We start from the raw sequence: 72,089 nt of genomic DNA, 5'->3' as shown, positions 1-72,089 counted from the left end.
GTGAGGGTACACATACCAAGAGGTCATGGGTTCGATCCTCACTAGATGACAATTCAACACATATTATATATTTTTGGAAAGACCAAAAATAAGGAAATTTTATTCCTTATTTCGGTCAATATTGGCCGAAAATTAGGAGGGCTATATCTTTCCTAATTAACTTGGTAATTCGGTCTATATAAAAGAAAGGGAGAGAATTATTTCTACCCTAATACTTTTTCTGCCTCCTCTTTCTCATCACAAGAAAACAAAGACAATAAAATTTTACAGAAAATTTTAGATTGATTTCTAGCATAATCAAAGGGCATATCTCAGATCGTCTTGGATGCAACTAATAGGCGAATATCAATTTTGATATTGTTCTTAGACCAATTTTGCTAGGACCTGAGGTTAATTCTAAATCCTTTTACTTTTTTTTATGTATTTTATTTTATGACCTTAGTTCATCTTTGTTAAATCGTTATAATCCTTCATGTTAAAGGGAAGTATACAGATTATTTCCCACATTCTCAACTTAGTTTTTGTTATACTCCTCTGTCAAAGTCAATAATTTATACTTATTTTATTTCCTCAAATGTAAATTATTCACTAGAATGGAATGGAAGTAGGTCATTTGAAAGTTGTTCTGGAATTCGATCAAAAGCCGTGGACTTTCGATAACCCACTACTTTCTCTATTTGAGTAAAAATGATCAAGAGGTGACGGTTTTTAGCTCAAAGATATGCCATGGTGCTATTGCTCATGTATGGATTAAATTAATAATAGGTTGACTTTTTGATCGTCTATCGTACTCGAATTACTCCTCGATTCTTGTTCCCTTTTACCTTTTTGAACTTGAAGATACACTCGAATACTTGCCGTAGGTTAATATGAACTCAATTAGCAATTAGTCGCTCTTTGACGGAGATATCTTAGACTACTAGTTTTAAACCCGTGCAAAAAATACTAGGGTCATATTGTCGTAATAGAAGACGCTATCATTGGATATAGGAGGCTAATAGTTTAGAATTTAAAATGACTATGCTAAATATTTTATTTATGATACATTACCATTTATGAACTTGTGGTGGACAGGTGGTGCAAGTCATTGGCTTATTAAACTCAGATACAATGAAAAAAGTACTCATTTATTTAAATGGGAGGCCATTTAAATATAAATTTCATTATAATATATTTATTAGTGTGTAATGGGTCATTCCAAATACAAATAATAATAATAATAATAATAATAATAATAATAATAATAATAATAATAATAATAATAATAATAATAATAATAATAATAATAATATTATTATTATTATTATTATTATAATTATTATGAAAGATAAACTAAATTATCCATTTATGTGATAAAAATATTTTTGATCCATTTTAATATTATGCCACTATATCATTTTACTACCTCCACATCGTTTATTCATGTTCATTAGGGCCAATAATTCATGAATAACGCAATAGTCTTGACATGTCAAACGGGGCGGGCAGGTTTGGTCTCGGGTCGGGCGGGTCAGGTCATAATACTGGTTGGGTCAAAGACGGGTTGAGTTAGATAGGGGTCAGGTGATATGAAGCACGGGTCAGGTTAGGGTCAGAATACGGGTTAAGAATAACTTTTTAACGCCTTTTTTAAACGATTTTTTTAATCAATTTTTTTAAAAAATGTAAACATATTTAAAATTAATATTTTAATAATACTCAATGTTTATATTAATTATATTGACATACTTATTAAAATAAAGTTCTTTTTAATAATTAATTTATTATTTAATATTTTAAAAGTTATACAAAATTGACTTTTTAATCGTGTTTATAAATTTAACTAACAGAAAAATAATTTTTTTAACTATTTTTTCAAATATAATAATAAATATTGATATTTTAATAAAATTCTTGATTTTCCTTTGACCCAATGGGTCGACCTGTTCGGGTCGGATTTTGACCCTAAAATAACAGGTTATCGGGTCGAAATGTCCGGGTTTTGATCCTAAAAAATTGGATCGGGTGGAGTTTTCGGATCGAGTCAGAATTTAAGTGGTCTACGCAATACGATGCATCTTATTCAAGTACATTAAACCCAACATACATACAGAGTATGTGATTTTCCTAACCCTTATTTATGTATTTCCGTTACCTAATTAAAGAATCATATGGTCATTATTTAATTCCTAAACCCTACTTGATACTCATCCACCGAGTCACCGCCCCTCTTTCACTCTTTCACTTTTTCACTTTCAATTCTCTCTCTAAACTCAAACAACTCCGCCGCCTCCCTCCCAGCCCATCCACCTACGCAGCATCAACCACCTATATATCCTTACTAAACTAACAACCTCCTTTCGACAAAAATACACCCCCACCACGACATTACCACCGCCGCCACTACCACACTCGTTAAATACCATCACCTTCCTATATTTGTACAACTTCATTAATATTATTAGGATTATTACTTGCATGCCTCCTTCAATGGATAATTAATGGTTAGATATTCAAGAGAAGGAGGTTAATGATAAAGTTCAATGATTGTCACAATTTTTTTCCTTATTTTTGTATTGTTTTTTTTTTTCGTGTTTAATTTTTATGTAATTTTATTTCCAAGTTTAATTTTAGTATATACAAAATTTCGTTGATTTTAGTACTTTATTTTTATCAACAAAGTTTTTAGATCTACTCATTTTACAGGTTAAGATATTTTTCAAAAAATATTTATGATAAATTCCTTTTTGAGTATTTTTTTTTTGGTAAAATGTAAGTAATATTATAAACCAATGAACCAACCAATTACATCATCATCGTTTAATTAACAACAAGGAAAACAGTACAACAATGCTAATGAAACCACTGTCTAAACCGATCCTTCTCTCTACCTTTACACATCCTCTACAACCTCATCACTATATCCCCCTTCACTGACTTGACAATCTGTTCAGGGCGAGGGACCATGTGCTCAATCCTACATCTGTTCCTTGCTTCCCATATATGCTATATAAGGGCTTGTAAGCATGCTGCAATAACCTGCTTTCTGAACAAACTCTGAAAACGTTTATGAGTCCACCATTCAACATAGTCTGTATCAGGTACCTGAGTATTCAGCATATTGTTCATCAATTGCAGACACAATCTGCTGAATGTACAACCAAAAAAGAGATGGGAGTGGTCTTCTCCATCATTACCACAAAGTACACAAACAGAATCATGGCATATATGCATTTTCACCAGTCTATCCTTCGTCAATAGACGCCCCTGAACTGCAACCCATCCCATAAAGCAATGTTTAGGTAAGCTATACCTATTCCAAACAAAGTGAAACCATGGAACCTGATGCCCATGAAGACCCCCTAATCAAGAGTAGCCTTGTTGAATAGTATAATGATTGTCCTCCTTCAACCACCAAGAGCCCATATAACCTTGTTTCAGTTTATCCTTCACTTCACAAATCTTCCTCCACGACCAGCTAGCAGTACTTTTAGGAGCATAGGAGAACCAGTCATCATTTTTCATATATATAGAGCATGGATCCACTTCACCCAAAGGTGATCCTCCTTGTGGGCAATCCACCACACATACTTACCTAGAGCAGCCACATTCCATCTTCTCAAATCAACAATGCCTAAACCACCCATCTTCTGAGACTGACAGCAAGTGTCCCAGACTATTAGGGGGGGGGGGGGAGAGTGAGCCACCTCTTTACCCTGCCACAAGAAACTCCTGCATAGGGCTTCAACCTTTTTGAGAACACTAGCAGGCAGAATAAAGATTCTTTTTTAGTATTATTTCAATGAAATGCTCTAGAATCTATTTGGCAGAGTTTTATATTTTATTTTCGTATTTGATTAAGTGTTCGATATGATAATGTTAAATGTTATCTTCAGTTTAATCGTCTCACACGCATGTTGTCGATATCGACTTATAATATTTTATGGGTTCAAATGATAATTTTAGTGTGTTTTGTGACTTCTTTTCAATTTTATTTTCTTGATACATTTCCTCGAGTATTTTTTCAAGATATTTACCTTTTAATGTTTTCACTTTGTTAATTTTTTTAAAGGGAGATACTCTTCATTTTATAACCAAATGTTGTGTGTCAATCTGGTCATTTATAGATTTCGAATTTGAAGTAATAATCTTTTTTTTTTTCATCATGATATTAAAATCTGGGTCTTGTGTTAAATTTAGGATATAATGATTTGAATTTGTTTGTTTACAATTTATTTGTCCAGGTATTCAAGAGGGCAAATTTTTGGATTTGTAATTTATTAATTTGGTTTTTTATTTCTCAATTTTATTAGTTTGAAATAGAAAAGAGATTGTAATTATTAATTTGTAATTGGTGATTTGAAATATATTAATTTGAAGTCGTTTAACATATAAATTTCTGTATAGATTTTCGTTTTTTTCGTATTTTATTTTTAGGTTAATTTTGTATGTAAATAAACTTTATATCATAAATTTTTTAGAACATGAATATGAATATTTTGGAATATGAATATGAATATTTTGGAATTCTGGAATAGGAAACAAACGAATTCCTCAAAAATGAATCAATGAAACTCAAAGCAGCGAGAGAGGAATTAAATAAATCAGATGGACATGGGGTCTCACCCAAAACCAAAAAAAAAATTCACTCCTAAAAACCAGGAACCAATAAAAAAGCTTTAAAGGCTTTAACTTTTATAGATATGGGATTTAAAAGTGGTGGTGTGATAATATGAATTCGGACTCTTTTTATTTAATTTGTATTTGTATTATTGTGAATCTTTATTGCTTCTTAATCCGTGTTTATCGAGTTGAATCTTATGTTAAAAATATAAGCTGAAAGTTATATTAGCTATATCAACATTTTACGTTGGTTATGCTTCGCTTGTTGGCATGTAACACGATACTTTATTACTTCATTTTGTACAACTACGCAAAATAGATATGCTTGACATCCTATATGAACTCATGTCCAATTTTTGTCATTTGATTAAAATAAAATTGGACTCATTACTCAATGACTCCAGTTCATGGAAAAGCCATCGACAATTCATATATTTGCGGTGAAAATGTGGAAATCATTGTAATAATGGATGATAATCATTGTAATAATGGATGATAAATCATTTGATAATTGTCGGAACCCATGTTATCCAGGACAAGAATGAACAAGATGAACGCAGTGGGTGGGCTTAAATAATCGGAAAAGGATATGAAAGGGCGCCACGGGGATCCGGGTGACACCCAATTTGGATGCCCACCTTCTCACATGGAGTGAGTGGGGACCCTTTCAATTAAAAATGGTTGTGAGAGGGTGACACCCAATTTGAGCGTCACCCGGTGGCACTCTATCACTATCCATAATTGGAGTCTCGGCCCCTTCATTAAATTTTACTTCTTTCTTTGTAACTAGTATAAGTAGTATTGGTGTCCGGCTTCCACGATGCTTTCTCTACTTACCATTAATTTTTTTTTTCATTAAATAAAATTACTTAAACTTGCATAACTCATAAATTTATCATTAATATATTTTTCTACGACATATCCTAAAATTACGATGAAATAAATTTTGACACAAATTCACTACTCCCGCTATTAATATTTTACTCTTATTTATAAAACAATAATAATAACATTTCACTACTTGCCCGTAATCATTGTTACATCCACTACTCTCGCCGTAATTATTGTTACTGTCACTACTGCCGCATTAATTATTGTTACTTTCTCTATTGCCGCATTAATATTAATTATTTCACTACTCCCGTTGTTGTTTCTACCACTTTCACTAATCTTGCTGATAATATTGTTCCTTTCACTATTCAAATGAGAGATTACTACGAAGTATTATATAACTATATCCAATGTTACTACAATTCTTTTCTTTACTGACGAAATTACTTTTACCACTTAGCCATGCAATTTTAAGAGGATTATATATTTATATAAATATATTACATATATGCATTAAATCAAATCGAAGGAATTATGCAATATTATATATTATGGAATCTAACTTGAATTATTTATAACCTACTTATATTATATTTTTGTATGTTAAATAATTAACATCTCTATACATCTAAAAAACTATAAAGTTTAATAAAATTGCATAGATTTTAAATTTAATATATAATTTTATGATGATAATAATTAATAACATAAGTGTGCATGTTTATACTAATTTATTATTTTATTTTAAGAAAATTGACCATCTCCTAGTATTCTATAAATATTTAGGAAAATTACCAAACATCTTCTTTCTTTTAGTCTCCTTGAAATTGATCATCTTAGTTAATTATTTTATTTTAAAGAAATTGATCATCTTAATTAATTATTTTATTTTATGGAAATTGACCATGTTTTAGTCTCTTACAAATGTTTAGGAAAATTACCAAACTTCTATATAATTTAATTTTAACCCAACCTATATAATATTTACATTGAGATCCCTTAATCGGGTCCATCACACGGTGCTAGTGATTTAAAATTATATAGTATAGTTAATTTGTATAACTTTCTTTAATTACATTGAACTCCCTTGGTTTTTGGAATTTTGTGTTAATATATAGTATTGATTGATTACTTTATTTGATAATATTGTGCACAATGAATTGGAGTGGCTGGGCCATAATACCAATCAAAAATAGAGGATTTGAAACCGACTTGATTCTCCGACCTAAAACCAATAATCGATGATGATTGATACGAACATGACTTGACTCAAACGAAAGTCGACATGACATAATGATTGTCAGTACATAATGTTAATTCTTGGGCTGTTAGAGCAAGTGCAATGGGAATTTTTTGTCTTGAGTATGTCAACAAAAACTTTTAGAATAAAGTTCTTCCCATTGCAGGAGCCATTGGGTTTGTTAAAATAAGAACTTGGTTCTTATTTTAGAACCAAGTTCTTTGTTAGTTTCCAAAATATTAAATAGGTTGATGGAGTAAGAAAATTAATAGTGGGTCCTAATTAAGAATTAAGAAAAAGTTCTTCCATTGTAGTGTAAAGTTCTTAAATTTAGTAATTAGTAAAAAATTACTTGTAATAGGAAGAACTTTATGTGAAGTTCTTCCATTGCAATTGCTCTTAGTACACTAGTTTAGAACCCGTTCAATAAATGCACGGTATATATAATTTTTTATATTTAATAAGATATATAAATAATAGTGGTATCCAATTAGTTGTTTAATTTTCTCGTTATTGTATTTTGTTTGAGGAAAAAAATTAAAACTGAAAATTAATTTGAAAAACTAATTTAAGAGAATTGAGTAAATGCTGAAAATGTATTTTTTTTAAGAAAATATTATTTTATACCAAAAACCTAATGATTCCAGTTTATAAATCAACTCAATTTTTTTTTTCAAAGTAATAAAACTGATTTATAGTTTTGTTTATACGTAGTATGACCTGTATGAGTCTCAAATAATAATAGTAATAAAAGGTTTAGCAGTTTATAATTTTATATTATTTATATTTGACTTAAAAAATTATAGTTTAGAATTTAGTGAAAATTATATAAATTGATGAAATTAATAATTTTAATGAAAAACATTATAACTACTAACTTACTTATTTAGTTAATGCACGCCTATTCGTTTAGTGATCACTACTTTCCTCACTTAAAAAAGATGCTTTTTGGAGGGAAATATGTGAGTTCACCTATTCATTTAGTAAATAGGGGATGTTCCGTACCAATTGCCATCCTCTTATTGTCATCCACACAAATTTTTGTTTCAGTTCAAACTAGACCAACTATAAATATGAACCAAATATATATATGCTCGAATATTTGATTCTATATTTTACTGCTCCCTTTATTTTTTTTTACTATGTAAGTATTTCACTTTTCTTTTCAATATATTTCGCATCATGTGAATAAATAATAAAAAATATACGGTTATATGATTATTATTTTTAGGAAATTACATAGGGTCAGGATCCGATGAGAACCACCAACAAAATGAGAACCGTGAGAACCCTTATTAAATTTTCACTAAATCTTCTTTTGAAAGTTTTGATGGATCATTTACCATTAGTTTAGTATATTCAAACACATTTTTTAGTATAACTAAACAAAATTTATTGATTTTATTAACAAAATATAAACTTAATGTACAAAAATATAATTAGGTATACTAAAATGATTATAGATGCACGAAAACGAATATTAAGTGCATGAAAATTGTTACATGCATTAAAATGATTACTAGGTGCATGAAAATAACAGGCTCTAGGTTCACGAAAACGAGTTTTATGTGCATAAAAATTGTTAGAGATGTGAAAATGAGTAGTAGGTGCATGGAAACTAATAACATGTATCTCGCCTCGATTTTCGTCACTAGTTTATACTTTTTAGACCAAGAAATATGTTATCAAACCATAAAATTCTATGCCGAATCCAAATACGTCATTATTATTTTAAAAAAATTCCGTAAGGTGGAGTTCTCAAGGTTCTCATTATGTTGGTGGTTCTCACCAGATCCCAAATCTACATATATAATATTTAAATAATTATATTTTCGTACAAATCAAGATTTAAAGGGTAGAATCAATATACGACGACATAATAATAATAATAATAATAATAATAATAATAATAATAATAATAATAATAATAATAATAATAATAATAATAATAATAAAACTAGTTCTTGTTTACAACCGTTGTAAACGAGAATAATTTACAACGGAGATATAAATCCATCTAAACCAACACTTTTTCTGGGGTGAATGAGTGATGGTGTTTTCCATCCCTTCTTTATAACTTGCAACAGTTGTAAACAAGACTGAAGTCCTGTTCTTTTGAACTAAAATTGTCTGAACTGAACCGAATTTAATGGAGCTAAACTGAACTGAACTGAATTGAGCTGAACTGAACTGAACTGATAATAATAAAAAGATTATAATAATAATTAAAATAATTAAAATAATAATATATAATAATTAAAATAATAATAATAATAATAATATATAATAATTAAAATAATAATAATAAATAATAATTCATTACACCAAAAAAATATAAGGGATACACATGATATCCTCATGTTTTTTGGTTTTCTAAGGGGTACCACTCTTTTGCACTAAAAAGCTTTGACAATCCATAATTCGTGGTCATGAGTTCGAAATGCGACGATTTTTTTTTTCAAATTGATTGCTTTTATGAGATATTCGATTTGGTAAAAAAAAAATATTGCTACTTTCGAAACTTGTTGCAAAAATTACGGTCGGTTAAACGTTTTTAAACAAGTAAATTTTGACGGGTTATATTTAATGGCTACGAGTTTATAAATTAACGATTTTTTATCAAATTGATCGTCTTTACGAGATCTTTATTTTGAAAAAAAAAATTGTTGTTTTCGAGTTCGTGACCAAGAATTATAGATAGTCAAATATTTTTAGCTTAAAAAGAGGGGTGCCCTATACAATATGAAAAAACATAAGGCTATCAGTTAGAATATCCCAAAATATAATAATAAATTAATAAATATATATACTAAATATAAATATACTAAATATAAATATACTAAATAATAAGAATAATAAAATAATAATAATAATAATTCAACATCCCTAATTTGAATTAAATTGAATTAAATTTAACAGAGTTGAACTGAATTAATAGAGCGAAACTGAGGGCCTAATATGATAAAAAAAAGGAAGGGAGCATGAATGTTATGATACCGAATACATTTGCAATGGGGCTAACAAGGCCACACAGCCAACAAGTGGGCAACTCCCATACTGTATTACTGTATCCTCATGTCTCCATTTAATATACTTTCTTAGTTTCCTGACATAGTCCCCAATCAAAACTATACCGTCTACACTCTACACCATACATGACGATGAGAATATGAGATTCCCCCATCCCACCTCATCTATAAAATGTTTTTTAACACTCAAAAGACAAAATACATCCACATAAACTCTTGGGTATGTACATATCTTCTTTCAATAGGTCTTGGTATAGACGGGTGGGGTGAACAGACGGGTAAAGACCTCTAATAAAATGGGTAGGGGGGACAAGGTGGGGCATTCCCATGTGCTTCCCACTTTATGGCAAATGGGTATTTTCTGAGGGGAAATGGTATCCGTCTATACGTAGAGACGGATCTATCCGTCTATACGTATAGACGGATCTATCCGTCTATAATGAGAATTTGTGATCTTCTTTTATCGTATTGTTTTTATAAAGTTGGTTTATGTAAAACATAGTACAAATATGTTAAACTGTCCGTTTCCTAATTTACGTGTAATAGACCGTCTTAAGATATATGAAATTAAATCGTCTGTAAGGATGGAGTTTAGTAGTTAAAACTTGGATGAAACTCTTAAGTATCCAGGTTCGAGCCTCACTAAGAACAATCTTGCTGAGGTAAAATGATTTGGGGCTATGTCTGTCTTTGTAGACTCCGTGCCTGTCACTCCTTTAGAGATGGTTAACCTGGTGTACACTTTGAATAAAGTGTTTAACTAGGCTCTAAGAACAATCTTGCTGAGATAAAATGATTTGGGGCTATGTCTGTCTTTGTAGACTCCGTGCCTGTCACTCCTTTAGAGATGGTTAACCTGGTGTACACTTTGAATAAAATGTTTAACTAAGTTGTTTGAATGGTAAAGGGGTAAACCTCGCAATTTGGTATCGTTGTCTCCTCTGTAAAGGCGTATTTTTTTTTTACGAGTATTATACTATAAAAAATAATTGACAAATTTTTTTGGTTCAAAGAAATGATTTGACATTTGGTAAGCCAATTAACTAGGTCGCTAAATACTAGAATTAACTATCAAATTAACAATTTATAACCTAAACTTTGACTCTACTAAATTTACACTTAAAACAATAGCAAAGTGGAAGTAAAGGGTCGTACCCAAGAGAAGGGGATAAGACTAGAGCTTGAATTGTAAATTAATGGCTACTAAGTGGGTCTCTACTACTAATTAAGATCCTAAAGACAATATTAACTTAACAAAAGCAATAATCACAAACAATGGATATTAACAAAGGTCAACAAGTAGGGAACATATATGGAAAGGGATTGGTTTTGAGAAACAAACATGGAAATAAGAGTAGAAATTGGAAATCTTCCTATTGAGACAATTCCACAAACAACTAGTATGCAAGATTCAATATAAAGGGAAAACTTGATGTAATTCTCTCTTAGTAACCCAACAATGATGATGCTTGACTCTTTTATTCCTCTCTTACAATTTTCTACCCAATACTATCATCTCAAGATATTGATACATGTAAATTAAACCATCTACAAATACCCTTCAAACTTAAGCAACAATTCATTAAACCATGAAAGGAGACTAAGCATGAGCATAAAGAATTTAACCAAGAGATGAAGCTAGGATCAATTCCTCATAAGATTAAACCATACAAATGAGTAAAAGACATGAACTTTTCTATTTGTTGCATGAATCCTTTAAACCAAATCAACAAACAACAAACTTGCTTCAACAATCCCAACTAAATTAAACCATTTCATTAGGATTTGCACTAATTAAGTAAATAACATGCAAGGATGGCCAACCCAAACATTCATCTACTCAACATAAGAAATAAAGCACAAGAAAAGAACATTAGATAAATTAAGAGAGGTTTAAGAGTCTTACAATCACCAAAGTTGGATACTTTGATCAAATTACATCAAGAATGGAAAGATTAGCCTCCCATAGTCTTCATAAAACCCAAAAACAAAGAAAGATTACAACTTGAAATGGAAAATAGCCTTCTTAATTACTACAAGATTAACCCTAAAAATGAGATTAAAAGAGATGAGATGATGGTAGGTGATGATCCCAGGTCTTCAAACTCTCGGGTATTTATAGGCCTTCACGAAAACCTAGAAAGATTTCCACTTAACAAGCCCACGAAGAAGATTAGAAAAACCCGTAAAGCGGGGATGCGCAGTCGCGCAGCGCGCGCAAGCACCGTTCATGCTGCGCATTTTGGCGCACTCGCAAGACTTTGTTTGCGCAGCTGCGCACAGTCTCGCAAATCTGAACTTCTTTTTCCCACGAGCTAGACCTCTACAATAGCCTTCATTTCTTCTAGTCTTCATTCTTACTTCTCCCAATTGATTTCCGGGTTACAAGTGATCCTTTTGTGCTTTGCCTTGACCTTTGAAAGGTGCTTTAATGCCACTCGGGTTCCATGCATAAGGATTGAGTGCCCAACCGAGTAAACATGCACAAGTTACCACCATATAACCGATTGCCAATTGTTAGGAAAAGTGTACCAAAAGACCCATATTAAAAGACACGAGGGTGATAAAATCGCCCTCTTAGACCGACACAAAACATAACTATCAAACTCCCCCACACTTAGACTTTTGCTAGTCCCGAGCAAAACCCGCAACAAGCAACCATGAAGTCTATTAGAGAGCGTAGGAGAGTATGACCACTCTTCCCTTTCCTCTTCCTTCTTATGTCTCCCTCAAAACACAACCACCAATTAAAAAGAAAAGACATGACTCAAAGTTTCACAAACTCTCTTCTCTCACTCCCCCTCCTTATTACTCCCTCTTACAAAGACACAACATACCACCAACTCCGACTCATTACTCAACTCCACCCTTCTTATATCACCAACAAGAGATGGCCACTCTCACCTTATCCCAAGGTGTAAGCAAAGTGGCCTAAGCAACTCCTAAAACATCCTAAATCACCACTTATATCACCCCCTTATTACTCCAAGCAAGGTATGATCATGCTACTTGGTTGGACACACTCCGAAATAAATCAACAACCAAAGTAGCCAAAGTAAAAATCCACCGATTTGGGACAAGTTTTGTGACTCAAAAAGAAATTAAATCCTATTCTAACCTCCTTCCAAGACCCTCCTTATCACTCCCTTCTTATCCCTCCATCTTTTTGGTGTTACAATTTTTCAATTTTTCAATTTTTTTGGTGAAAATCCCTCATTTTGCCTAAGGTGCCCTTTCGGGTTTTCACCTTAGCTTTTCCTTTCCTCTCATGGTGGCTCGCAACTCATTTCTTCATTTTACCCGGAATGCCCTTTCGGGTTTTCATCCCGTCCTCGGCCACCTTCCCAATCTTGCCTAGGCGCCCACCCTTGTGGGTTTTCACCTAGCCGGGATTTTCGTTTTTTTTTTTTTTTTTTTTTTTTTTTTTTTTTTTTTTTTTTGAAAGACAATATACATATGTTACAATTCTCACTCCCCCACACTTAAATTTCACATTGTCCTCAATGTGAGGGAGTGCCAACTTCTTCAAGAATTTAGTTGGAGGGGCCCGAGCCTTCGCCTTGCTCATATGCCCCCCGGTTCTTTCTTCTTTCTCTTCTTTCCCTCATTCTCTTTGCCCTCTCATAGGCCTCCTCAACTTGTGGCTCGGCAATGGTCGGTTGGTAGGAGGGGTCATTTTGATGGAGGGTCATGCCGAAAAGGCCCCGGATAAGTCCAAAAGAATCCTCGTGAGCTTGAGCATCTTCATAGGAGTCTTCAACATATTGGTGGTGCCTCTCATTTTGCACCCCGAATTGTTTCGTCGCTTGCTCTCTCCATTCATTTTGGGCCTTCCACATGGCTTGTTGCTCTTCCATGTACTTGGCTTGTTGTTGTTGCCAAGCATAAGCTTCATCTTGCCTCTTAGCCATGTCTTGGAGCATCTTCATTTGGGCTCTTTCGGCCTCCGCACTCAACTTTTGATGCTCCATACTAGCAACCCTCCATTGATCCAAACTCTCAAGCCGTGGCGCTTGTTGTTGTTGCCAAGCATAAGAGCTATCAACTCTCCCACTAATTGCCTCCAAAGTTCCCCGGGTGTCCTCAAAGTACTTAAACATTTTGTGTTGCCATGGTGGTAAAGGTGTACTTGAAGAACCCTCGGCCTCAAACATAGGAGTGTCTTGAGGCGATTGGTAGGTCGAAGGAATGCGTGGGGTCTCTTGGTATCCCCTCTCAATATTCTCAATCTCTCTTTCCTCTTCTCGTTGGGGACCTCGGGAAGTCTCAACGGCTCTTCTTTTCCTCACTCTTTGCGGCGGTGGGTTAGGGAGATTGCCCCAGGAGGACAAAATAAATCTCGGGCTCGTGCTCCACTCGGGAGGGGGCCATTCAAGGGAAGTCTCATGTAAGTTACACCCCCCTCCCCCAACCAATTACAACTCCATGGAACCGTGTCCAAAGAATGAATCATATGAGTCTCCACCAACCCCGCTTCATTGTAGAGGTGATTCCCCCACACATGAGGTTGTTCCTCCGGAATGTCCCCAACCAAACTAGCCACAAAAAGAGTGACCAAACCTCCACAATTGATACTTCCTTTCTTTTCTCGTTGCTTAGTTGCACCCACCACGAAAAGCCTTGCCCAATCCGGCACTCCCTCCCCCTCGGGCAACATCGCCCACAAACACTCACGGACCCCATCATTGAGCTTGGTAGGCTCCCCCATCGTAAAGAAAAAGCATGAAATCATTCGGGCGAGAATCCGGATGGGGGGGTTTGTGATGGAGGATATTTTGTCATTGTTTGTCCGGGGTGCTCTCCGGGTGAGCCCAAACCAAAGGTCGTCTAGGGCCGTACCCGCTAGGTTTATGGGGGAGGGTGGTTTGGTGATTCTCAAAATTTCCCTTACCCGCTCAAAGTCTATGGTATGCCACGTTCTATTCAACCTAAAGTTCACCCTTTCATTCCCTCTTTCCCCCGTGATTTCGATGGTCGAGAGGAATTCTAAGGTGTAAGCGGAGTAGGTGCGAGGTTGAAGGTGAAGGTACCTCTCTAACCCCACCTTAGTGAGGAAGGCACGGGCGTGGTCAAGGATTCCCATATCCCTCAAGGTGTCCGGGTGAAGGAATTTGGAAATTGGGAGGGGCTTACTTTCAAGGAACCTAAAGTAGGTCTTAATGTTGTTGGGCAACCCTTCATCCCCCTTAAAAGGTTTGGGTGGTGCATTTGGTGGAGGTTGGTTTGAGGCTTCCCCCTTCTTCTTAGACTTCCCTTTTCCAAGACCAAAAACCATCTTGCTTTCTTTGTAAAAATTTTCAAAAACAACCACTTACAACAACCAAAAATCTGAAAAATTTTCTAAGGGGCAATTCAACAAACACCTTGTGTGTACTAGCACCAAATTGTGTATCTAAGGTAATTTTGTTGAATATTTGCCTCCCCTAACAGAAAATGATTACCAACAATCCCCAAACAAGCAATTACAAGCAAGAAACAACTCAACTACTCAAACGAAATTGAATTGAAAAAAAAAAAAGACAAGGATAGTGAAGAAAGTTGTTATACCTCCCCGAAAAAATCCTCAATCTTGCTTGAATGTTGCATAAAAACCCTTTTAAAACCCAGAAATCCACTTGAACAAGCTTCAATTCACCCCGGAAAAATTCTAGGGTTAGGGAGATTTGGGGATTTTTGGCAGAAAATTGGAGATTTGATGGTGTTTTTGATGTCAAGGACGAATTTGGTGAAGAAATTGGTGATGAGAAGGAGGTTTGTTGTTGATATGGGGTGATTTTGGTAGGATTTTTAGTGAATGAGAGAAGGGGTTTGGTTTTGTCGACAAAAATAATGGAGTAAGTTATGAGGAGGAAGCACGGGCTAAGAGAAGAAAAGAACCGAGATAGCAGACCTGCGCAGGCTGCGCAGGCTGCGCAATTACTGTTCCCTCCTGCGCAATTTTGCGCACCTGCGCATGACTTTTGCGCAGGCTGCGCAGTGTTTCGCAGTTTTGGTTCTTGTTCTTTTAATTCCAAATTCACTCCTTAGCCAAAAATTTTCCCATTTCTTCTTGTTCTCTTTTCCTTGGTCTCTTCCTAAAACTTTGTTCATCAAACCCGACTCTCATCTCCGCTTGGGCACGCCTTCCAAGAGGGTTTTTGCAAATCACTATATCATTAAACAAACCTCAAATGCCTTTTTACATGTCAAATGCAAATGGTATTAATTCAACGGAAATTAACATGCGAGTAAATAAATTTGCGGAATTAAATTTGCGGAAATAAACTACTCTAAGAAAGCAATGAAATTGGGATAGAATATTTACAAATTTGCCGTTATTTAACGTCGATGGCTCGACGTAGTCAAAGTTGGAGAATCAATCTTTATAAATTGGATCTTCTAAAAGAAGATCCTCTTCACCTTGTAGTTCGATCCCTTTGTAGTACTTCTTCAACCTATGCCCATTTACCTTTATCACCTTCCCCGAGGTCGGGTCTTCAACCTCCACCGCTCCGTGGGGAAAAACCTTCTTGACTTTGTAGGGTCCAAACCACTTTGACCTCAACTTGCCGGGAAAATTCTTGAGGCGACTTTGAAAAACCAACACATCTTCTCCCTCTTTGAAAACTCGTCTTGTGACCATCTTGTCATGCCAAGACCGAGCCTTTTCCTTGTAGATGCTAGCATTGTCATAGGCATTGTGCCTAAGCTCTTCCAATTCTTGTATTTGAAGCTTTCGGTGCAATCCCGCCTCATCGACATTTTGATTAAAAGCTTTAATTGCCCAATAGGCCTTGTGCTCCACCTCTACGGGAAGGTGGCATCCCTGCCCATAAATTAGCCTATATGGGGACATGTCGATTGGGGTCTTATAGGCCGTTCTATAAGCCCATAGAGCATCGTCAAGCCTCTTGCTCCAATCCTTGCGGTCGGGATTGACCGTTCTTTCCAAGATGTGTTTAACCTCCCGGTTAGAAACTTCCGCTTGGCCATTTGTTTGGGGATGATATGCCGTAGAAACCTTGTGAAGCACACCATATTTTTGAAGCAAGGTTGAGATCACCTTGTTACAAAAATGAGTCCCCCTATCACTCACAATGGCTTTTGGGAAGCCGAATCTTGAAAATATATTGCTTTTGACAAATGCTTGCACCGTTTTTGCATCATCACATTTGGTGGGGATGGCTTCCACCCACTTAGACACGTAGTCGACCGCCAAGAGGATGTAGATGTATCCATAGGAGTTAGGGAATGGCCCCATGAAGTCTATTCCCCAAACATCAAAAATTTCCAAGTAGAGCATCGGTTGTTGGGGCATTTCGTTCCTACGTGATATGTTGCCGAAACGTTGGCATCTATCACAAGTAGTAACGAAGATATGAGCATCTTTAAACAACTTGGGCCAATAAAAACCGCACTCAAGGATTTTACGTGCCGTTCTTTGCGGCCCAAAGTGACCCCCACAAGCGTACTCATGGCAATGCTTTAGGATGGACGGGATTTCTACATCCGGCACACAACGGCGGATGACTTGGTCTTGGCACATTTTCCACAAATATGGCTCATCCCATATATAGAACCGAGAATCGGACTTGATCTTGTTCCTTTGACTAGATGAAAGAGAGGTGGGAAACTTCTTGGTGACCATGTAGTTTACCAAGTTGGCATACCATGGCTCCGTCATCCTCAAACTATAAAGAGATTCATGAGGCAAACTCCCATCGACTACCCCCATTCGTTGCATTTGTTGATCATTAAGTTGTAGTCGACTTAGGTGGTCGGCCACCACATTTGCCAATCCCTTTTTCTCTCTTATCTCTATGTCAAACTCACTAAGTAGGAGAACCCACCTCATTAATCTTGGTTTGGAGTCCTTCTTGCTCACAAGTTGAGTGATGGATTTGTGATCGGTATAGACAATCACCTTGACTCCTAGTAAGTATGAGCGGAACTTCTCTAGAGCATAAACCACCGCCAAGAATTCCTTCTCGGTGACGGTGTAGTTTCGTTGGGCATCATTCAAAAGAGATGAAGCATATTGAATCACATAAGAAGCTTTGTCATCCTTTTGTCCCAATACGGCTCCAATGGCAAAATCACTTGCATCGGTCATGATCTCAAAAGGTCGATCCCACTTGGGTGCTTGAATGATTGGGGCCGATACAAGTCTTTCCTTCAACAAGTCAAATGCTTCCCTACAATGATCATCAAACACGAACTCCACATCCTTGTGCAAAAGTTTGCACAAGGGGTTAGCGATTTTGGAGAAATCTTTAATAAACCTTCGATAAAAACCCGCGTGGCCCAAGAACGACCTCACGTCTCGAGTATTAGATGGATACGGTAAGGTTTTAATCACATCCACCTTTGCCGTATCCACCTCAATCCCTCTTTTCGACACTATGTGTCCTAACACGATTCCACTACTCACCATTAAGTGACACTTTTCAGAATTTAAAATGAGGTGAGAGTCTATGCACCGTGATAGGACCATAGCGAGGTGGTCTAGACACGAGTCAAATGAGTCCCCATGGATGGTGAAGTCATCCATGAAAACTTCCAAGATACGCTCCACATAGTCCGAGAAAATGCTCATCATGCATCGTTGGAAAGTGCCGGGGGCATTGCACAATCCAAAAGGCATGCGGCGGTAAGCATAAGTACCAAATGGGCAAGTAAAGGTTGTTTTGGATTGATCCTCCGGGTGAATGGGGATTTGAAAATACCCGGAATATCCATCCAAAAAGCAATAATACTCTTTCCCACCTAACCTCTCTAGCATTTGATCTAGAAAGGGTAGGGGGAAATGGTCCTTCCAAGTGACTTGGTTGAGGCGACGATAATCAATACACACCCTCCATCCCGTTTGCAAACGGGTGGGGATCAATGCCCCTTGAGTGTTTTTGACTACCGTCACCCCTCCCTTCTTTGGCACAACTTGAGTAGGACTTACCCATTGGGAGTCACTAATTGGAAAGATAATACCCATTTGAAGAAGTTTGATAATCTCTTCCTTGACAACTTCCATCATAGGTGGATTAAGCCTTCGTTGTGGTTGTCGAACGGGTTTTGCATCCTTTTCCAATCGAATTTTGTGCATGCAAGTGCTTGGGCTTATCCCCTTGATATCCGCGATGCTCCATCCAAATGCTCCTTTATACTTTTGCAAGACATCCACCAACCTCCTCTCTTGTTCACCCTCAAGTTGGTTTGAAATTATGAGGGGTAGAGTGTCATTTGCCCCAAGAAAGATGTATTTCAAATTGTCGGGGAGTGGTTTGAGGTTGGGGGTGGGTGGCTTAATGATGGATGGAAGGGGCCTTTCAAGGGAGGCCTCTAAGGATAGAAAATGGGACGGGTTGTCATAAGAGTAGGAAGAAAAACATGACTCGGATGGGCTGGGAATTGCGCAGGCTGCGCATAGGGTCTGCGCAGGCTGCGCAGGATTGCGCAGGCTGCGCATTGTGGGTGCGCAGGCTGCGCAGGTTCTCGACATTCCTTCTTCAATTTCTTTCACTTCTTTTTCAGCTTTTGATTCTTCTAGTGGTTCTTCCTTTTCCAATTCTTCTACACTTTCCTGCACATCATTAGACAACAAAAAACGCAACCCTTCCTTCTCGACATTGTTAGTGAGGGCCACCTCAAGTGGGTCCCTATGACACAACATATAAACTTGGGAGGTAATTGGTTCAATGATGTCTAAGAAATAACATGAATGTGAATCGCTAGGTTGTTTCATAGCATCATAGATGTTGTACGTGAGTTTCTTTCCCTCAAATTCCATAGTGAGGTTCCCATTAGACACATCAATCTTGGTTTTAGAGGTCTTCATAAAAGGCCTCCCCAAAAGGATTGGAGTGGCCCTCGAGTCGGCTTCCATGTCAAGAACATAGAAGTCGGCCGGGAAAGTTAAGTGATCTACCTCTACCAACACATCCTCCACCATCCCCTTTGGGTATATGTTTGAGCGATCCGCAAGTTGGATCACTACATCGGTTTTGTTCAATGGTGGAAGTCCCAAAGTCTCATAGAGGGCATATGGCATAACATTGATTGATGCACCAAGGTCTAACATAGCATGAGTGAAACTTTTGTCCCCAATAGAGCATGGTATGGTGAACATTCCCGGGTCTCCACACTTTTTGGGAAGTGATTTTTTAAAAATGGCGGAAACATGTTCACTTACCCTTACTCTTTGGGTGCCCTTCCTTGGGCTTCTCCTAGGTGTGCAAAGTTCTTTGAGAAACTTTGCATACCTAGGCACACCTTTCAAAAGATTTAGCAAAGGGATATTTACTTCACACTTCCTAAAAGTTTCATAGAGATCCTCATCTCTTGCGACACTTTTAGAATGTGTGAGAGCACTAGGAAAAGGTACCTCCACAACATATTCTCTTTCGATCTCCTCAACATGATCCTTGGTTTTGTTGCTTTCACTCTTTTCTTTGTCATTCCTCAAGGGAGTCTTCTCCTCTTCCCCATTAGCTCTAGAGGGTGTCTCTTTCTCTTTCTCAACCACTAGCTCTTCTTCAATTTGTTCTTCAATGTCAATGACCCTCTCATGTGACTTGGCCTTCCTCTTCTTCTTCGGGGGAGATTCTAGGGTTCTCCCCTTTCTCAAAGTCATGGAGCTTGCATTTTCCTTTGGTGGAAATGTTGTAGATGGAATTGAGTTAGAGTTCCTTTGATTGTTCTTGGCCATTTCTTGTGCAAGTTGGCCAAGTTGGATTTCAAGATTCTTCACCCTAGCATCACTTGAAATTTTGTCCGCATCCATTTTGTCAAACCTCTTGGTATTTTCGGCTTGCCCTTTCATGATCATCTTAAACATCTCATTTGTAGACAAATCTTCATTTCCTTGGGAGGAAGAGCCCCCTCCTTGTTGGAAGTTCTTGTGGTTACCTTGGAAATTCCCTTGGTGTCCTTGGTTTCCAAATTGGAAGGATCCTCCCTTGGATTGTTGTTGATTGTTGTTTCTTTGGTAATTGGAGTTTTGTCCTTGAGAGTTGGAGTTCTTCAAGTGGTTAAATTGACCATTTTGGAAGCTCTTGGAGGTATCTCCTCCCCAACTAAAGTTTGGATGGTCCTTTGTCCCAATGTTGTAAGTATTGCCGCTCGGATCATACTTATAATACCCTCCCCCATTGGGGTTCCTAGAGTTGTATTGACCGTGCATCATGGCACTCACATTCTCCTTGCTTAGTCCTTGCTCTTCCATGATGGGACAAGTTTCCATTGGGTGTGGACCTTGACAAAAGTTACACTCCACATTAGATCCTTGTGCTCCTCCTTGATTGTTCCCCACTAGTTGAGCAACCATTTTTGTGAGATCATCCACGGTTTTCTCAAGCTTGTGGGAGGAAGGAGAAGGTGTCTCAATGGAGTTAATATTCTTTGACACTCGGCTTCTTCCATAGTTCCTTGTGCTAGCGGCCAACTTTTCTATGATCTCATTTGCCTCCGCCACGGAATAGTTGTCAACTCCACCACCCGTAGCGGAATTAACCATGATTTGGTATTGTACGGTAAGGCCATCACAAAAGTTGACCAAAAGGTCATCACCACTAAGGCCATGGTAAGGACATTGAGCAACTAGCTTCTTGAATCTCTCCCAATACTCATATAAGCTCTCACTTGCATCTTGCTCCGGAGAAGTGATGGCTTTCTTTGCATGGTTATGTCTTGAGTCGGGGTAGTATTTCTCAAGAAAAGCCGCCTTCATGTCCTTCCAAGTACGGATTGTACCCGGTTGAAGGTAAAACAACCAATCTTTTGCCGCATCTTGAAGTGAAAATGGGAAAGCTCTCAACTTAAATTGATCTTCCGTGACACCATTTGGAATTGCACCCTCACACATCATATGGAATTCGGAAAGATGGCGATTTGGGTCATCCCCCGCATGTCCATGAAACTTTGGGAGGTTGTGAATGAAATAGCCCTTCAATTCAAAGTTGGCATTAGCCCCCATGGGTGGGTAGGCAATGCAAAGAGGTTGAGTGTCATAATTTCTTGCCCGGAGCTCCCTAATAGTTCTAGTATCATTCGCCATTGAAGGGTATTCCACTTCAATTGGCTCCACGTCAATAGGGTCTTCTTCAATAGGGGCTTCTAAGGGTGTTTCTTCCACTATTTGGTCTCTTTGGGCTCTTCGGTACCAAGGGTTAGTGAATAGCCAAGAATAGGCCCCAAAAGCGTCTTCTTCCACGGGAGTTGATTCACCGTGTTGTGGGGAACCAAACATATACCTTCGCACTAAGCAAACAAATTAGAACGTCCTAATACTTCTAACAACAAGAGGAGTAATAAAACAACTAAACATAAATTCACAAACTCAAGTTCTAGCTATGTTGCCCTTCCCCGGCAACGGCGCCAAAATTTGGTAAGCCAATTAACTAGGTCGCTAAATACTAGAATTAACTATCAAATTAACAATTTATAACCTAAACTTTGACTCTACTAAATTTACACTTAAAACAATAGCAAAGTGGAAGTAAAGGGTCGTACCCAAGAGAAGGGGATAAGACTAGAGCTTGAATTGTAAATTAATGGCTACTAAGTGGGTCTCTACTACTAATTAAGATCCTAAAGACAATATTAACTTAACAAAAGCAATAATCACAAACAATGGATATTAACAAAGGTCAACAAGTAGGGAACATATATGGAAAGGGATTGGTTTTGAGAAACAAACATGGAAATAAGAGTAGAAATTGGAAATCTTCCTATTGAGACAATTCCACAAACAACTAGTATGCAAGATTCAATATAAAGGGAAAACTTGATGTAATTCTCTCTTAGTAACCCAACAATGATGATGCTTGACTCTTTTATTCCTCTCTTACAATTTTCTACCCAATACTATCATCTCAAGATATTGATACATGTAAATTAAACCATCTACAAATACCCTTCAAACTTAAGCAACAATTCATTAAACCATGAAAGGAGACTAAGCATGAGCATAAAGAATTTAACCAAGAGATGAAGCTAGGATCAATTCCTCATAAGATTAAACCATACAAATGAGTAAAAGACATGAACTTTTCTATTTGTTGCATGAATCCTTTAAACCAAATCAACAAACAACAAACTTGCTTCAACAATCCCAACTAAATTAAACCATTTCATTAGGATTTGCACTAATTAAGTAAATAACATGCAAGGATGGCCAACCCAAACATTCATCTACTCAACATAAGAAATAAAGCACAAGAAAAGAACATTAGATAAATTAAGAGAGGTTTAAGAGTCTTACAATCACCAAAGTTGGATACTTTGATCAAATTACATCAAGAATGGAAAGATTAGCCTCCCATAGTCTTCATAAAACCCAAAAACAAAGAAAGATTACAACTTGAAATGGAAAATAGCCTTCTTAATTACTACAAGATTAACCCTAAAAATGAGATTAAAAGAGATGAGATGATGGTAGGTGATGATCCCAGGTCTTCAAACTCTCGGGTATTTATAGGCCTTCACGAAAACCTAGAAAGATTTCCACTTAACAAGCCCACGAAGAAGATTAGAAAAACCCGTAAAGCGGGGATGCGCAGTGCGCGCAGTCGCGCAAGCATTCATGCTCGCATTTTGGCGCACTACAAGACACCACCTTTGTTTGCGCAGCCGCGCATGATCTCGCAAATCGAACTTCTTTTTCCCACGAGCTAGACCTCTACAATAGCCTTCATTTCTTCTAGTCTTCATTCTTACTTCTCCCAATTGATTTCCGGGTTACAAGTGATCCTTTTGTGCTTTGCCTTGACCTTTGAAAGGTGCTTTAATGCCACTCGGGTTCCATGCATAAGGATTGAGTGCCCAACCGAGTAAACATGCACAAGTTACCACCATATAACCGATTGCCAATTGTTAGGAAAAGTGTACCAAAAGACCCATATTAAAAGACACGAGGGTGATAAAATCGCCCTCTTAGACCGACACAAAACATAACTATCAACATTGAAAAGATAGGTATTATTTAATTATTAATAAATAAATAAAAGAAGAAAAAAGAAGAAGAGTGGCGTATATGGCAGCAACACCGTCGGTAGGTGTATTACACGCGCGTTGTGGCAGCTTTACGAATCGCGCTAATATTCCCCACTCTTCTTCCTCTTCTTCCTTCAATACGACGTCGTCTTCCCATTTTTGCTCCTCTTCTACTTCCTGTCATTTCTCTCGTAATTTTCTCCTTTTTAATTACCAACTACTACTTGTCATTATTCATTTTCATGATTTTTTTAATGTTAATATTGATTTGTTGTTATTGTTCAGTTAATTTTGCGTGTTGGAGTCTGTGTTTGATGAATTAGGTTAGGTTTTCGTTGCGTAGAAACCACAAATTGCCTGTATTGTTAGTTTTTAAGGACAAAATTAAATTCACTATGCGCCAATATAAATCTCTTGATGTTGTTACTTGTTAGATTGTAAGATGACTCAAATTCACTATGCGCTATTATAAATGTTGAATGCAGATTTTATGCAGATGCGTTTTAATAAACGATTTGTTTTAAAAGAATTAGGTGATGTTTTCAGGAGGGGTAAATAATAACAGATGGCATAATCAAAGCTTGAATGCTCATGCAATGAGTACCACAGTTGGTGATTCCGTTTCTTCCTCCATCTCTTTACACGGGGATCGCGGCCCAGATCATCTTATTGTACTTGTCCATGGCATCATGGCCAGGTATGCCTACTTAAACTTTTGATTTAAGTGCGACCACACTGTTACTTGTCATTTGTGATAGTTTCGATCAGTTGCGATGGCGCTCACCCAAAATTAAGCATGTAATTTGAGTAAATGGCAGAAAGAATATGTAGTCCTATAGGTTGCTAGCTTCTTTTTGGGTTAAGGTAGATGCTAGGGATCTTTGTTCAACACAGCCCTGTATTTTCTGTCTTTGAAGCGGCCTCATACCAGATTCTGTGTGGTCTCTTGTTATATTCCTAGAGGACTGTTAGCTTATGGTCTTAAATCAATCTAAGTGATATTTTCCAAAAGGTGAATAGTCAGAATGTAACATGGATATAGAGCGGGGTTTTAGATTTGTGAATTTCATCCCCAGCCATACGGCAGTGCTTTTACTGCTTCAATCTTCCTAGCCCTGAGTCAAACGATTTAATTAAACTAGTCTTATTGAACTACCAACTGAACAATCACAGTAGTGGGTTTTGGATATTTTGCTTCTAGGCATAATTGTTGAATCTGAGATTCCAAGCATTAAACGAAATTATATTCCTTCTCAACTTATGGGTGCAAAATTCTTCCACATTGTCTATTTTGTACTCCTGCAGTAATATAACTAGGCATGCGTTTATGAACTGTACTTGGAGATGGACTAGTAAAACATATGTCTATCTTCCAGCTGAAGTGCTGAACTGCTATGACAAACGTAGGATGATGACTAACCTAGCCCCCTATCAAGATTTTACAACAAATTTGAGTTTCATTGAGAGGATGCCCTCTTCTCATTCCTTGTTTTTTTCTTAATTTATAAATACGATTTTTTCCCGTGTAAAGTAGAAAGAAAGAATGATCATTTACTATATCCATGGCCAGCCCAAGTGATTGGACGTACTTCGAGGGAGAGCTGAAGAAGCGTCTGGGACGGAACTTCTTAATATATGGTGTGTTTTAGGTTTTACTTCTTTTAACCGTTTTATACGTGCTTTGTAATTTGGAGTTAACATTTTAGGCCTAATAAGTATCTTCAGATTCTAACACCACATCTGGAGAAGGGATTTGTCTATCTATGCTAGAAGATCCAATATACGTTTGAAATACAAATATACGTTTGAAATGCAATTTGTAGAGTAAAAAGACCTGTAAATACCTTGAATTCAATGCTTAATAATGATATGTATACGGGAGTATACTAACTGTACTACCATCGAGGAGACTGAAATACAATTTTCGGAATGAGTCTTTGCGAAGTTAGTTTGTCTTTGTTGAAGAATACTCAGAACATGTTTTTGTTGGTGTAGTTCATATAGATGATATGCTGTTTTATTTCTTATATCCTTTTTTTCCTTTGTTAGTGTTGTCGTGAGCTCTTTTAGATTTTATCTGGAATTTAATATTCTTCACTTCCAATGTTATTTTCTCCTTATATCGTGATCCATTTATATTTCATTTTTCCATTTCTAATGGAGCCAAAAACTCATTACTCTTTGGTTCTGGATTGTGATGGAATAAAGCAAAAATGACCCACTAAAGTGGATGCACTCCTTCCTATTGTGAAGTAGTGGTCCTTTAATGTAGTTCTCGATGAAATTTTCATCTTGGGTCATTCGGAAACAGCCTCTTTAACACATGCCTAAGTCTGCGTGGATCCGATCCTCCCTTACCCTGCAATTTGCCGGAATCTTTTTGTATTTGTGATCCAATTATCTACGATTATTAGTAGCCAGTTTCCTTAAGCTGCTTCTCTGCTCTATTGTTTATTGCATGTCATAATTTTGTGGTAGTATTTTATTTATTTATTAATTTTTTTTTCTCTTTTACAGTTTGGTTATAACTCTTTCAAGTACTGATTCATTGCCAGAACTCTTATATTCTTCATTTTCACTATTATTATTATTCCTGAAATCCTCGTATCTGTCACCCATTTATCTACCATGACTAGTAGCCAGTTTCCTTACATTTATTTATTGTTTATTGCATGGCATCAGCAAGTTCCTCTAATACGTTCACCAAAACATTTAGCGGAATAGACGGGGCAGGGAAACGTTTAGCACAGGAGGTACGCTCTGAATACATAACTTATTATGGTTGACTTTATGCTAAGATGTCTTGAAACTAGTTAGTTTTTCCTTGCAGGTCAAGGAAGTTGTACAGAAGACAAAGAGTCTCAAGAAAATATCTTTTTTAGCTCATTCCCTTGGTGGCCTGTTTGCTCGGTATGCTGTAGCTGTCCTCTATAGCGATAGTTCAAAGCGTGGCTCCTCTGCTGATCATGATCTTATTGCTGAACTGGAACCAATAAGTTTCATAACCTTGGCTAGCCCTCATCTTGGGGTTAGAGGGAGAAAGCAGGTTACATAGTTGGTCACCATTTTTAGTACTAGTATTACTTCTTAGCTCTCATCAATACGTTTATCTGAGTTTTTTTTTTAATATCTTTTCCTTTTTCTCCTTTCACGGTCTCACCACGTTCAGTTTACTATCACGTTCTGTCCATTTTTTCATTGTTTCCCACCTTACATTAGCGGTCACTTTCGATGATCTGTGTTAGTTGAACCCAAATTAATTTTAGAACTATGCCTTTTTTGACGTGGATGTTGTTGCTGTATATTTCCTGTTGATTCCTAGACTATTTTCCTATGAGTAAGATGAATTATCTTAGTAACTTCGTAATGTTTGTAGCACGTCGCTCAAAAAAAAGAATAAAAAAACTCACCTATGTTATCACAAACTTCTATTTTCTTTTTCTATTCCAAAATTTTGTAGTTGAAGTTCTAGAAATGTTTCAGAACTTTGGGTTGATTCTTTGATTGTTGTAAATCACAACTTATAAAGTCATAATTGTAGCTTGCCGTTGTTTGAGAACTGTTGGTTCACTTCAATCGAATTTGGACTGCAGAGCATTTTCTGCGATTGGCGTAATTTGCACTAGCTATCACTGCAGCAGTGCAGCCCTTTATGCTCAGAAGCTAAAGTGATGCTGTCTTTCTGAATGAATTTGACATTTAAAATTGAAATTGACAGCTTAGAATGCCTTAGCTTGGCCTCTTATCTAGAAGGCGATAGACAAACAACTTAACCATCTGATAATGGTAGCAAATACTCTTTTCACCCCTTGATTGATTATGCACCCATTGGCATGGGAACTTTTGTGAGACATTTTGTTCAATGCATTGTAGTTTGTGGCTTATGAATATCATGGATGCCATATTGGATGGTGCTTTTTTAGTCTCCTAAAAGGTTTTGCTAGATTAAAGTTAGATAGATAGTCCAGTGAAAAGTGGACTCTTTGTCTCATTGACTAATGTAAAATTAGTGGATGGTGAACTTCTCTTATTCACCTTCTTGAAATTTCATGGATTGATTCATGTACCTTGTTATGCTGTCTCTCTTACCTTTGATCTTATTAAAGCTCAAAGTTGTGGAATTTGGAGTTAATCCCCCCATCCCAATCTGCTTTGTGTATTTCACCCTTTCTGTTGATATGCGTTAGATGGGTTTTGGACTTCGTCCTTGTCTTTGGATGATCAAAAAAATAGATAGTGATTTGTTTAAACTATTATTACAGCAATATTTTATTATTGTAGAATTGTATTTGTCTGTGGGCAGCTGTAACAATATGTCGTTATATGCTTTCAAGAGCTGAAGACAATTGTTTCTGATTTTGATTTCAGTTGCCATTTCTTTTTGGTCTTCCTTTGTTGGAGAAACTTGCCCCTCCCCTAGCTCCTGTTTTTGCTGGTCGAACTGGTAGCCAGCTTTTCCTAACTGATGGTAAACCCAATAGACCTCCGCTGCTTCTCAAAATGGCAACAGATTGTGAAGATGGAAAATTCATGTAAGTCAGTTTGCTGACATATAAGCATTTAAATACTTCCAGATATAAACAATAATTATCTACTAAAGGACTATATATGACACTATGTACAAGTCAGTGCTCTTGCCGGTGCAATAGTGAAATGGGATGCAACATTACCCTTTATCCTGATATGTCATCTAAATGCTATTGATCAAATCATTAGCATTAAATGAACTAGGAGACTCCCTAGATAACATTTCTCGTGAAGCACGAAGTTCTGTCACAGATTTTTTTTGTTTTGTTTTTTATGCACCTTTTAGGGTCCATCACTTGTTTTATATCTTTTCCTTTGTCTATCTGTGCAGATCTGCACTCGGTGCATTCAAAAGTCGTATACTTTATGCAAATGTTTCCTTTGATCGTATCCTGCAATCCCATTGCAATTTTATAATTTAGCATTGTAAACTGTGACCTCTTTCTCTGTTTTTTTTTGTTGTGATTTTTCTTTACAACGCAAATTTCCTTGACGTTTTCTAGATATGGTTGGTTGGCGCACATCTTCAATAAGGAGGGAAACAGAACTTCCTAAGGTGTGTTCATGTATATTAAATGCATTGCTATCATGATAGATTGCTTACCCAGCTTCATTTAATTACTGGCTTTGGGGTGTGTGCTGCTGTGCGTATGCAATCACTTGCAAGTTGCAATATGCAATCTCTGTGCAATGAACGAAACCATGTTTTCCTCAGTGGCTTTTTAATGTAATAATTCCATTCCTCTTCACGGTTGTTTCTCAAACAAATAACGTCTGAATTTGGAGGCTTTTTTTTATTGGCGTCGGATTGCCAAGTTAAAGTCAGTTTGTATGTCTAATAGAGCTTATTTAATAAAAATATAGATTGATTCAGGATCTGTAGTTACGGACACAGCTGGGTGGTGTTTTACTAACGTATGAACTATGTAACCACAAGTCAGTATTGAAATAAGTGACAGAAAATGGTTTGCTTTTCCCTTGAAATATCTTGTTTGAAATTTTGCTAATGGAACCCTTTGAAGTTCTCCAAGTCGAGGTTTATTTGCAGCAAAGTACTACTATTACTGTTGCAAGTAATAAACTAACCGTAGGCAGAACTTTCAGAGATTGAGCTGCTCTTTTATTGTGATCATGATTTATAATAGTGGCCATGGCACCAAATCATGATTAAGTTAATAAGGCTTCGAAGTTTACAGCAACCGCATATTGCTGATATTGTCTGAACTGATAGCGTAATGACCGAGATCAAGCCACTGAACGATTCCGAGATCAACTCTCAAATCGTGATTTAATTCAATGCTTGTGGTGGAACGTTTTAGATATTAGTATAGGAACCAGGCGAACGCTGCTGTACTTTATGATCGCTCCTTAATAGAGTAATGCCTACAGGCGTCTTTATTTCAAAAAAAAAAAAAAAAATAGCCTGTCCTCTGCGTTTCCACTTTCTGAACAGAACTGACCGTCAAAGGCACCTTGGATTGAGGGTAATGCAGGAAAAACAACAGGAAAATGAATTAAGTGATGCCGGTGAAAGGATAAGGGTTGGTGGGGGATCTTAGCCCGATGCAGTGTTGGCTGCGGCCAGAATTGCCTTGAATTGTGGTGAAATGTAGTCTCAGTTACACTATGGGCTAGTATTCTAGGGGGAGGTGTGCAACTATTACCAGGGAAGCTATTGCTGTCCTTTCCCTAATTTCTTCTCTTACGCACCACCACTACCACCCTATTAGTCTATTACCCCCTTAACAATTACCTCAATCCCAACGAGCCTAAACCATATAAGTTTGTACATGTCACATGCTTGATGTTTCCTCATATTGTTCCAGTTGGATACAAATTCCGGGTAAAGCTTGGACCATTACAATCCTTAGAGCAAGGATGTCTATCATGCTATCTGCTCTCTGTTAATTTTCTTCCTTTTCTGCTGAAATAATACTGAAATGTTACTCTTTTGATAGCCCCCTCGACGATCTTTGGATGGCTACCAGCATATTGTTGATGTCGATTATTGTCCGCAAGTTCCATCAGATGGTCCCCATTTTGCTCAAGAAGTTGCCAAAGCAAAGGAGGCTGCACTAACTGAACCCACTACACAAAACACAGATGATTATCATGAACTTGTGGAAGGTTAGTCAAACATAGTGGCGAACATGGAAAATTTTGTTTACTGTGTCGTGTTACAATTAGCAAGTTCTTAGAATATACGTATATATATTATGAGTTTATTTTCAACACCAAAATTGGGAAAACTGCACAAGTTTTTCGTCTACGGTGTCTTGGGACTGAATGTCAGAACACATGGATCCACCATTGGTTAAACATAGGCTTATGGCTATCCGTAGATTACTATTTTTATATATCATCTCTATTTGTTCATCCTTCTAAACTGCTTGCAATTTTTATTCATTGATGAGCAAGGTGTCTCTTTCTGTGTACAGAGGAAATGATACGTGGCTTACAGCGTTTGGGATGGAAGAAAGTTGACGTGAGCTTCCATTCTGCTATATGGCCCTTTTTTGCACACAACAACATTCATGTACGAGCATCAACTATCTTCCATCTTCTTTTTACTTTTACTTGTGTTTCTTAAACATAATCTGTTTAGTTACTTATGTTCAGGTGAAAAATGAATGGTTTCATAATGCTGGTCACGGCGTTGTCAAACATGTTGCTGATAGTCTGAAACAGCAAGAATCATCATGCCTTGCTGCTAGCTTATAGGTACGATAACATTTAATTGTCCCTGAAGATAGAACTGCTACCACTAATTTGAGAGCCTCGTGACTAGTCTGACTGGATATGGCATACAATATTGTCACCCCTAGAGCAACAAGGCTCCTGCAAAACATTACCCCTAAGCCTCAAAGGCTCTGGCAAATACTGGGGGTAGGGGGATTGGATTTAAAAGGTCTTACCCTTGTGCTCATTACAAAGAGATACTGTTTTTGGATAACACAGGACAAGATCGCATTGAGAATTGCATTGAATGCTTTTTTCTAAAACAAAAAATGCAACCCGTTTAGTGAGTTATTTTACTTAATTCAGAATCAAATAATAGAGTATTGGCTTTCATTAGAATGAAAACATAACTGCCTATGGCATATTAAGTGAAAGTTGGATTAACATAATCTTGCATTCTTAGATCTTTCCCCAAGTGATTTGTATAAAATTATCTCGTCTTTCTACTAATATGTTGCCTCCGCACGTTTACAGGATACATCTATGAGGTTCGTGGGGGTTTTTGTAGATATAATCTTGGTTCCTAATAAATTGCCTCAGTCTTGCATTTTATTCTCCTGTACATGAAATATCATTAGTAACTCTTAAGTGTAACACTGGCGCGAAGCGACTCTGTGGAATCAAGTATTAACGTACTATGGAGGAGAAATAAGTTCTGATCATTTCCAGTTTCTTTCTTGCAGGTTGGAACTTGGAAGTGTAAATGGTGTGCAAAGTATACAACATACTCCGTAATTTAGATTCTTGTCGAATTGGGAAATAATCATTCCAGGGTCATTTTAATTTGAATTTCATGACCCACAATTGTCAATAATAGTGATCATTCCCTTGTACTTAGTTATGGAAAGTGAAGGACGTCTCGTTTAGTAATGAGATCGCTTCACACCTCTCAAGTCGCAACTCTAGTAGCCTATATTGGCGAATTTACACTTCATGGTTCTTCGCTTACATTACTTCTTTTATGTTCTCACTGAGGACAGAAACCCGAACTTGTGCAAGTCATAATGACTTGACATTTCATATTAATGATAATGATATTGAAATTTCTTATTCACGATTAAGTATAGAATGGATGTTATATTGGCGGACTAATTTTGTTGTATCAAACTACCTATGTGTTTTTGTTGTAGAATGACCCGAATGGTGTGCAAAATGACTGATTGCAACTTGGACAATTCACCTTCGACTCAAAATAATACCTTTCGTTGACACTTTACTGATTGCTAAGGGTTTGGAACAAGCTAAAGAGCTTAGAATTTAAAAACTCCTTATTTATATGGATAATGCTACTTGCGTGACTTTAGCGTTTTTCTCGCTTTTTATTTTCACTTACTTGATTGATTGAATTTCGATTCGATTGATTGATTCGATTTCGATTGATTGATTGATTGAGCTCCATTGATTCGATTGATTGATTCACTCCATTCGATTGATTGATTCACTCATTTCAGCTCCATTGATTCGATTGATTTTAAGCTCCATTAAGTTCAAATTTCATTTAAATTTTTACTCATCTTAAATTTAATAGTTATTATTAATTTTGTTATCAATAATACTATTTTTTTAATATTATTCTTTATTATTATTATTATTATTATTATTATTATTAATAGTGTTAATAATAATGTTATTAATAATTTATTTATTATTATTATTATGAATATTATTATTAAAATGAATAATATTGTTGTTGTTGTTATTGTTAAAATGAATAATAATGTTAATAATAATAATATTATTTATTATTATTGTTGTTGTTGTTATTATTATTAGTAGTATTGTTGTTGTTGTTGTTATAATTATTGGTATTATTATTATTAAAATTAATAACATTTATTATTAATATTATTGATGGGGCACGCCCAACCGACTTGACCCAGTAGCCAATACGGGGTCATACAAGTCAACACGCTTGCCAACATGGTTACGGATTCGCTTGATACTCTACGAATCACGAATTGTTAAAAGCGAATTCTATCAATCGATTCATCGAAAATACATATAACACATTTTCTATAAGCGAATCGCGAATCGATAAGGCGTATTCATAGCGAATATGGTAACTATGCTTGCCAGCCATCATTTGAGGTACACATAGAAATCTATAAATACCTCATTATTCACCCATCAATGGTAAAATACTTCTCACCAACAACTTCCTCTCTCTAGAAGTAAGACTATTCGAGCTACTATGAGAGGGCGCGGAAACCTTAGCTTCAAGCAAGGTCCCAACTATTCAACAGTACCGTAAGGCATCAGAGAAGGACCTATTGCGAACCCTCTGAGGCCCTATTTGTTACGCGTGAAAGATCCATCCGGAGAGAGCAAGCATAGGTTCGAGGTGCCATCGTCTGAGAGGAGCGCGTTGACCCGACCCGGATTCGAGCAACGCTTACTTGAGTGTTTTTATTCGAAACAATTATTTTTACTAATATCATTATTAATATTGACATTATTATTTATTATTGTTATTAGGAATATTATTAGTAAAAAATTACTATTTTTTCATTATTATAATTTATGATTATTCATATACTCCTCCCTCTATCTCGGTCAATTGTTGTCCTTTGGTTTTGGCACAAAGACCAAGGAAAGAGGAGTGGCCAATTATAAAATGACAAGCGGACCAAATTGAGTGTGAATGATCAAATTGTTCATCAAGTTCATTCTTAAAATAGAAAGGACAATAATTGAATGAGACACCCCAAAATGGGATAGGACAACAAATTACCGGGACAGGGGGAGTATAATATTATAATTTTTTTCTTAAAAATATTAATTTTAGTATAAATAGTACTCCCTCCAATTCAGTGTTTTCTTCCCTTTGTTTTGGGGCACAAGAATTAAGGAGGGAGTTAAAAAATGAATAAAGAAAGATGGTGGGGTTTGTAGATTGGAGAGAGGAATGAATAATTGGGAATTAAATAAGGAATTGTGAGTTATGTGGGGTATGGTGAGAGGAGAGAGGGATGAATAAAATAAGAGTAAAAGTTAGGTGGGGTTTGATAATGGAGAAATGAATGAATAAAATAAGAGTAAAAAGTTTCCAAAATAAGAAAGGGGAAGAAAACCTGAATAATCCGTTTAAGGAAATAGGGAAGAAAACAGTGAATTGGAGGGAGTATTATACTATGAATATTATTATTATTATTATTATTATAGTTGATAATAACAATAATATTAAATATTATTATTATTATTATTAATATGATTATTTCGATTCGATTTCGGCTCAATTGACTTTATTATTGATTGATTCGATTCATTTTCACTTTATTGATTGATTGATCAGCTCGGCTCCATTCGATTGATTGATTGATTCGACTCCATTGATTCGATTCGATTCGATTCGATTGATTGACTCCATTCGATTGATTCGATTGATTCACTCTAAAAAGCCAGAAAGAACAGGGCCTAAACCAATGATGTAATAGTAATCTCCGTCCGCTGGTGGTTTATTGCAAGAACTTTATCGAAACCATGGATGCTGGATAGTTAAAATCGAACATATTTATAGAGAAGCAAACAAGACAAGTGATTGGTTAGCTACTCAAGGAGTTTCAGCTCATATCGGAACCACGGTCCTCAATTCGCCTCCTACCGAACTTCGTTATATTCTCCGTGAAGACGTCCTCAGAGTAGCTACTCCGCAGATTATTTCTCGTCAAGTTTAGTTTTTTTATTCGGGGCTTTGCCCCTCTCCTGTAACAAAAAATAAAATGTGACTTGAAAAATGAACGGGGAAAGAAATGAGAGACTTGCAAGGAGTATTTTTTATTCTTTCCTCTAATTGTTCGTTTTATAAAGAACTTCTAAATTTATATATTGAAATTACGGACTTGTTTGGTTCACCATGGAAATATAAAGTTCCTATAAATTTATAAATCAAATTCTTGAATTGCAAATTCATGTGAGTTATTGTTGTTTGGTTGGATGTTACTCCGTAGTCCGTATGTAAGGAAGTTTTTGATCTTCTGACCACAAATTCAAAATAAGAAGATTATGTTATCTTATATCTATATATATAAAATTGAGTTGAGAATATGTGGATTCGATATGTGGCATTAATTTAATTTTTATTTATTTACATACATTAATAAGTGACATATTCACCAATGTGAATATACAATTTTTAAGATAAAAAATATGGAGTCTTTGAAAAAAAGATAATAAACATGGAGTATTGAATATTCATCCGGAAGAATGAAGATAGTATAAGTAATATAATATCACTCTTATAATAGAATTCACAATATGTTAATATTGTGATATTCTCAGAATAAAATATAAATTTAGAAATTCTCTTTAGATATTGCATTAGAAACTATGACTAATACGATATGTAAACATAATTTCTAAGACTATATTTTATTCTGGGAATATCACAATATTAACATAGTATGAATTTTATTATAAGAGTGATACTAGTACTGGTGCCCGGCTCCGCCCTGGCTACCTTTAACATTAAAATTTATTTTTAATTAAATAAAACTACTTTAAGGTCACATAACTCATAAATTTATCATTAATATATTTTTCTATGACATATCTTAAAATTACGATGAAATAAATTATGAGACAAATTCACTACTCCTGCTATTAATATTTTACTTAAATCGATTGGTTAACTAATTGTTCATATATACTTTCTTTGTTGTTAGTATTGTCACTTTTATTATATTCGTTATTACTACTGTTACTTTCACTACTCCCGCCGTAATTATTGTTACTTTCACTACTGGCGCATTAATATTGATAATTTCACTACTCCCGTTGTTACTTTTATTACTTTCACTACTTCCATTCACTGCTAATATTATTACTTTGACTATTCAAATGAGTGATTACTATTATGTTACTATATATCCAATGTTACTACAATTCTTTTCACTAGTAACATAATTACTTTTACTATTTAGGCATGCAATTTTAAGATGCTTATATATTTATATAAATATATTACATATATGCATTAAATCAAATCGAAATAATTATGAAATATTATATTTTTGGAAATCTAGCTTGATTTATTTACCTTTTAATAGTTTCCAAAATATAACATACTTATATATTATATTTGCGGATGTAAAGTACTCCCTTCATTTTTCTGTTTTCTTCCCATTTCATTAAAATACTCCTCACATATATTATAGAAATGGGAAGAAAACAGAAAAAATGGAGGGAGTAATTAACATATTTATACTAATTAATAATATAAGTGAGGCATGTTTATTTTAATGAAAATCACTTTATTCTGGTATTTTCTAAATTTATACTTCAACCAAAACTATATAATATTTAAATTGAAATCCCTTGTACAGGTCTATCACACAACGATATCGATTAAAAAACTATATAGTATAATTAATTTATATAGATTTATTTAATTACATAGAAGTCCCTTGATTTCTGAAATATATATATATATATATATATATATATATATATATATATATATATATAGTATTGATTATATTCCTTACAGATAGATAGTACATGCTACGTAGTACATGCATCTATATTATACGCCCGTAAATACATTCTACACATACATAACTTTGTATTTCCAATTCCAAGATACATAGATACAAAGTAGTCAAATTAAAATAACAAACATTAAGTTCTTCTAAAGATTAAGAGTACTCAAAGAATTAATCTGAGTGCTTTGTACACATTCAATATTCAACTCACTTCTCTTCATACACATTCCCTATAAATATAAAATTCTTTTCTCTCTTCACAATAAAGTACGAAGTACTAAAATTTAGTTTCTTCTTACTATAATCATAAATTTTTTTATAAAACTGTGAATAACGAAAAAATATTTTCTTTTCGTGTTGCTACGTTTACGATACAATAACTTGATTTTCAAGTGCAGCATTGCCCGCCAAATTTGAAAGTTATGGTCAACTAGAATTAGTAAATAAAAACGTTAATGACCAACAACATTTTAGATAATTAGTAGATGATACATGATAAAATCTAAGTTTTCCATATAATTAGTGGTAAAACAATTCACAATAATGTTTAAACCTTTTGGACATTGTATCTTGAACATTGATCTACATTTGGAGAATTAGAGACGGATAAATTTACATGTGAGCGACAGGGCGAGGCCAAGTTATACATGCTTATGCAGGTTTTCCATGAAAGGTTGGTACTTTTAGCAATAGTAGATGAGAGCTAGCTATTGAGTAGTAACAACTGACAAGGGTAATGGCCGCTACCTCAGACACATAGATATTGGATATGACCTTCTACAACGTAATAATAAATTAAACTAACTGCTTCTTTTAGTTCATTTTTCCATGTCATGCTTTTAGAATTTGACTCTGTCTCAACTTAATAATATATATATATATATATATATATATATATATATAGAAGTAGGATCATATGAGTTTGGTTTTTTTGGTGAGTTACCCCTCTGAATCTAGACCATTGATCTAATCTAAGATGGATGGCTAAGATTAAATCTTACTCAACCTATAAAAACCCACTTTTCTCTCAATCTCCCTCATTATTAGAAAAAATCACTCTCTCTCCTCTTTTTCCCCCCTAAAAAGCCAGAAATAAAAAAAAAAAAAAAAAAAAGAACGACGACATGTTCAACTGTGTCAAATTCAATCTTCATCAAATTTCTTCAAATTGCAGGCTACAAACTCAATCTTCATCCTCAATCTTCATGATCCTCGTTCAAATTTGTCATCAATTAAGGAGATTCGTTGTCGCTTTCGCTTCATCTTAGTATTTCTCTTCAATTTTACTATATGTAAGTACTAATTTTGTTTTCTAGATCTGATTGGTGCGTTTTCATTATCGTTCTTATCTAATATCCTTTTCATTTTTGTTGATTCGTTGTATGTCCGTCTGCACTTATGTTTTGTTGTTAAATTGCTTGTTTTCTCATTATTTTCTCAATAATATATAAGATTTTGAGTTTAATATGAGAATTCTAAACGATCTTGTGCATTTTCATGTTGTTTGTAAGTTGTTTCATAAGTTTTTCTTATTCGGTTGTGTTATTTTGTATCTTTGATAATTTTTAGGGTTTTTGATTTAGATGTGTTACCACCACGAACTTTGTCTCTTTGGTGTTAGTTATTGTATTGCTTTAACCGAATTATTGTATTATTCAAACTCAGTTATTGTATTTTGGGTACATTATTATTTCTCTGAAATAACCAGTTATTGTATTGTGTTGTTTCAGTTATTTCAATGCATTAGTTGGATTATTGTATTTCATTTTGCTTAGTTACTTCATTCTGACAAAATATGATTTTATTTCTCTAAAAGATCCAATTATTTTAGAGTGTTTTTATGGTTATTTCAATACTTATGGGTCGTTATTGTATTTGATTTGCATAGTAATTTTCAACTTACGTCCTTCTTTGTTTTTATTTCTTTCAAATGAGCTTTCACTTTTTGCTAGTTCAACCCTCATCACTAGACATGGTTCTCATTAGGATGAATGGGGAAAAGACACCATCAAGACAACTTCTTGTTAATGTTTAACTTCAGGGATGAAGTATGAGACAAAGTACACAAGTTCAACACGTAAGTTGAGTTTTTTTGGTACATTATTATTTCTCTGAAATAACCAGTTATTGTATTGTGTTGTTTGATTATTTCAATGCATTAGTTGGATTATTGTATTTCATTTTGCTTAGTTACTTCATTCTGACAAAATATGCTTTTATTTCTCTAAAAGATCCAATTATTTTAGATTTGTTTTTATGGTTATTTCAATACTTATGGGTCGTTATTGTATTTCGATTTGCATAGTAATTTTCAACTCACGCCCTTCTTTGTTTTTATTTCTTTCAAATGAGCTTTCACTTTTTGCTAGTTCAACCTCATCGACTAGACATGGTTCTCATTGGGATGAATGGGGAAAGGACACCATCAAGACAACTTCTTGTTAATGTTTAACTCAGGGGATGAAGTATGAGACAAAGTACACAAGTTCAATCATGGCCGATTATTGTAAAGTTCAATCACGATTATTGTAAAGTTGATCACGGTTATTGTAATAATTTACGGAAATTATTATACGACGTTGATGTAATTACTCTATTTTTATGTTGTAAAAAAAGTGTTGCTTATGTCAAATTCAGATTGCAATTCATCTTCTTCCGCTTTTTATCATCCAACTTCTTATTCATCTTCCTCGCCTTCTTCTTCTAAAGCACGCTCAACAAATCGGGAATGGCTATATTAACTCGACGATACAATAACGGTGTTTTAATAATACAATAAAATGGGTTAAAGTAATACAATCATTGAGATGTAATGTTACAACAAAGCGCATATGAATGTTTGAATATTTTTGAGTTTTACAATAACACAATTTATTCATTATAATAATTGAGTTTCTACATTACAATAACTATAATTACGATTTATAAGACAATATCTCGAGTTTCTACATTACAATAATTACATATATCGAGTTTTACATTACAATAATCGAGTTTGTACATTACAATAACCGAGTTTGTACATTACAATAATCGAGGTTCGAATTTGAATAACTATTAAATAACCACGTTTCTTCATTACAATAACGGAGTTTCTAAACAATCGGGTTAACTATTAAATGACCAAATATATACATCGATTATTCTCTCGAACGTCTGTCGTGTTCAACGTGATTCAACTCAGTAAATCACCAAAAATAATGAATTATTTCATTGAATATATTATATACATCCAAGAAGTAACTCGACGATACAATAACTGTGTTTTAATAATACAATAATTGGGTTAAAGTAATACAATAATTGAGATGTAATGTTACAACAATCGCATATGAATGTTTGAATATTTTTGAGTTTTACAATAACACAATTTATTCATTACAATAATTGAGTTTCTACATTACAATAACTATAATTACAGATTTATACAAAGACAATATCTCGAGTTTCTACATTACAATAATTACATATATCGAGTTTTACATTACAATAATCGAGTTTGTACATTACAATAACCGAGTTTGTACATTACAATAATCGAGGTTCGAATTTGAATAACTATTAAATAACCACGTTTCTTCATTACAATAACGGAGTTTCTAAAGTCAACTAGACATTTTAACAAACAGTTGATGTGCTAATCTAGATTACAAACAATTTTCCAGGATTATGATAATAAATCATCAATCAAATGTCAACGGTAGGATAAACAAGCATACTAACGGAGTAAAATCAGAACACATAAGTTATTCTATTACATTGCGTCAGTTATTCTATTACATTGCGTCGATTATTCTATTGAACACCGATTATATTTGCTCATCATGATTCAAATTCTTGCAAATCACAAAAATATCGAAATCTTTTCAAAAGTTGTTGTAAATGAACAAATTTTCTATTAAATTTGTTGTTTCCTAATGTTATTAGTCACAAAATTTAAAAAATTATGCTTACCTTCTTTTCATAGTCTTACATTAGGGTTTCTCCATATTTGGGGCTAAATTTGACGGATATTGCTTGATGCAATCGAATTAATCGTAAGATAATCGACGAATTTTTGCTTTTCGTTTTGAATTATTCCAGTTTTGTGAAGAATTAGTTGAATTGTGACATGAATTTGAAGAATATAGAAAATTGTGGAGAAGAATGAAGAACACAAGTGAAAAAAAAAAGAAATAAACGCACGGGAGGATTGATTTTAGGAGAGAGAAAGATAGAATTATTTTATGAGTGTTTGTGTGGGTTAATCTCAGCCCTTGATCTTGTTAGATCCAATGGTATATAAATGCGGGGTAACTCACGAAAAGTAAAGCAAACTCACCTAGGATCTTATATATATATATATATATATATATATATATATATATATATATATATATATATATATATATATATATATATATATATATCTTTAATTAATTAATTAATTAACATTGGGTAATTCTTAATAATCATCAAATATGGTTAAATACACAGCAATAAACACATTACTAGGAATGAGCCAGTAACAAATGTTTAAATGAATGTTGTTTTTCTTTGGAAAGGAGTGATCTTCCTTATATTTAGCTAATTACCATTAAAATAGTTGCAAAAGCAATTAGAATATGAAAAGCAAACCAGTCATTTTATGTAAATTGCTAAGATTAGTCAAGTTCCAGATATTATGACCTATAATAAGACATCTTAATCTCCTAAAAACATTGAAGCTCTGCCTTCTTTATAAAACATGGAGAATCCCTTTCTATTTTCCTTAACAAGACCTTGTTACTTATGAATACCATTTTAACAAACTATACAAGACTAATGGCTAAGCCTCAAACTATTTTTGTCTTGGCAGGCGCTATCTGCGTCCTATCCTTGGCTACCACTGCCTCTGCTGTTGACAATCGTTTCTTCGTTCAGGGCATGGTTTACTGTGACACTTGCCGTATACAATTTATCACTCGTGTTACACATATGCTTGAAGGTGACTAACTATGTAAATGTAGTTGTTTTTTCAGCTTGCTCCAACAACTTTTAGTTTATGTGATTTAAAATCACCAGTTTAAAAAAACCAAATTGAAAGATTCCAGTAAAACCTTTATATGATGTTAATGTCATTTGATTATCATCTCAGGAGTGATTACTTATAGTGTTGTGCTATTGTTAAGATGACTTGTATGGCATAGGTCATTATTCATATATAATGCGTTAAATTTTTTTCGCTATACACCCTCCATTTTGGTTAATAGTTTTACTTAATTCTTTTGAATTATTTTATTTTGGAAATTGACATGTTACAAGTATACCATTATTAGAGTACGAAATTATTTGATATTATCGACTTGCTGTCTTTTCTTTGATCTTTGTACCAAATGAAAATGATAACTATTTATCGGGAAAGAGAAACTTTGACACTCTAACAACTTCATTACTCTGATGATTAAATTTTTGCTTATGTGATAATAAGAACAACACATAATTGTACATTGACTAGCTCATTAATCTGGTGAAAGGGAATCCAAGGGTGGTTTAAATGTCGATGGGTGTTGAATCCAAACCATTAGCACCACCACTCATTGACATTACTCACAATGCTAGACGCCTTGCGCCAAGCTACCCGACATCTTGGAACATTAATGTAATGTGCCTAATTAATAACCAAATGGCAAAACAGGTGCCACAGTGAAGCTAGAATGCCGGAACATTACAGCAGGGACAGTCACTTTCAGCAAGGAAACAATGACAGACAAGCTAGGGTTGTACAGCATTCCAGTCGATGGTGACCACGAAGATGATGTCTGTCAGATAAACTTGGTGAAGAGCCCAAATGAGGACTGCTCCGAGATCCCAACCGACATTTACTCGCAACAAGCCGCCAAAGTTTCTCTTACAAATAATAATGGTGAAGTTACCCCTGTTCGCAATGCCAACGCTCTTGGCTTCTTGAATAAGGTTCCTCTCCATGAATGCCCTGAGGTCCTCAAGGAGTTGGATATTGATCCTAACGGTAATATGGCTCAAGTGTAATGTTCATTCTAATCCAATAATTACTTATTTTCTTTTTTTATTTGAATGTATTAACTTGAATAATCATAATACCATCACCATGAAAAAAGAACAAAAAAGTTAATGTAGTACATAGTCAAGTGTTTGTGTTTCAACTTTAACTAGCTTTTGTAATGGGATTTGAATGCAATATATTTTTGTGATTTGAAAGCAATATATATTTGTTATCTTATGAATAATTGTTTGTAATAAGAAATTTTGTATTTTAAGCTAAATGTACTGCAAAATAGAAGAAACAAAAGAATTTTATTATAAATAACAAAAAGTTTATATACAATAATCTCTAATGTATCATCTGATTTTGATTTGTCGTATGAGAGTACGCGTACTCTGTCTATAAAAGAGGAGCACACGTGATGTATCGATGACACCTATAGTGGTTGTATACACTCTACTAGAGGTGCCAGCTTGTATTCTTAAGAGTGTCTCTAAGACTTGAACTTCTCTTGAATGTTGTAGTCCGGGGAATATGTAGATTTTGCACGTGTGATTTCTAATTTGTAACGAATGAAATGAACTCTCTTTATAGAGTTGAACTTCGCCTTTATAATCACATGCGATTATTTGTGAACTTGACCTGTAATGTCTTTTTTTGGTATTAGTAATATGAATAACGCAATTTGTAATCTAAATTGACCCATATTTTGTTAAATTGAGACATAATAATTAAATTGAGAAAACAATATAGCACTAACTCAAAATAATTAAATTATTCCATTTATTTGACACTTAATAAATTTCTAGTGCTTATAAACCGCCTGCTCGAGAGCTTGTCACATACACTTTTAGGTGGTCAGACGTGTTGGTTTCTTGATCCATTTTGCTTTGTTTTGGAAATCGATTAGTACCCTAAATTGTCGACTTGTCTCGACTTGTCGTAAAGGTGGCCCTGCATTTTTATTTTAGTGTTGTCCTTTCATTCTTAACTGAAATTTAATAGAGTTACAAATTAGATCCTCTAGGAGGGCCATTAATGTGTCCTCCCTAACCAATAGAAAGTTTCATCCCAATTTAAAAGTTATAATATAAAGTCAAATCTAAGGAAAATATTAGAAACGAAGCTTTCAATTGGCTGAGGACACATTAATGATACTCTTGGAGGACCTACGTATTTTGTAGAGTTATACTCGGTGTAACAAGCATCTGTTACATTGCGAGTAATATTGCGCCACATGTAAAGGCGAATAATCTATAAAATGAATCTTAGTTTGCTGTTATTCCTTATTTGATCCCACCACATTTTATATTGTTAATGTCCATACCTGACATATGACTAGACCTGTCAAACGGGTCAAACAGGCGGGTTACAGGTTCAGTCATTTCGGGTTCGGATAAAATACGGGTCAGGTCTATTTCGGGTTTGAAAAATATGGTTTTATACGAGTCAAGTTTATACGGGTTTAGGGTTAGAACGGGTCAGATTAACGCCTTTATAAAAAAATTCATTTTCCTTAATTCATTTTTTTTTTTTGGTAAAATGTGAGCATTTTGTATTCATTCAATAAAGCGATCAATACATAGTTTTTGACAGTTTAATACCCTTAAGACAAATGACTAACTACATCAAACATCAATGACAATTCCTATACAGTTGAGCCATAGTCTATCACTACTAGAAACTGGCAACTGCACGAGCTGCTTCAGTCTGCTTTTCATCTGATCAATAATTGCATTAGCAATTACACCAGGCCTTCTTAAGTTGAGCTCCAGCCTGCATCTATTCCTTTCAATCCAAATGTGATACCAACAGGCCAACTTAACCATGTTGCAGATTGTAATCTGTAACTTGGAGTAATTCTGACATGGAACCAAAAACTGCAACTGTAACCAATGCTCCACTGCTATTAAAATCTGAGAACTAAAAGCACACCCTGAAAAAAGATGAGCATGGGTTTCCACTCCCCTTTCACAGAGTACACAAAATTCAGAATCACACAGTCCCAGATGATACAATTTAGCTCTAGTGTTGAGAGCTTCTCTGTGAATCAACCAACCAACAAACGCCTGCTTAGGGATGTTCCACCTATCCCACACGGACTTACTCCATTGAACAGGGGGTGTGGTCCCTAATCCAATGGTACCCTTAACTAACAGAATAACCCCTTGGGGCAACCACCCACTGGTTATCCTGGAAGCCACCAGCCAACATATCCCTCACTTTACATATGTTTCTCCAGTTCCAATTAGAATCCAGAGAAGGTTGATAATCAGTCCATTCACTTCCTTTCAGATAGACATGATCTATCCATAAAACCCAAAGTCTGTCTGCCTTAGTGTATATCCAATTTACCAGTTTTCCAATATGACTATATTCCACACCCCTTCGCATAAATTCCCAGACCACCTTCTTGCTTAGAACAACACACCTTATCCCATGCTACAAGAGGTGTCCTATGATAAACTTCATCACTGCTCCATAAAAAATTACGACAAATAGCTTCAACTCTTTGAATAACACCTTTAGGAATGAGAAAAATGGAGGACCAGTAATTATGCAAGGTATTGAGCACAGAGTTAATAAGGATAAGCCTACCCGCATAGCTCATCTTTCTTGCCCCTATTCCCCTGATCTTCTGAACAATCTTTTCCATCAGAATATGACAATCATGCCTAGTAAGTCTACCAGGTTGAACAGGCACACCCAGGTATCTAAATGGAAGGGAACCCTCCTTGAAACCAGAAATATGGGTGATATCAGCCCTTAGCCACTCAGGGACCCCATTAAAAACCACTTCAGACTTATTAGCATTTACTTTAAGCCCTGAGGCAGCACTAAAAGTAGACAAAGCCCTTAGAATAAGCATAATAGACTTCACATCCCCTCTACAGAACATCAACAGGTCATCAGATTTTCCTTAATTCTACTTATAAACACATAATTATTCTTAAATTTTTATTATTATGTAGTTTAATATATGATATTAGAAGATTAAACATTTTTTGCTTAATATTTTCAATATCACACTGTTATACGAACGGGTCAATACGGGTTGCGGGTCAGTTCGGGTAAAAAAATGGGTCGATCAACATCTTTTTCTGTCATTTTTTAAAACTTCTTTTATATCATAATTCCTACCATTTATACGTTTTTTCTCCTCTTGCTCGTCTTAGTCTACTTAATTGTAACCATTCTCGCCATCACCACCTCGTCATCATCATCATCATCATTACCCTCACTAACTACGACAGTGAACTCAAATAAGATGACAATGATTACGTGGCACGTCAGCGGAGGTGATGAGGTGGCAGTGCTGGTGTGGAGTGCGATTCCACGTAATATGATGAAAATGACGGTGTGGCACACACTTCGAAGTGATGCCGTGGCATGTGATCGAGATGATGACGTGGCAGTGCCGACATGAAATGCGGTTCGCTTTAACACGGTAAAAGTAATGGTGTGATACACACTTCAAGTTGATGACGTGGCATGTCGCCTTAAATGATGACATGGCAGTGCTGACGTAGAATACGGATCGACGTAATATGGTGAAAGTGACGGCGTGACACACACTTTGATGTGATGACGTGGCATTCCGTATATATGCATATCTTTCCTTAAAATTTTATAAATCAATACCTATTAGACATTACCAATTTTAAGGAAGATATATTGCCTTGATCCAACGGTCAACCAGTTACGAGTCGGGTTTCGACCCTCTATTTACGGGTCAAAATGGGTTCGGGTATTCTACGGGTTCGGGTTGAAAAAACCGGGTTATTTACGGGTCGGGTTACGGTCGGTTTTTGGGTCGGGTCAGATTTTGACAGGTCTACATATGACCCCTCTTTTTCATTTTACCTTTTTTCTCTATCGTTTATATTTGTTATTACTTTATGTATTTTTTAGGAGACGTATTATTCACCCCTTTTAGAGGATCCCGCCTTATTTTATTTAGGCAGGAATACTGCATTTGTCCTCTTTCCTTCCGTTTCAATACATTCTTCATTTCTAAAAAGATAGTGGACTTTAATACTTTCTATAACACTTAACAACAATTTTTTTCTATCATTACCCAAGTTCATTACTTAATTTATTTTCTATTCAGGAAAAAAATATTCATACCATTTTTTATAAACCACATTCAAACTTTTAACTTTTATATCCCAAAAAAAATACCATTTTATTTGAATGAGTTATTTTGCATTAAGGAGGTGATAGGATGTCGCAACCTAATCAAAGATAAAATACCCTAGACATAAATGAATGTAGTAATAAGGGTCGAACACAAGGAGACGGGAATTGCTATACAAGTTGTTATGGAGTGAATTCTATCGAGATCGGTTATCGATTGATTATTTGATTAGGTGTGTAAAACAATGATAAAGGAAGAGTCTAGGGAGGTCGGGTTATACATGCAAATTATGTAAAAGCTCAAGTTAAACATAGGAGTTGATAATATCGTTAATTGTTTAGGTCTTATGACAACCACCTCTCGGCCTTATTGTCAACCATAGAATGGGTCCTAACGAGCTCTCGCTATGGCTAGGTCGGTCTACTAAAACATGCTTAGTATAATTCATTTTTGTGCCTCTCGACTTATAAAAGTGAATTAACAAATTTATTCTAAGATAGTGGCCAACAATCAAAGACTAACAAAACAATGCAAGCATGTTAAAGAAACAATGAATTGATATTTAAATATCCTATTTCAACAATTGCAAATACTACTCATGCATGGCTCCCTCAATCCCTAGACTAGTGAATGACTCTTGCATAATGAAAACTAATATAATGACAAATGATATAATAAAAATGAACATACTAGCTAGTAATGTAATGACAAATGAATAACAAAACAATACTAGAAATAATATTACCTTAACAATTGAAAATGTTAACCAAGTGGTGTTGGTCCAGTGGTAGCCGGGTTAAACCTTGAAGGTTGCAGAAATGCAGAAGTCGAGAGGTCCCACGTTCGACTACCAGCTGGGGGCGGTGATCACTTGACCATTGCAGCCCCTGAAGGGGGTAGCTTACATGGTCCATGTGGTGGTGCGGTAATGCATGGGCCCAGGGGGATTCAACCTCGATCGGGGGTCGTGGTGTTCTTGGTCGTTTCTCTTAATTCCGTCTTTAATTTGCAAAGGGAATCCAATGTGGGCTATTAACTTGTCTTTAATCCTCCGGTTGAATGCTCATATAGAATCAAAATGGCATATTAAGCTCCTTGCTCTCAACTTCTTTATGGGCTTCCTTTTATTTATCTTTGTCCATCGACCAATTTGGATATCTTCATGCTCGAGTTTCTTATTTCTTCCCAAAATGCCCCTATACTTTCCGGAACGCCCTTACATGGTCAATACTTGATCCCATTAGCTTAGTGAACTTGGGTAATTGCTAATTTGACGGGAAAAAGCTATCAACAGCTTTATTTCCTACAAAATGCATTGAATACAAGCAAAAACAACTAGAACACGGAATTAGTTCACAAACACACTACTAGAAGTGCAATAATCAAATAAACCGAGCTAAAATAGGGGGTTAAACTATATATAAAATGGACCTATCAAACTCCCCCAAGCTAAACCCTTGGTTGTCCTCAAGCAAGCACACAATATAATGTATGATAAGGACAAGGGTTTGAGCAACAATCATCCCATCCAAATGCAATTCCCATCAAGTAATTTTGAAGCACAATGAATCAAATCCCGGAACAACATGGGCATAGGGAAAATGCAACAACATAGATGAGATTTATATGACGACGTAGCATGAATGAATTCAAATGAACTGTTTGGCCCTTGCATGATCTTTTTAACTTTGAACTCTCACGATTCACTGAAAACTCATTTATATGTGAAAGGATTTTTGTGTGAGTAGAACTCACCTATCCTCGACTCATGAGAGTGTTCTCGTAATCTATTATGGTAGTCATTTCAAATCATAAGTTAAAACAATCATATGCAAGCATAAATAAGAAGCCAATGGGTAAGAAGAAGGCAATATGTAATGTAACACCCCAAGTTATTGAGAGTAAGGTTGTCCCACATCGGGGAATTGAGGAGGTTGTGATATGTTTATAAGGGATTACACCTACCACTTAGTAACAAGGCCTTGTGCTTTTGGGCTTAAGTGAGGATAAGTAATGGGCCCAAAGGTACATATCCCATCTTATTGGGTTGTGTTACGACCGTGGTGGGTCGGGTTGTTATAAATGGTATCAGAGCGACCCTGCGACCGTGTGGTGAGCCCGTGGTCGGGAGTAGCGGGTCACACACCTAGCGGGGGAGGATTCTGGGCTTGGATGCGGTCAAGTTGGAGGCACAACGAGGATGTTGTGTTCTTTAAGTGGAGGAGATTGTAACACCCCAAGTTATTGAGAGTAAGGTTGTCCCACATCGGGGAATTCAGGAGGTTGTGATATGTTTATAAGGGATTCCACCCACCACTTAGTAACAAGGCCTTGTGCTTTTGGGCTTAAGTGAGGACAAATAACTGGCCCAAAAGTGCACACCCATCTTATTGGGTTGTGTTACGACAGTGGTGGGTCGAGTTGTTATAAATGGTATCAGAGCGACCCTGCGACCGTGTGGTGAGCCTGTGGTAGGGAGTACCCGGGTCACACGCCTAGCGGGGGAGGATTCTAGGCTTGGCTGCGGTCAAGTTGGAGGCACAACGAGGACGTTGTGTTCTTTAAGTGGGGGAGATTGTAACACCTCAAGTTATTGAGAGTAAGGTTGTCCCACATCGGGGAATTGATGAGGTTGTGATATGTTTATAAGGGATTCCACCTACCACTTAGTAACAAGGCCTTGTGCTTTTGGGCTTAAGTGAGGACAAGTAATGGGCCCAAAGGTACATATCCCATCTTATTGGGTTGTGTTACGACCGTGGTGGGTCGGGTTGTTATATGTAATGGGTAATAAATGGGGAACATATGAATTATGGTATGTGGAGCTAAGTCAAGCTAACAACAACCAAGTGCAAGGATGCTCAATCCCAAACTAAATCCAAAATTAGAAGACAAGAACAACAACATAAGGACTTCTTTCAATACAAACCATAAGAATACTCTCCAAAAATTCATGATTAAAACATGAGAGTTTCTTAATTCAACTTTTGTTTTTTTCAATTTAATTCATGCTTCTTTTTCACATCTTTTTCTTTCAATTTTGTTCATCATTTTTTTCTCATTTTTTTTCTTTTCTTTCATAATCAAATTCCGGAAATTAGCAATTCCAGCATAACCAAGCTCACAAAGACTCAAAATAAAGCATATCCCAAATGAGCACCCTAACACCAATGACATAGATACTAGCTTAACAAGGTAGGCAAGTATAGAATGTAGCTAGATAAGTTGTAAATAAATATGTGTATGAAGGGGCTTGAAATGGGCAACATAGTCAATGTGAATGGCTTCAAATGCTAGCATATTATGAAAGTAATGCTTAAAAGAGATGAAATAAAAACCATACTTGTGCGTTATTGATGTAACACACACCATAAAGAGACCTACACTCACCTAAGTGAGACCGAAAATGGATGTACCGGTCCAAGGAGGCTCTACCTTACCATTTTGTGGCTTGCCAAAAGTCAAGATCAAGCCTATTTGGTTCAAATTTCATCTTCCACCTACTATGTCAAGACATCCCCAAGAATGAAATTATTCATCAATAAAGCACGAATCATTAGCTTAAAAAGCCATGTGGGAAATGCAAAGAGGAATGACATTATGCAAAGACATATGGATGGACACAAGATCAATTTTCAAATTTTTAGTTTTTTTAGATTTCCCATAATTAGACTCACCAAATCCCTTCCCCAAGCTAGAACAATACATTGTCCTCAATGTGCAAAACAAAGGACACCCAACAAGGGGAGATGGAATGACACATGCAGAGATAAAGGAAGGGACGAAAACATACTAAAGTGTAGAAGCCTCCCCCAAGCTAGCTTAAAAATGAGGTAAGGTCCAATCTAACTAGCAAAGTACTTGCAAAAAACAAGCTACTACAAACTAAAACAAGCTAAATGTCTTATTATCCTAACTACTACATCAAAACCAAATGAAAATTGCAATTGTCCAAGAACTATAAATTGTCTTAAAAACATAAAGAAACATGAGTTGCCTCCCGAGAAGCGCAAATTTAAAGTCTTGCTAAACTTGTTTTTCTTCAAGTGACACGACCATTTTTATCTTTTAAAAAGCAAGTCAAAGCCCTTACAAGCTTATCATATACCTGCACATGAGCAATACAAAAGCATATGTAAGCAATTGATAAGATTAAGGCATGATAGATCAAAGGTAAGAAATGATAGAGACTTCGAAGAGAACCACCGTACTACTCCACTTGTCAGCAAAAGATGGAGCATCATGCTTAAGACCATAAAATAAATCGTTAGTGCACAAATTATAATCATGAATGGTCTCAAATTGGTGGTATGAAAACTCAAGGTGGTAGGACTCATCAAAAATGGGGGGTGCATCCCACTTAACATCTATGTGTGCATCACTAAGTCCTCCATCAACCTCAAATGGGTCATCTACATCCCATGTGAAAGGCTTTTCAAAGGTTTCAAATGTCTCGGGTAAAACCTCATCAGTTTCACTATGGTCGGGCTCAAGATCGCCCATGGCTAGTGTGTCATCTATTACAAGGTCATTTTCTTAAACACGAGTCTCTAAATTTTCAATTGGAATGACAATAAGGGGAATTTTAATAGAAAAGGTCGGACCATCGTCATTGTCATCCAATAATTCAAAATCATTAGGGGGAGAAGACTCACATTGGGGAGGTAAAAAGGCAAAAGGAGAGAAAATAGGCTCACGTGTATCGGTTTCTTTTGAGAAAGTTGATTCAAACGAGCCCTAGCAACTTTGAGCTCCTCTTCCATGGGCCATAAATTGAATTGGCGTGCTACCTCTCGCAATTGACCTTGGCTAGCCATGAAACTCAAGAAATTCCAAAGTTCCTCCCCAATCATGTAGTAGACACTCCCATTACTCAAGGTTAGAGCCATTTCTCGGGTTCCTAAGTTTATGCCATCAAGCACGACATAGGCTATGTAAACCTCATCAATGACTTGTCCAATGGAGATGACACTATGGGTAAAGGCATAAAATCGGTCAAGATATTCATGAAAGGGCTCATTCTCTTATTGCGGGACGGATCCGTTCATCATTATGGAAGGCCAAGTTTTATTACGTACAATATAGGCACTAAAATTACAAGGAAACCGTGAGAACAATCCCAAGGAACAAGTGTTCCCCGGGATAAAATAAAATAAGATAGAATTCAACAACTAATTACCAAACAAAACCGTGCTCCCCGGCAACGGCGCCGAAATTTGTAGGATATCGCAATCTAATCAAAGATAAAATACCCTGGACACAAATGAATGTAGTAATAGGGGCCGAACACAAGGAGACGGGAGTTGCTAAACAAGTTTTTATGGAGTGAATTCTATCGAGGTTGGTTATCGATTGGTTATTTGATTGCGTGTGTAAAACAATGATAAAGGAAGAGTTTAGGGAGGTCGCGTTACACATACAAATTATGTAAAAGCTCAAGTTAAACATAGGAGTTGATAATATCGTTAATTGTTTAGGTCTTATGACAACCACCTCTCGGCCTTATTGTCAACCATAGAATGGGTCCTAACGAGCTCTCGCTATGGCTAGGTCGGTCTACTAAAACATGCTTAGTATACTTCATTTTTGTGCCTCTCGACTTATAAAAGTGAATTAACAAATTTAATTTAAGATAGTGGCCAACAATCAAAGACTAACTAAACAATGCAAGCATGTTAAAGAAACAATGAATTGATATTTAAACATCCTATTTCAACAATTGCAAATGCTACTCATGCATCGCTCCCTCAATCGCTAGACTAGTGAATTCCTCATGCATAATGAAAACTATTTTAATGACAAATGATATAATAAAGAAGAACATACATGCTAGTAATGTAAATGACAATTGAATAACAAAACAATACTAGAAATAATATTACCTTAACAATTGGAAATGAGCTTGGAAATGAAGAACAAGATATAACGAATGAAAAGCTTGAAATGTGAATTGTATTATAACTTTGAAAGCTTAAAGAAAATTGTTTATAATATAAAGGAAATGCTAAAGGGAAATTTAATCTAAACTACGTTTTTTTTTCTTCTGGAAACTAAGACTAAAGTGTATGGAAAAGTATCTGCAAGTGTGTGAATACAATACCGTTTATATAGGACCAAAGGGAGTAACGTAAACGATCTAGAAAAGGGGCAACCCGATCGGAGACACCCTACCTCGTTCGTGGTCATGGTGTTCTTAGTCGTTTCTCTTAATTTCGTCTTTAATTTGCAAAGGGAATCCAATGTGGGCTATTAACTTGTCTTTAATTGTCCGGTTGAATGCTCATATGGAATCAAAATGGCATCCTAAGCTCCTTGCTCTCAACTTCTTTATGGGCTTCCTTTTATTTATCTTTGTCCATCGACCAATTTGGATATCTTTATGCTCGGGTTTCTGATTTCTTCCCAAAATGCCCCTATAATTCCCGGAACATCCTTACATGGTTAAGACTTGCTCTCATTAGCTTCGTGAACTTGGGTATTTGCTAATTTGATGGGAAAAAAGCTATCAACGGCTTCATCTCCTACACAATGCATTGAATACGAGCAAAAACACCTAGAACACAGAATTAGCTCACAAACACACTAATAGAAGTGCAATAATCAAGTAAACCGAGCTAAAATAGGGGATTAAACTATATATAAAATTGACCTATCAGGAGGAGGAGAACGTCTTTGTAGAGGAGACAACTATTGACTTAAATTCGCTAGACGAAGCATCAAATGTACAACTGTACAAGTGAATGGGTTATTTGGCAAGGAGGAGGGTGGATAATGTATTTGTGGATGTACGATACACCTAATGATGGTGTGCCACCTGTTTAACCATAAGTGTGTATGTCATTTGATTCGGGTGATAAGTTTGCCCGCTTTATGTTACCTATATGCGTACAAAAGGTTTTTCAAATTCGAGTTCGTACAAGTGTTTTATTTAAGGCTTTCAATGAGAAGGGTGTAGTACGCAACGGATTTGGAGAGGTTAAGCCGTTACTGTACAAGATGCAAAGAGTTAAATTCATTTGCTTCAGATCTAAAAATAGGGATACAAAACATGAGCATTGCCAATATTTTGTTGACAGCCATATTACGCCATAGTCCCAAAAGGTTGTCATAAACAAATGTCACTTGAAGCACAAAGACCATTAAGTCGATCCTTCCTCGAGTCTTTTTATTGTTCTGATGTGGTTAGTATTTACGCAGTTTTAAATCCTTAACCAACCTCTTTTTGAATGCCAATTGACCTAAATACCGCTACTTCTCTAGTCATTTGCTTCCTCTTTGCTTCTTCCGTCCTTCTATGTTTGTTTTGTAGAAAATGAACCGGCTGGAGCAGTCTTAGCACGCTTTTGAGCTAAAATGAAGGCAAAACGACTCAGCCGATGATTGGTAGAGAGAAGGAGGCCAAGCATGAAGACCCGTAGATCAATAAGAAAGATTTTGGGCAATGAAGAAACAGCCCCCAAGACCCAAGATGAGCTCTCACGAGTTTTGGGGAAACCAAGCCAAGGAAAAACCATTTGCATCCATGAATTTTGCGACTCGGACCCAAATCGGGTGAGTTAAGCCCCAACTCGGACGACTCAGCTTTAAATCGGGCGAGCCACAGTTCAGATTTGGTCATTCTTGGTCAAGCTCTCACGAGTCAAGAAAGGGCTAACAAGGCGACAGCTTCTCTTTTGGGCCGATACTTCATTTAAACTCTTAGTTAACCCTAATCTTGTAGCTCATATATATACTCACCTTGTAATAATTTCGGGTTATGCTTCATTAGACTTAGGATGCCTCTCTAGATAGAGGATTAGCCTCTCTCTAGATTAGATTAGACTTAAATCTTTCCCAATTAATGTAATTTTTCCTTAATTACTCTTCAAATATTTCTAGATCTAGCATTGTTCATGGATTTCTTTGGGGTTTTTGTAATACCTCGTAAATTCTAGAGCTAGTACTTGGTCGAGTGGCCGAGTACACTACGCCAAATATGGCCATCAATAATGAGCGTATCACAACGGTTTAATGCATATAATAACGACACTTAGATTACCGTTTTCCAAATTTTGTCGAAAACCTAGACCGCGCTAATAAGAACAACGGTTTCCCTCGAAAACCGTTGTTATTATAATGTGATAATGGCTGTTTAACAAACCGTTGTCAAAAATGTTTAACGGTTTCCAAAAACTCGTTATAGGTACACTCTTATCAACGATTGTTAGACAACCATTACCAGTTTAAGAAAACGGCATTTCGAAAACCATTACTAAATTAACACCAGAAACGGTTTGTGGTACCCATTGTTATGTTATAGCTACGGGGTTTTTTTGTAACCGTTATTATTTTCTATTATGAAATAACGGTTTTTTAATTCAACCGTTGTCAGTATTTGATTAGATTTTTCAGCTTGACTACTGCATTCAAAACTTTATCAGAACTTTAATAAATATATAATTTGATAAATAATATTCAATTTGACCAAAATAATTCTATAAATTGTCTTCATAATGTTTTAGGTCAAAATCTAAATTATCAGACATTTACTCTTTAATTTCTCTCTAAAAAAAAATATGGCTGGTGTGTCGGAGCTACAATCATATTCTTGTTATGCACTGCCTTTTACTTGCATTCTCCATAATCTCTCGGTTCATTATGATGTGAATAGAAAGGGTTTAAACCCTGATTTTGGTTGGTTGATGCAAATGCTTCATGACTCCGGTTTCACCGCGGTTAAAAAAGTGTACCCTGTGTCTACAAACAAGCAAGGTTTTGTAGGCTTCGCTTTTATCGTGTTTGACGAAGCCAACTGCCATGATAGTTTTCGTCAGGCAAGAAAATTAGGGGATAGATTTGCAGGGGAAGATGTGGGAAAAGAGGGTTTCTATTCAGATGATAGACAACAAGGCCCTTATCTATGGGTTGCGACCCATCTTGATCATCATCTGCTGAGGCATTACAGGAGGCATCACATTCTGGCCACCGTGCGTATGTCATGGGAGAATGAAGGGCCGATCTACGACTTGCTCTATGCCGAAATTCATGATGAGTATCCTAATGTTTCATAAGATTCTAATAATTAAGTCTTTAATTATTATCTGGCATTATAAGTAGCATTTGGATTATGGTGGTGGTTTGAATTAAAGTTTAATGATTTATGTTTTTAGTTACATTTTTTGTTACCCCATGTAGATACCTCATTTCTGCACCTCCCGCAAACCACCCGGTGATGATTGGGCCGCATGTTTGGTACGCGGAACGATTTGTGACAGTTCGTAAGTTTATCATTAAGTGATTGCTTAAACATTGATGTCTACCTCTTAATTGTCATCTACGCGCCGATACGGTCGTTTTGACAGTAATTAGAGTACATTTGGAGTCCGGGCCTAAAACCGTCTTTATTTTCTAATAACCGCTAAATCCCGAGTCAGAATGTTCTGGAATGTTCCGGATATTTCTATTCCATATTTTATAAATCTTTCACAATCTTTTATTCTTTGGTAAAGTATTTCCCGTAATATTCATACAAAATATTAAGGAAAATAAGATTATCCCGTCATTCCATAAACCAAACACGGAAATCTTTCTTCCGCAGGAGGAAACCACTTGGGAACAGACGCAACAGGTGCTGCGCGTCTTCCAAGAGACGCAGTGACTGCTGCGCCTCTTCCAGGTCCTTTTCTGCGTATTTTTCGTATCTTTTCATATCTTTTCGAGATTCACTTCCAAAGTTTCTCCGAAAACCCTATTCCTTCACGTGATTAGTATAAATAGGAGCCTTCGCTCCTCATATTTCTCACGCGAGTGTCCGCCCTTCTCTTCTCCCTTTGCATTCTAGACCACGTTCTTACTTTTTGGCGTCTACATGCTTGAACTTTCGACCACGTAAGCTCGGATCCTTCTGAGTACCAGCCTCGTTTGCATGACCAACCAATTTGACCAACTCCACAATAATCAACTTAACTAATCTTAATCGTTTTCCTCTTACAAGGGCACTTTCGTTACATTCGAGTCGAGCATCACTAATCGTAAACTTAGTTCATCTCGTTTCGTCAAACATGTAAGTCTGAGGGTGTAAATCCTTCTTTATTTATTGTTATTTACTTTTTGTAATCATCATGTAAGGTTTATGTCGAAAATACTTCTTAAAACCGATTTATAAAACCATGCTTTAAAACCCTTTTTACGGATTACCAGAGACCGTCGAGAAAGGACGCAGCAACTGCTGCGCCTCTTCGAAGGGACGCAGCACCTGCTGCGCCTCTTCGTGAGGCTGCCGCAGTTCCTGCTTCCTTTCTTCTTCCTTCGTCCTCTGTCAATTCGTCGTTCGTAATTTGTTTGTTCTTCAATTCTTTGACATAATAGCATAATAATTTCACATGAAAATTGTTTAACATCATTAATACGTTTAATTCATCGTTAATCCCGACTTAAATCCCAAGTAATCCAATATTTGCGGGTTTTCGTCATTAAAATCAATCCGGATTGTAGAGATTCGATTCTTTCATATCGAGTTTCTGGAATTCGACCTTTGATATATTTCCATTTGTCGTATTCCTTATTAATTCGTCATTAATTTGTTATATTTAACCTATTTAGTTCACCTATGTCACTAATCAATCTTTCATTCATGTAATTAATTCGTTTGCATTCGTCTCATCCATGTTTTATTGTTTTTATGACCCATTCACATGTAGTTAATCCATTAAATCACTTTCATCCGAGTAAATATCATAATTAATCCTTAAATTCACCAATTAACATTAACGGTTTGCAGTTCCGGCTTCACAGCCAGAACTCACCCTTGGAACAAACGCAGCAACTGCTGCGCCTCTTCTAGAGGGCGCAGCTCTGCTACGCCTGTTCCAGGATGACTTCTATCTCTGAACTTCCGTTCTGCCTTGACCTAGTTTAATTAGCTTACGTATTAATTAACTAAAAATCGTATTATCGCCTAATTCCTGTTCGCTTATTCCTTTATTTTATTCTTTCTCAAATTATCCGTTTTGGAAGTATTTTCGACATAAATCAATTGACCCCGTTGTAATTATTGTAATTTTCATTATTGTATGTTATTGTATTTCTTTTATTGTATCATTTGTACGCCTTCACATATAATTGAGCTTAAATCCCTACTTCGACCTAATTGTATGCTAAATTAATTGTTCACCGACTTAGTTAATTTCTCACATGTTAGGATTAAAACTTGGATGTTGCATTGCATGCATATAATCGACGATATATCAAGTACGAATAACTTCCTAATCATTAGTAGAGGCCGCTATCGAGGCGGGCGGGATTAGGTGTTCGATCAAAAGAGCTTCCTAATACGTACCCTCACCCCTTACTCCAGATCTCTATGAACATCCTGTTGGAGCTTGTGTCCTCCACAAATTAGTGTGATAACATTTGTAAATCTCTTACAGGTTCACAAGGGTATACTTCGTATATTTAATCAGTTGATTAACGTTTACCTAATAACGGTTGGCTTGCTAGAAAGTTTGACGTTATTATCATACAGATGGCGGTGATCAACTGGTCCCTAAAGGTCACACCTATAGGATGTGTTTGAGAAATGTGGTTATAGAAATATAATCACATTGATGCCCAAAATGACTAAAAAGTTAGTCAATGTGTTGATGAGATAATTATTTAATAAAATTAAATACTATTAAGTTGAGACGAATTAACTGTCAATTCGTAAATTAAATATAATAAGTTATATTTAGTTAAATATATTTAATGTTAGCTTGGACGAATTAATCTGTTAATTCGTAATTAAATATAACCAGTTATGTTTAATATCAACAAGATGAATGTGTCATAGTGGTAATAGTGAGGGTACACAAATCAAGAGGTCATGGGTTCGATCCTCACTAGATGACAATTTAACACATTTTATACCTTTTTGGAATAACCAAAAATAAGGAGATTACACTCCTTATTTCGGCTATATGGGCCGAAATTAGGGAAGATTATATCTTCCTAATTGACTCCTATATTTCGGTTAGAATAAGAAGGAAAGGGAGATCATTATTCTACCCTAATTTTCTTTTTAACCTAGCCTCCTCTCTCATCAGAAAAAACAAAAAAAAACAACCTAAATTTTACAGAAAATTTGGATCGATTCTAGCATAATCAGAAGGGCATATCTCATATCGTTTTGGGTGCAACTAATAGGCGAATATCAATTTTAATATTGTTCTTAGGCCATATTGGCTAGGACCGAAGGTTATTTCTGAATCCTTTATTTTGTTTATGTATTTTATTTATGACTAGTGATCGTCTTAATTAAATTCGTTATAATCCTTCTTTTCAAGGGAAGTATACAGATTATTTCTCACAAGTGGTATCAGAGCTAAGGCCACGAATTTTAATTTTGATGATTTTCATAAAATTGTATGTAAGCAATGAGGAATTTCGAAAAAAAAATTTAGGGTTTCTCGGCTGGAATTTTTTTTGCCGAGTTGATTTTTTTTTGACCTGTTTTTTTTCTTTTGCTTGATGATTTATTTCCAATTTCATTTTTCATATCATTGTTTTAATCAGTTAAAATTATTATATGAAGAATTGGTAGATTTTGATTTAATGAAGATTGAGTTAAAATAAAAATAGAATCGTCATGTCGATGATAAAAGAACTTGCTTTTGCTATATAGTTTTAGCATATAAGATTAATCATGTTCATTAATTCATTTGCTAAATCATGTTCTAATAGCAACTGTAAACATTTTCTTCATCGAATTTTTGTATTAGGGCTTTTTGCCGCAAAAGAAAAATAAAAGGAGGCATTAGGGTTTTCTGTTTTTTTTTAAACCATATTTTTTTCTTTTCTTGCTTCTGCTACTGTTCACGGCAGATTATAAAAAAAAAATAATTTTTTTTACGGTTTTTGCTGAAAAACCGAGACAATTTCATAGGTTAATTCGTTTTTTTTAGAGTTACCGTATGAAAAGAAAGTTTTTTTTTTGTTTTCTGTTTTTTTTAGCCGTGCTGAAAAAAAAAAACTTGTTTATTTAGCCGAGACAAAATAAAAAAAATGGATTTTGTTTTTTTTTGTTTTTGGCCAATTAGTTATTGTGAATCGGTTCACAATTTAAAGATACCGAATTATTTTAAAGCAGTTTGAAATTTTGACGGATTGAATTCATATTACAAGTTTAATATGAATTAAGATTGAAATTAATGTGATTAATTGAGGAATTGTCACTTAATTTGATTTAAATAGGTGGTTTGGATAAATTAATCAACATAATTAAGGAATTGTGTCATGTATGTTTAATTTATTTTTAGTTGATGCTTTTTAATTTTGTTGAATGAATCGAATGAATGAATTTTATTTACGTATTTAATTTTGCAATCGGTTGTAAATTGTAATACTTAGTGTGGCTTTAGTCAAATTATGTTTTCATAATGAAGGAAACATGATTTTTTTATGTAATTATGAGATCTCGAATCTCCTTTATTTTTAGTTTTGGGTTTTGAAATTAGATTGTAATAAATAGGTTTATTATGTAATTTTAATTATTTTAATTTCAAAGAAGACCAAAGATGGAGATTGGAGCTCACTCCCGCTACATGGATCAAGATGGAACATCAAGACAAGCTTCTCGGGTCCTAGGATGGATTCCAAACTTGTATTTAATGGTCATTTTGATAGGATAGGCCACACTAGGACTTTTACTGTTTTTACGTTTTCTTTTTCTTTGCTTTTCATTCACATGTTAGTTTTTGCATCATATTCTGCCTAAAACCAAACCACCTACTACTAAAATGCATGAAAATTGACTCATATAGGTTGTATGATAGTTTTTATGGACATGCAGATGTCACAGTCTTAAAGCCATCACCTTAGTTTATTCATTCTCGCATGCTAGATATTAGTTCACTTAAAATGAATTAAAATAAAGATGATGGGATCTTCCTCTAAAACGGAAATTGAGATTAGTCTTTATAAGGGCAAACAACTATGAATCCCTTCTTCGTCGGTAGGCATAATATGACCTCTTCTACGTTGGGTAAGTAGTTGTGTTGACTTAGTTTACCTCAACATCATAGTCCGAAGAGTTTCTCGTGATTATGATGGACTAAAGATAGAATTTACAGAAATTTATCGACCAAGAATTCTAAACGGTAGAATTAGCTAAAAGGTTAGCTTATCAATTTACAGAGAATTGAGTCTTGGGATCATTTATATAATTCTTGAGGGAGGTCAATTGTATAAATGTTTTGAGTCTTCGCGTTATGACATTAGTTCATTAGACTTAAAATCAAAACGATGCACATGCTTATTATTTTTTATTCTTCTTTCGCAGTGTAGAACACGATTATTTTTGATAATACTGTTACAACAAATGGCTAGAAATAACGCAATCCCAATGCCTAGTGCCACACTAGATCGCTCGTCCTGGCTGAAAATATTCATGGACCAGATGAATCAGTCCACGCGACTGAAGAATGATGGGTCCAACTTTGCGACTGGGAGGCGGCACTACGGAATGCTGCCATTGCTGACGGTAAGCTCAAGTACTTAACTGAGCCAATACCGGTCAACCCAGGCCCCAATGCAGAAGTCAACGATACACTCGCTTATAGTGATTTCGTTATGGAAGCGGGTGCGATAAAGAACGTACTCATCTTTGCAATGGAAACCAATTTGCAGAGACGCTTCATTGCCCAAAGTGCAAACAAGATTTTCACTACGCTCACGAACGAGTTCTCAAAAGCACCGAGAATCGTTACATATGAGCATACCTGTCGTTTCTTTGATGCGAAACTCCAGAAGGGCCAACCGGTTAGCCCACACATTCTTCACATGATTGAGAATGTCGAGAAGCTGGAGGCACTGAATTGTAAAATCAGTGAGAGCATTGTCATTGACCGAATGCTTCATTCTCTTCACGATGGTTTTGCCTTTTTCAGGGCGAACTATTACATGAATGACTTGAAAAAGAGTCCTCATGAGCTACACTCCCTTCTCGTACAGACCGAGAAGGATATGAAATTGAGTGGGAGCGTGAAGCAGGATGTTCTCACGATTTACAACAAAGGTAAAGGTAAGGGCAAGGCTCATGGCGACTTAGCTGTAGGTAAGCCAAAGTTTAAAAAGCCAGGAAACGGTAAGAGTGCGCCTGGTGAGACTAGTGGCTCACAGGGCAAGGCAAAGAGCAAGGGCGGTGAGATTGAGTGCCACCATTGTCACAAGACTGGACATTGGAGGAGGAACTGTCCCGTCTACCGTGAGGACATCAAGGCAGGCCGCGTCGTTCCTGTTGGTATGTCATCTTATATTCATATGATTTAGATTAACCATGCAAGTTTCGGAACTTGGGTACTAGATAGTGGTTGTGGTTCTCATCTGTGTAATCATTTGCAGGGCCTAAAGAACATCATACCTCTCGAAAAAGGTGATGTGGACCTGCGAGTCGGGAATGGAGCACGAGTTTGTCGCCTCGAAGGGAACATATGTAATCCAACTCCCTAGTGGTTTTGAGTTATTTTTAAATAACTGTTACTATGTACCCAGTTTGTCTAAGAACATTATTTCTGTTTCCGTACTTGCTAAAGACGGTTTTGCATTTTCAATAAAGGATAATAACTGTATTTTCTCTTTTAATGAAATGATTTATGGCAAAGCAGTTTCCATGAATGGAATTTATATCTTAGACCAAACCACGGAAGTATTACACGTGAATAATAAGAAACTAAAGGTTGGTGACAAAGATCAAACCTATCTATGGCATTGTCGAATGGGACACATAAATGAGAAACGCGTGAAGAAACTCGTCGATAATGGGACTATTCCCGCATTCGATTTTTCTACATATGGCACGTGTGAATCATGTCTCATTGGCAAGATGACTCGAATTTCCTTCAAAGGTGTTGGAATGCGTGCTAGTGACCTATTAGGACTCATACATACGGACGTATGTGGACCTATGTCAATTACCGTTAGAGATGGCTATAGATATTTTATCACTTGCACGGACGATTTAAGTAGATACAGATATGTCTACTTAATGAAGCATAAAAGTGAGTCCTTTGAGAAATTCAAGGAATACCAGAACAGGGTACAGAACCAACTGGGTAGAAAGGTTAAAGCACTCCGTTCAGATTGGGGTGGCGAATATCTTTTAAATGAGTTTGATCAACACCTGAAAGACTGTGGAATCGTTTTGCAGTTAACTCCACCTGGAACACCTCAATTGAATGGTGTGTCCGAACGGAGAAATTGAACCTTACTTGATATGGTTCGATCCATGATGAGTCACACGGTAGTGCCTGATTCATTATGGGGTTATGCTCTTTTGTCAGCTGCTCTTATACTTAACCGAAGTCCGTCTAAAGCTGTCGACAAGACTCCATATGAAATGTGGAAGGGAAGGGTCCCTAACTTGTCCTTTATTCGGGTTTGGGGCTGCGAGGCTTATGTCAAGTGGAGACACGAGGATAAGCTCGGCCCGCGATCGGTCAAAACATACATTATAGGTTATCCAAAAGGAACATTTGGTCATGTAATACTCCGTATTTATGAGTCTCTGGGTACTCTATCGAGTAGGCCTTACTCTGTCGAGTAAGGGCAAGTTGCATTTTAAAATAGTTTCTGACCTGTTGGGTACTCGATCGAGTAACTAGGATACTCGATCGAGTACCTTAGATACTCGATCGAGTAGCCGGTTTACGGGGTGTTTTTCTCGGATTTTGTTAATTATGCGATTAAGATATATAACCTTTTCCGTCATCATTCTAAACACTTTTGCAAAACCTAATTTACTGTCAAAGAGAGAAAGCAAGTACGTTCATCATCTTAATCGCATTGTTAGCAAATCCCGGAGTTTGGAAGGTCGGTTTTCATCGTTTGTTATACCGTTGAGATCCTTGCGTCAAGGGTAAGATCTATGTACCCTTTTTGTTATCTTTCCTTTAAGTTGGTTAAACCCTAATCTAGGGATTTGGGGATTTTTGAGTAGTTTGTGATTTGGTAGTAATTATGTGTATGTATGATAGGAGGAGGATTTGTAGAAGAGGCTTTTTGATACAGCTGTAGAGACCGTCTGATTGTTGTGCTTTCCAGGTAGGATTTCTTACTCAATATTAGTCCCATAATAGGATGATTGTTGATGTGTTGTGGTTGATTGAATAATATAGTAATTGTATTGTGACGGTTTTTTGATTGTGATTGTTTGTCTCTGGTTCTCGAGGCGTGTCCTCGACTGAGTGGGGTCACTTGCGGGAGTGGCTTGACGCCCTAGTTTCGCCCTTCGTGGAACCCGCCACGGAAGGGGATGTGCACATTAATGGACAGGGTTATCGCTCATTATGAGGAGCGGGGATTTGGTGGGTACGGCTGCGGTCCCCCACTGGCAGGGCTGGTCCAGTGGACATCGGTGATTGAGATTGTTGGGATTGGTGTGGTTGTGTGTGTGTGACGGTTAAGCTGTCTGTTTATCTTATTGTTGACATATTGAGTTGTGTGATTAGTACTGACCCCGATTGTTGTTTTGTAAACCTGCGGTGATCCATTCGGGGATGGTGAGCAGTAATTGAGCAGGTTTGAGTTGAGTATTGGGATAGCTGGGATATGCCACCGTCTGACGATAGAAGTCTTCCGCTGTAGTCTTTTAGTTTTATGACATTTCAGTATCAGTAAACAGTTGGTTTTAAGAACTTGTACCCGTATTTTGGGATTTGGTTTTAGTTGTACTTTTCACTAAAGTTATATCATTTAAAGTTGTTTCGTTATTGTCTTATGAGTATCATGCCTCGGGTAACCGAGATGGTGTCATCCTTATACCTGAGTGGTCCTGGTAAGGTACTTGGAGTATGGGGGTATTACAAATGGTATCAGAGCGATGATCCTGAAACCTGTAACCAATGAATTTAAATGAATATAGGGAGTCAATTAAAATGAACTCGGGGTAAAGGTTGTAGGAGCTAATGCAAAGACTTGGGAGACGTCCTAAAGTCGCGAACTCACCCTACAATTTTGAACCGGTCACCATGGGATATGAGTCGGGATCGCTATGTGTTTATCTTGTGAATTGTGTACCTATATGGTGATGTGTGGCATGAATCAGTGGATGTATGTATGTGGAGAATTGGAATGTGTAGAAAAGATGGTGATGATGTGATTTCATAAGTTATTGATTGAAAGCATGATAGTTGTTTTACGGTATGGCATTATAGAGATACGGGAGGAAAATTTGTTTGATTTGAGTTATACATAGAGTTATGTATACATATATGTTGTTGGTAGTGTTGTACGAGTTTATACCGCTGAAAGTTTGAGTAAGAGCATGAATAATTGGTGGAAAAAGATGATAAGTGTTGCATGATAATATGATTTTTTTTTTAAAAAGCATGTTGTATGATGGAAGAGATGTTATAATTTTGTTATGCTAGTAACATGTGAATATGATACTTGATGTCATATAATTGTAATTTTGTTTACATAAAGTTATATAATAAAAACATGTGGGTAATATGTGATTGGTAAGTTGAATGATATATGTGCATCGAGTTATTTGTTGCTTGGCTTTTGAAGATAGTAACATATGACTAGGAATAATGGTTTTATGAGTTTTGGATTGGTTTTGTTTGCTTGATTGTTGTCTAAGTTGTTTGGAAGTAAAAATCAAATAGTTATGTCGTCTGATTACAACAAAGTTGTCTTTAAACTGTTATAACTTGAGGAGAAAATTGTTGATTACAGCCTTTTAAAAATCACTTTTTGAAAATTACAGCCTTATAAATTTTTTTTTGAAAATTACATCCAAAATATTACTTTTCTTCTAAAATTGCACCAACTTGAGGTTTCCGGTGAATTTTGATGATGTTTTTATGATGTTTGGGGTGATTAATTGGTTTGTGTTAAGGAGAGGTAAGAAATCTGGGTAAGTAGGCTCTCAAATAATAAAGGGTACATCATAAAAACATCATCAAAATTCACCAAAAACCTCAAGTTGGTGCAATTTTAGAAGAAAAGTAATATTTTGGATGTAATTTTCAAAAAAAAAATTTATAAGGCTGTAATTTTCAAAAAGTGATTTTTAAAAGGCTGTAATCTACAATTTTCTCTAACTTGAGATGTATAAATGATTTTGATGTGATTCCAATTGGAGGTGATAGCTTGTCCTTTTACGATTCTAACGATAGGTCACACGCCCAAATCGACCAAGAAACGAGTGAGTTATGACTGTTTTACGAAAACTGGACAATGCTGAGAATTGCGTAGGGTACTCGATCGAGTAGCCTTGGCACTCGATCGAGTATGGGGGAACTCGATCGAGTACCTCAGTTACTCGATCGAGTAGCACTGGTGATTTGTTTTACGTGCTTCTGACCTTCACCTACTCGATCGAGTAAGTCCCTTACTCGATCGAGTGGCCTGTACTCGATCTAGTGACCCCTGTTTTGGGTCATATGCTTATCTTTTGACTTCGTTGCATATTATGTTTAATTCAAAGTGGTTATTTTGCTTCTTTATGCATTGTTTTACATGTATGTTGGTCTTGATACGTAAGATACCCAATCTTATGGGATGGTGAGTGACACCTTTTGGTGAGTATGAGTTTGGTGGGAGGAGATGAGCTATATGTGGTTGTGATAGATAGTGGAAAAAGAAAAGAAAGATCGTTATGGCTTAATTGAGACATAGAGCATGTTTTCTGAGATGAGAAGAGTGATATGATTGTGTGTTGAGTAACGTAAAATAAAGTGAATATGGGCAAGGGATGATGTGAGTCTAAGGAACGTGAGAATAAAAAGATTGAAAGTAAGGATGTGGATAGTGGCAGCTTGAGATGTGTAAAAAATTATAGAGAGGGATGGTTAGGAGTCGTGTGGGTTATGGATATATGTAGTAAAAGTTCGTTTTAAAGGGGGTTGAGAAGAGTGGTAAACAATGAACTTTATGGAGACATGTCGCTAGGTAGATTTGTACACAGTGAATGAGTTTGGGAGATTTGGTTTATTAAGAGATGAAACTACTGTGGGATTTCCTTGGGCATTTAACGGTATGAAATGAATTCTGATTTCTAAAGAGGTACAAAGGAGATACAATTGTTTAAACAGTGAATGTTGATTTTATGGATAGATTAGTGGCAAATGTGAGTGATAGCATAATAAGAGAAGATCCATGGTAAGAAAGAGTGAGATGATATCGATATAAAATAATGGGATTTGAGTTTTGGAGCGATGAGAAGGTAATTGGTGCACTAAAGGGTTAGATAGAAGTAATAAGGAGTTGAGCTATTAAATGGTATTGTTGAGTATAAAGAGAAAAGAAGGATAAAAGTAAGCTGAGAAAAATGTTCACCGGAGTTATGTAACATAAAAGTAAGGAATCGTCGAGACGTATGATACTATCAAGAGTAAGTAAGTTAATGGTTATACAGAAGTTTCAGGACAACATGATTAATCATGAGTTTTGAGGAATTAAGGGAGTAAGAAGTTGGTAGAATATCTGCATGATATGAGATTTTGGTGGAGAGTTAGATGATGACATAATTAAGAATAGTATTGGGAAGAATGTTGAGGTAATTTTGTTGATGGATTCGATGTTCGTTATTTGGGATGTTAACCAAAGATAGGAAAGAAATCGTGATGTTTAGAGATGAGTGTAAGAGGTTTGATGTCCGGACAATGGTAGTGTTATGGTTTGTGACTAGTGGTTAAGGGTGATGGTATATTAGAAAGGTAATAATTCTAAAGAGGTTGATTTTGCAGAGACCAGATTGCGATGTATGGTTGTGAGAGAGTATATGAAGAGTCTATTGATCCAAAATACTCAAGAGGGGGGGGGGGGGGTGAATTGAGGATTTAAAACTTTATGAAAGCTTTTTCGATTATGTATGTATAATTAATTATTTAAAGTTTATTAATTAAACTTTAACTAATTAACTAATTAACGAATTAAAAACAAAGCAAATAAACGAAAGAAAGAGAGACACACGGATTTTTGAAGTGGTTCAGTTTCACAAGTCGAAACCTACGTCCACTATTCTCGATTAATAAATTTAGTACCTTTCTCCGGATTACAAATTTACTAACCCAACTCGTACAACTAACTCTAGCTGTAACTCAATGAGTACCGTTAAATACTCGAGTGACTAACTTACGCTAATAAGAAAGCACTAATGATTCTTCTAATAGTTCACGTTAATGAACAAGTAAGCAATCAATTATAGCACTATTATCTTATAACGATAATGAAGAACAAGTATGCGAGTTTTTGTAAAGACACGACCTTTCGAAATTAGCAAATCGGTTTTCGTTAAAAACACACGGTTTGCTCTTTAAAATATGAAAAACAATTTTATGCTTAAGGTCTCTATTTTAGATGTTGCAAATGACAAAGTATTTATAGGCAAAGAGAAGGAGAGCTACACGGTTTCAAGGAAACCCTAATAGCCGAATAATAAGATATAATTATAAATTATATCTTCTTATTATCTCTTACCTAAAAGCCATAGAAGATAATAAAGAATATTCTAAAAGATAGAATATAATCTTTCTAATATTATCTTTACTATAAATTCTAAGATTATGATAAGATTTCCTGAAACAAGAAAATCTTTTACCATAAACAAATATATAAGTAAGATATACAAGATATGTAAAGATTATTTTATAGAATAAAATCTTTACCTAATCTCTTAGGCAACACAGCATAACACGGCTCATGGGCTCGTGAATCCATGCAAACCCTAATCTTGTTATATAATTAGAATTTAGGTTTTAAGAGAGGCTAGATGGAAACCCTAATTGATAGTAGAGTCCAACTCATAAGTCGACCCAAAAGCTATCAATTAACGCCAACCATAAAACCGGACTCCTCACTAAACCGGGCTTTACAAAATAAATACTTTCATTAAAACATATAAAATAGTCTTTAAGAAATTGTAAAACAATTTTCGAACCATTTAAAAGTCGTGTATAAAAACTCAGCATTTCAATGTTATAGTAGAAGAGCTATAACATTGAGCTCTTTTACTAGTAATGTTATAGCTGCAAAGCTATAACTTCACTAATTAAGAAACTCATTCTTGATTACCACTACGAGATAATCACCTATACTATTCTAATCTTCAGAGAGATCTTCGAGTATAGGCTACGTCATCATCCAAGCTTGATTAATCTTCTAGAAGAACTCCGTCTTCACATAACGCTTGAACGAACCTTCGAATTGTTTGATCTTTAAACAAGGACTTGAACTTCTCATGTGTACATCACAATCTTCTTGGTTGCTCGTAATAAGTTAATGCTAAAACACTTAACAAACAATTACACGCAACAAGTATAAAACATGTAAGGCACCTTGACATCATCAAAACATAAACATATAAGCTATATGGTCCAACAAATTCCCCCTTTTTGATGATGGCAAGTCTCCTAAAATTGTGACTAATGAACAAGTTCCCCCTTAATATAATACCATTATCTTGATAATAAAGAGTAACGCAAGATCAAACAATTATATCCAAATATCAAAGCTTTAAGGACTTTAAGAGACAATTGGTCTTGACAAGGAGCAAGCTTAGGTAGATGCTTACCATAGACGTTCTTTCCCCCTCTTGACATCATCGAAAAGTTAAGAACAAATCAAAAATGACTAGAATAATATAAGACGAGACAAGAGATAAAAACGTCATAAGAAAATAAGATAACATGCAAGACTAAAAGCATCCAAAAGATAATAAACATCCAAACTAAGAGTTAAACATGTCTAAAGCCAAATGGGCCGAATGATCACATGTTTAATAGAACACTTGGGCCATAACCACAAATGTAAGCCAAAATGGGCCGAATGATAGTTTGATTAACACACCACAAACAAAGAAGCTAATGAAATTAAAGGCTAATGATGGTAGGACGTGAGGAATCAGATGTTGCGTGTCTTATATGGGTTCACGTAGTCGGGTCGGGTACGGTGCTCCAAAGCATCCAGACGGTCGAAAGAACTCCTAACCAATCGTGAAAGAGTCCCAATGCTCCTCTCAAAATTAAGGACCTTTAAGGAAAGGGCCTTTGTAGCTTCCAACGTAAGAGCTTGATCTCCCGCCATCGCTTTCCCGTGCATCACCAACGCACCACCCTGACTAGTAAGGAAGGTGAGACGATCACCATGTGGGAACACTTCCCCACGTATAGCCTTTAGCTCCCTTTCAAAACCCGCCAATCTCTTATCCACACCCTCCATCCATGAGTACACCCGACTAGCATCTAATTCCGAGTCTAAAGACCGAGATGGTCCAACTCGTGATGATCTGCCGTGGCCAAGCTAGCCGAATGCTCCTCAAATTTCGCATTAACCCATTCATAAATCCTTCCAATTTCGATTCAATGCTCCTAAACCCGAATCCACGGGAACCTTTTCAACATCTTTCACAAGTTGCAATTCGGGTCCATCAAAGCAACTGAGACCCATTAACTTGATTAATTTGTCACACATACAATCTCTAGCACTAACACCATAACTGTCAGGCCCTATTACTTGCTTAATTTCCAACAACCGAGAGATCCACATACCGTAAGGCAAATCAATCGTGGTGCTCAACTTATCCTTTGTCACCGTAAGACCAGTTTGAAGAATACGGTGCAAAACAACACTTGCTAAATTTACCTTTTGACCCTCTAACCAAGAATAAACCATAATTGCCTCATAACTTGACACCTTATCACGGCCCCCTCTTCTCGGCACTATAGTGTTCCACAAAAAATTCAAGAAAAATTTAATTTTGGCCGAAAGAGGACGAACCACGATATTGACACCCTCCGTCATCTCCTCAAAATATTGTTTTACCAAAGATTCCTTTTCACTCCCAACATTAGACCATTCAAGACTCGGATTTAATTCAATCCCTTCATTAGGAACCGAAAAAGCAGAGCAAAAATCCGAAACAGAGACGGTAACATCGACACCGTTAACAACCGCATGCAACACTCCCTTTTTAATCGACACACTAGCAAAGAATTGTACCACTTCAACCGGGTATACAGGACCCGAAAACTGACTTATGTGACTCCAACCTTGAAAATCAAGAAAATTGATAAAGAAGGAAAGAGCGGGTACACTAACCAACCAAGACTTCGGATAATACCGACCACCATGAATAGAATACCTCAAAACTCGATTTACCAAGATGCTTTCATCGTGTGTAAGCCGAACACGATTCAATCCTTCCTTCGTCGCGGCTTTCGAAGCATCTTTGAACAGAGCGCGAGTAACACCATTCCGAACCATCACCTCGGGTTCCTCCACACCAGCTTCACCATTATCAACTACAACCTTATTTTTACCTTTGAAAAGACGGCGTCTTTTTCCTTCGGAGACCGATTCGTCCCGACTACGAAACAGGGGCGAGTTTTGGTTGGGTTGAGGTGAAGGACAATTCATGGAGTGAGGAGTATGTGGTGGTAGGGGTGATGTTTGGTGAGGAAGGGGACGGTTTTGGTTGATACGGGTTGAGGAACGAGTGGTTTTTGCATGGGATGAGTTCATGATGATGGAGATGGTTTGAAAAAGGGATGATGGTGATTGTTGGAGTAAAGAGGAAGATAAGTAATGATGGTAAATATTTGAGGGAGGAAAGAGGTAGGCAAGTGGGATGGGTGGACGGTCAAGGGAAGGGTAGATATAGGTGTAGGTGTTCTAGGGTTAACAAGTGTAGATATTTTATGGTAAGTGTGGTTAATTAGGAATAGGAGAGTAATAGGATGAGATTTAGGAAATTGAGTTGAAATAGGAATCATTGAGCCGAGTATTGTGAGCTGATTTTGTGAGATTTTCTTTTGATTTTTGGAAAAATACAAGAAAATATGGTGTGTTTGTTTATTGAGAGAATAAGTTTGGACATTAATTAAATTCTGAATAGCAAAAAGAATCTTATGAAAATAATATTTCTATAAACGCATTTATTCATGCAACGCAATATACGGACACAGTCATACAATCTTAACTTAACTAGTCAGTCATAAAAAGATTAAACATATATAGAAGCTTAGGTACCACCGATTAAACCAATTTCCAACCGTAAAGTCTCAAATCGTTCTCTAGCTAATGATTTTGTCAAAATGTCATCCCATTGTTTTTCAAGACTACAAAATTCAAGTTTTATATTCCCCTTCTCAACATGATCTCGTATAAAATGGTGTCTTATTTCAATATGTTTGGTACGTGAATGTTGTGCGGGATTTTTAGAAATAATTATCGCGCTAGTATTATCACATAAAATAGGAATACATCCTACATCAACACCATAATCACGTAATTGTTGCTTAAGCCATAAAAGTTGAGTACATACCAGATCCTGCTGCAAAGAATATATTCGGCTTCATAGATTGAGAGAGCAACCGAATTTTGTTTCTTGAACCCCACGTGATGATACATGGTCCGATAAAAGTGGCGACACCGACGTGCTTTTTTCGTCTAGAGAACATCCCGCGTAGTCGGCATCGAATAGCCGACTAGGTCAAAATTGCATTCCATAGGATACCATAGATATAAGTTGGCCGTTCCAATTAAATAACGTAAAATCCGTTTAACGGCCGTCATATGCGATTCTTTGGGAGAC

General features: G+C 35.9%; 2 protein-coding genes across 2 annotated transcripts; both read left to right on the top strand.

Moving 5' to 3' along the window:
* Positions 1-23,639: 23,639 nt before the first annotated feature.
* On the top strand, positions 23,640-31,987 carry LOC141642943 (uncharacterized). The gene is made up of 12 exons (XM_074451942.1): positions 23,640-23,858; positions 24,214-24,364; positions 25,238-25,305; positions 26,350-26,420; positions 26,498-26,713; positions 28,036-28,199; positions 28,526-28,581; positions 28,698-28,750; positions 30,153-30,321; positions 30,633-30,730; positions 30,814-30,915; positions 31,617-31,987. Exons 1-11 carry the CDS (start codon positions 23,708-23,710, stop codon positions 30,913-30,915), a joined length of 1,299 nt encoding a protein of 432 aa, XP_074308043.1. The 5' UTR covers positions 23,640-23,707; the 3' UTR covers positions 31,617-31,987.
* Positions 31,988-41,122: 9,135 nt separating this feature from the next.
* LOC141630200 (pollen allergen Che a 1-like) lies at positions 41,123-42,615 on the top strand. Its single transcript, XM_074443060.1, has 2 exons — positions 41,123-41,379; positions 42,070-42,615. Exons 1-2 carry the CDS (start codon positions 41,184-41,186, stop codon positions 42,420-42,422), a joined length of 549 nt encoding a protein of 182 aa, XP_074299161.1. The 5' UTR covers positions 41,123-41,183; the 3' UTR covers positions 42,423-42,615.
* The last annotated feature ends 29,474 nt before the right edge of the window (positions 42,616-72,089 follow it).

This window comes from Silene latifolia, chromosome 2 (assembly GCF_048544455.1).
Source record: "Silene latifolia isolate original U9 population chromosome 2, ASM4854445v1, whole genome shotgun sequence".
Classification (NCBI taxonomy): domain Eukaryota; kingdom Viridiplantae; phylum Streptophyta; class Magnoliopsida; order Caryophyllales; family Caryophyllaceae; genus Silene; species Silene latifolia.
The sequence above is the reverse complement of the archived record's forward strand: the minus strand, read 5'-3'. Positions and strand labels throughout refer to the sequence as shown.

Excerpts from the sequence above, each read along its gene's own strand:
- LOC141630200 (XM_074443060.1), top strand. The coding sequence starts at position 41,184 with ATGAATACCATTTTAACAAACTATACAAGACTAATGGCTAAGCCTCAA. Across the intron at positions 41,380-42,069 it reads TGTTACACATATGCTTGAAG|GTGCCACAGTGAAGCTAGAA; the intron begins GTGACTAACTAT and ends ATGGCAAAACAG.
- LOC141642943 (XM_074451942.1), top strand. The coding sequence starts at position 23,708 with ATGGCAGCAACACCGTCGGTAGGTGTATTACACGCGCGTTGTGGCAGC. Across the intron at positions 24,365-25,237 it reads GTCCATGGCATCATGGCCAG|CCCAAGTGATTGGACGTACT; the intron begins GTATGCCTACTT and ends ATCCATGGCCAG. Across the intron at positions 28,200-28,525 it reads TGTGAAGATGGAAAATTCAT|ATCTGCACTCGGTGCATTCA; the intron begins GTAAGTCAGTTT and ends CTATCTGTGCAG.